At 40.6% G+C, this 72,089-nt stretch overlaps 2 protein-coding genes and 2 long non-coding RNA genes across 7 annotated transcripts in view; 2 read left to right on the top strand and 2 right to left on the bottom strand.

Annotated features, from left to right (window-relative positions):
• The window catches only part of si:dkey-246g23.2 (PQ-loop repeat-containing protein 1), a 54,691-nt gene extending 46,343 nt beyond the window's left edge, over nucleotides 1-8,348 (top strand). Inside the window, exon 5 of the mRNA XM_005471141.4 lies at nucleotides 7,133-8,348. Coding sequence (XP_005471198.1) covers nucleotides 7,133-7,307 — 175 coding nt within the window. The 3' untranslated portion in view covers nucleotides 7,308-8,348. The remainder of the gene's footprint in view (nucleotides 1-7,132) is intronic.
• Nucleotides 1-15,438, bottom strand: part of LOC109202948 (uncharacterized) — a 15,683-nt gene extending 245 nt beyond the window's left edge. The window contains exons 1-3 of one of the 2 annotated variants that reach the window (XR_002062957.2): nucleotides 15,399-15,438; nucleotides 1,566-2,202; nucleotides 1-1,408 (exon numbers count right to left, since the gene is read on the bottom strand). The exon at nucleotides 1-1,408 is cut by the window's left edge and continues 245 nt beyond it. This is a non-coding gene — a long non-coding RNA (uncharacterized LOC109202948). Of the gene's footprint in view, nucleotides 1,409-1,565; nucleotides 3,142-15,398 lie in introns of those variants that run through there. The other variant, XR_003221149.1, reaches the window with a different exon arrangement.
• A 30,121-nt stretch (nucleotides 15,439-45,559) lies between these two features.
• Nucleotides 45,560-70,080, top strand: kcng4a (potassium voltage-gated channel, subfamily G, member 4a). 3 transcript variants are annotated; one of them, XM_005471139.4, is made up of 5 exons: nucleotides 45,560-46,219; nucleotides 47,157-47,251; nucleotides 48,255-48,868; nucleotides 48,973-49,614; nucleotides 67,839-70,080. In XM_005471139.4, the coding sequence occupies exons 3-5, from the start codon at nucleotides 48,761-48,763 to the stop codon at nucleotides 68,712-68,714; spliced, it is 1,626 nt and encodes a 541-aa protein (XP_005471196.1). In that variant the 5' UTR covers nucleotides 45,560-46,219; nucleotides 47,157-47,251; nucleotides 48,255-48,760; the 3' UTR covers nucleotides 68,715-70,080. The 3 variants fall into 3 exon arrangements, with proteins under 3 accessions (XP_005471196.1, XP_003447103.1, XP_005471197.1); XM_003447055.5 differs by lacking the exon at nucleotides 47,157-47,251; XM_005471140.4 differs by lacking the exon at nucleotides 47,157-47,251 and having other exon boundaries at nucleotides 45,560-46,224.
• Nucleotides 56,049-61,739, bottom strand: LOC112847490 (uncharacterized). The gene is made up of 3 exons (XR_003221049.1): nucleotides 61,354-61,739; nucleotides 59,838-59,880; nucleotides 56,049-59,710 (listed from the first exon to the last, which is right to left on the bottom strand). It is a non-coding gene; the product is annotated as an uncharacterized LOC112847490 (long non-coding RNA).
• Nucleotides 70,081-72,089: the final 2,009 nt, after the last annotated feature.

Genomic DNA, 72,089 nt, shown 5'->3' with positions numbered 1-72,089 from the left:
TAGACATCACGTGGCACTTTGCCAATGACGCTACTATTATCTTCACTGTTATACACCAGCTTTACCAGCATTTAGAAGAAGGGCGTGAGGTAACTGAAACAATGAATGAGTCTGATTACTTATTATCTTTAAACCATCAGATTCAGAAGATGGGATGTTTTCATTTCATGTAATTGAAAAAATAGCATTGTTGCAGGGCACAACTGCCTGTCTCAGTTCAGGTTTTGTATTAAGAGAATTTATCAGTGATGGAAGTGCAGCCTGTTGGTTTTTGGCTTCTAAACTGAAAATTGCACATCCTGGTTTAGACTGAAGTTTTATGACACAGTATTGCAAATAGTCCTTATTTACATAGTTTCATGTTAATGGTTGCCCACATATATATGGAGTAACTCATGGTTATGTTCTTCATTCCTTCACTACCATCAGCTGCTGCAAATACAATATTAAACACTATTTTAGGCACGTTCCATAACACGCACGTGACTTTCCCGTGTAACAGGGACATTAATAATGGGTGTACTCACTTACAGTTTGATGAACAAAATGTTTGCTGTTATGTGTGTTTGGAGTCTTTAACTAAATGAACTGAAATAACTTGATTGACGCTGTTTTCACTGTTTTTGCTGTTTTTGTGGTAGCGGCAAGTGTCCAGTGTCCTGACATTAAAATTCACCTTGCCACATATTTGCTTTGGGCATTTAACACCTGCGTAAATTGAAACCCAGACTGGTGGGAATGCACATGTTTTGGTTAATACAGGGCCCAGAGTCAGCTTCAGTTCTCACTGTGGGGTTTATTTCTCTGCCTTAAACATCGTCATTCAGTTGTCGCAGATAAAACTGTCTGCCACCGGCTTCGAGACGACGTTACAGTACGTTAACACGCAGAATGTAATTGATTTTAGCAGTTGCAAAGGAATTCAGAAATGAAATGCTGAGATTCTGTTTCACAGAGTGACATTTAAAGATGCACCAGGCGTCTTTGTAAATATTTGGGACGTGAAATTAGAAAATAGCACAAACTGACTCGTTGTCCTTTTCATTCCCTCTCCTTTCATCCTTCTCTCTCTGTCTCTCTTTGTAAATGTCACTCAGCCCTGCTTCCTGTAGTAGCGTTCCACTTGTCCACTCTGGCCGCTTAGAGGAGTTAATAGGTGGCCTGACAGCACTTGCTCAATACACAGTACAATTACTGTGAGGCTCACATACCGCACAGCCACAGCACAGTGCAATCAGACCCCTCTCTGTTTCTCCATCCCTCTCCCCTCTCCTGTCACTTCCATCAGGGTGGCTTCGTTTCTCACACCTCTTCAGATTTATCATTCCTCTGCCCGGTTACGTCATCATCCATCTCTGGGAATTTTCTTCATGTTATCTCCCTCATCCTCTCGTGTCCACGTCCACACCTGAAACACACAGTTCAAGATTTCACCCTTTCCTCTCCCGTTTCTGGGCTCTTAGCTCAGATGAAGGTGTCAGGTCAGGGGTGATCAATAAAACTGAGCTGAATCTGTGCGTGTGTGTGTGTGTGTGTGTGTGTGTGTGACAAAGCTACTCACTCACTTAGTATTCTCAATCAATAGCATAATCACGCCTTTTCCCTGCGGGCACTCAGAGCCTTAATCAGGACCAAGTTCAGTTGTTTGTTGTCTTTCATCAGCTGTCGAGTGAGCTACAAACGGCGTCTCTGCCAGATGGACCAACATGAGACTAGCATGACAAACAGTAACATGTGGGAAGCATGTTTGTGAGTTTGTGTGTGCATGCCTGCGAGACACAAACGACCTCAAACTGGTGTTTTGTCTTCATTTTCCCAGTCTGTTCTGCAGACTTCTTTTGTACAGAAGACCCACTCTCCTTAATTACATTGTTAATGACTCTTCCTCATTAATGATGTTTGCTGTCTCCTGAGCAAAGAAATGAGTCAAAGCGGGGCTCGGAGTATTCGGCAGGGTGAGGTTTAGGCAGCGACACAGAGGCTAGCCGGAAAAACCGAAGCTGTGATTAGGCTGAAGAATAAACAAGGACAGAAATACACATTCATTAAAATAAACCAAGAAGAGTTTGTCTTCAGAGATGCAGCAGGTGACATTTTTATGTAATATTATTTTGACCTCTAAGAGCTCTTGTGGGTGTAGTTTTCAACTTTTTACTCTTCTTTTTTCCTCTTCTTCACCATCAGCTGCTCACTTGTCTTGACCTATACCCAAATTTGGGTGCAGAGTCCCATTAAGCATATCCACATGACCATATACACTCACTGGCCACTTCATTAGTTACATCTAGTACGGGGTTAGGCCCCCTCTTACCTTAAGTACTTCCTTAATTCTTTGTAGCATAAATTCAACAGAGATTCCTCAGAGATTTTGGTTCACACTGACATGATCGCCTCACACACTTGCTGCAGATTTTTCATTTGCAACTCCATCATGCAAGTCTCCCATTTCACCACATCACAAAGGTCCTCTATTTGTGAAAGTCATTTGAGTGAAGTGAACTCTTTTTCTTGTTCAGAAAAACCAGTTTGAGAGGATCTGAGCTTTGTGACATATAGCATATTATCCTTCTGAAGATGGCTACCCATTAGTCTGTAGGGTGGACATGGTCAGTAAAAATTCTCAGGTAGGCTGTGACCTACGTAGACGTTGCTCTGTATCTGCTAAAGAGCCTGAAATGTGCCATAAAAAGCCCCCCCTTACACCATCAGACCATCACCAACAGCCAGAACTGCTTCTGCAAGGCGAGATGGATCCATACTTTTGTGCCGTCTATGCCAAATTCTGACCCTAACGTCTAAATGTCACAGCAGAAATGGAAACTCGTCAGACCAAGCTACAGTTTTCCAGTTTTGGCGAGTCGGCGGTGTAGCCTCGTTTTCCTGTTCTTAGCGGCTGTGAGTAGCACCATTGTAGCCCATTTCCTTCAGGGTGTGATGTGTTCCTATCAGCCTGGTTATTCTCCTCAAAACAAGACATGTTAGCCCAGAGACCTGGTGCTCATTGGATATTTTATCTTGTTTGGACAATGTTCTGTAAACTCTTAAGGTGATTCTGCAGGAAAATCCCAGCAAATCAGCAATTTCTGAAATACTCAGACTGACCTTTCTGGCACCAACAACCGTGCTTCACAGGTAATTGCCTTTCTTTCCTAGTTTCAACATTTCATGCATGAAATGTTGAAACTAGGAAAGAAAGGCAATGAGCTTCAAATGTTGTGAATTTCTGTTGCAATTATTATAACATATTTAATGACATCACTTTTTAGTTGTAGATATATAATTCATATTGATACGAGAGAGGAATTTTACTTTTTTCACAAGGATTTGTATACAGTCAGAATGTAAGAACCTGTACCAGAACTATTCTTTTAGCGGTGACAGGACTAAGATACCATAAGTGGAAGTTGATACTGTCAGTGCATATTGCTGGTATTTACTGGTGTTTAATTGAATAAAAGTAAAATAAAATAAAATAATTTGTTCAAAGTGTGTGCATACTTCTATTTAAGCTCATGTATGTAACAAGTTGACGTAACGTTAACACGTTAACAAGCGTTTGTTTGCTACCTGTAATAACTGCAGTGCAAATGGTTCAGAGTAGCAGCTGGTAAGTCTTTTTAAATACTAATAATGAGATAACACTTTATTCCTTTTTATGCTTTGGAGAGGAGCAGAGTAAAGGGAATGACAGAGTCAGTAAAAACAAAGATGACAGTTGTGCAGGACAATGGAGAAAAGGAAAAAAGTGGCTCAGTGAAAGGAAAAAAACAGCAGAGATAAAACAGCAAAAGAAATCTCAGCTTCACTTAAGAGCCTTCTTTGAAGAAAAAGAACTTCAGCTGAACAAAAACCAAGTATTTTCCCCGAGGAATACTGGCACCTCTGAGAGAGAGAGAGTGAAGTCAAAGCACAATGATTTAAAATTCCTTAGCTCGCTTATTTTTGGAGCAGTTCAATCAAACCGTCGAATGTTTACGCCGAAAGTTTAAATTGTTAGGGGAGCGTAACACACCGCTGAGACTCAGCTGTGCTCTAAACAAGCACTCCCTGATCAGCCTGTGGGAGCAGTGGGAATAGCCTGGTTCTTATGAGAGCCTGAGCTGGTTAAACTGGACGAAGTCAGCTGGACTTTTTTTTTTTTTTCGAGTGCTGGATTCAAAAAGTGCCCAAATTAATTTAATCAAGTATAAGTATGACTGACTCACGAGAAACACCACACACATTTCATTTTGCCTGGATTTTCAGGCTTTCAGACTGAAGTTGGTAATAAAAGAAATTTTGTCACTTTGAAACTTTGCTGAGAAAAACCTCAATAGAAATGTGAAGAATCCTTCAGATCCAGTCAACAGCCTGAACGAGAAACCTTTTAGAAAAGCACGCTGTTGCACTGATGCATGGCAGGCAGACTTCTCTCCTTGTTACTGACTGAATGCTGGACTGTACCACAAATTTTGTGTAACTTTACATATGCATAGTAAAAGTGTCACCATCTAAAATTTATTTTGGGCAAAAAATTCCCAAACTTTTAAAGCATTTTTTTTAATCAGTATCTATACGTGCAATTTTTATGTCCTGCTGATGATTTAAATTACAGCTATTACTCTCTCCATTCAGATAAATTAGGGGTTTCGAAATAACTGCCTAGAGAGTTGGAAACAGTTTCTAGAGGGACTCGGGCGATATCACAGCATGAAGAGTCAGATATTTCTCCAGACATAAAAGTGTCCGAAGAAATCGAGTCGCTGTTGGATTATCACCGCTCTAATGTGAGTGAGTCATCCGAGTTCATTGTAACAATAGACCTTTGGTAGTATCCTTTGTGATCATACGAGCATGCATAGGAGCGAGACTGTAATCTGCAGCTGATCTGTGAGGAATTACAAATGAGAAAGTTCAACCTTTCGTGTGTCAGTGGTAGCGTCGTGAACTGATGCTGTCATCTGTGTACAGAGCAAATAGAGAGTGTGGACTCGTGCATTCGTGCAGTTCTTATATTAGTAATGGCTGAGATCATTTTCACTTCCTCTGGCCTGTTTGTCAAAATAAAAACACTTGGTTTAAAGGAAGTCACCTATAAATGAAGCTATTATTTAAAAGGTGTTCAAATTGAATCATTAAAATGCGTCATTGTGCAGAAGAGTCACAAAGACATATAACCTGCATCATCTACATTTGGTACAGTTACACATATGTTGAATAATTTCTATGGCAGGGCAAGCTTGTTTGGGTTCCTCATCAGCCTGAAGGGAGCCCAGGGGAGAGTTTGATGCTGCTCTGCAAGGGTAGCTGAAGGATAGTGCAGGACTGCCGTCCCCACGGTCATTAGGCTGCCTGTGCTCGACACACACTCATCATCCATAGCGATCTCGCAGAGGTGTCCTTCCCGCTCGCAGAGGCCCCTCACTTTCTCTCTGGTGGTTTGGCTCGTCTTAGCCCCGTCTCTTTCTTATTGCATGCTGGATGAATTCTGTTTTCCGCAGCCTCTCTGTCTCTGTCTCTCCACACTCCCTTACCCCCTCCCGTGTGACCCTTACTGTATGTCTCACTGATGACTGATTGTCCTGGCCAGGCCCAGTCAGCTCTAATAAAAAGAATAAACTCATATTACATTCACGCCTATGGGACTTTGCTGTTCACAAAGAAAGAATAAAAAATAGAGGAGAGAGCAGAGAGTAGGTGGAATGGGAGTGAGGTACTGTAAGAGCATAGAGCATGAAGGGTAAGAGTTGAAGGAGCTTGACAGTAAATGAGTCAAGACTGCAGCAAAAAGGAGAAAAGGGTGGGAAGGAGGCAAAAGCTTGAGAAGGCAGTGTGAATAAATGATGGAAGAGTGCAATAAGCAGTGATGAGAGGATGATTTCTATACTGTGCTTTTCGCAAATTTTCAGATGACTTCTTCAAGGTCCCGTGTTAGGAGCAGGCTGCCAGCTTGGCTGATGACTCGAGTCTTTCTTCTCAGCCCCGTGTCTCCGACAGTCTTTCTTCGTTTCTCTGGCTTTCTTTTGCTTTCTCTAACTTGCTCTGATCAATAATGATTTTTCACTGCCCCTCCTGCTGCTTCTAACTTAATCAAGAAAATAAAAAAATCAGTTTAAACTTTTCAAATGAAAACGAAAAGCTACTTTTGGCTGATAGTGCTGTTAGTTTGGACTCTTTGGGGAGGCCTAATCAATGGGAGGATTGTTTGTGTGCTTTATAAAAGAAAGTATTTTAAAGTAATAGTTTAACATTTTTCAACTTTTTCCCTCCTTTTATGCCTGCGCGATAAATATTCACCTGAAGCCAGCAAATTGTCTGGAAATGACAAGTTCGGATCAGATAGTGATAATAAACTCTTTCTATGAGCAACTCCAAGGCCAAGTGACAGAATAATCATCTCTGCTGAATCTGTACAGCTGAAGTGTGAAACTGACATGCATGATTTTAGGTTATAGTCACCTGAAAAGAATTTTTCATTAAATCCTGTGTTGTCTTGACTTATTATTTCCATAATTATGTAATTAAGAGGGTGTGTAGCAACCAGATGCTACTAATCAAATGCACTGGATTAATTAATCATGAGCTAATGTAACCACCTCTATAAAGCAGAGGTTTGGGCAGTTTGCTGGTTTGGAACATTAAGCTGTGCGTTAATAATACAATGCCACAAACTTCCCAGGAGTGGATGTCCCAGCAAATTCACCCCAAAATCAGACTGTGCAATACTCATTGCAGCGGTTTCCTGCACCTTAACAGCGGGCATAAATACAAGTGACTGCATGATGGAGGGTATACTGGTGCTTCCTGAAATCTTCATTGGTTGCCAGTCAATACATTTCTCACTCATAACCCTTCCTAACATGGAGTTGTCATTTTTACACTTATTGTTTTCAGTACAAATTTTAACAAATGATTTATATCATGTTTATGAGTGATGAGTTAAAAAGCGGGTAGGTACAATCCAGCAGAACCAGGCTAACTGTTCTCTGTTTGACATTTAGCTTTATGCTAAGTTATGCTAACTGGCTCCAGTTATGCTAGCATACTAGCATCTATCTTCTGTCTAACGCTGAGCAAGAAAGCCCAGTTTGCAAAATGTCAGTGATTTGGAGAAAAAGCTCACACTTGTCTCTTTGTGTTTCCATTGCTCCAGTGTGAAAATGGTGCTGCTGTGGACGGCTGGTGACGTCTTCAAGACCACCTATTTTGTGATGAATGAAAGCCCGGCGCAGTTCTGGGTGTGCGGTTCAGTCCAGATCCTGATTGATGTCGCCATCCTCCTCCAGGTCCTGTTTTACAGCCAAGACACACGAGCCAAGCTGGGCTGAGCATGGCTGTTACAGTGACTAGCATAAAAGCTCGAGTGTTTGAGTAAGTTTGGAGGACTGATGACTTCACGCCTGTTAGAACATCCTGCAGCGTTTAGTGCCAGAGTAAGGACAAACCAAAGTCAAATAGTGTGTTTGTTTGTTTTTCTTTGGTGTGTTTGTTCATTTCTTTTACTGTTCATACTATTCTAGTGTCAAAGAGAACCAACCGAGTTACCTGTAAATGCCATAAAGCCAAAATTCATGCATTAGCATCTTTACTCATGCCCTAGCACCTAAATGCATTTGCCTGTACATTTGTACTTATTTTGCTACGTCTCCTGAAGTGTAGTGGGCATGGAAATTGTAAGGAGGATGCATTGCTCATATTGGCAGCTCACTAACGACAAATATGTGCTTCTGTAATGGCAACCGTAACAACCAGTCCTGCACTGGTAAGCCTCCACTGGACCCTGCCGCCTGACTGATGGCTCTCCCACTTCACACTCCTCACTTCACTGGACTGTTTCTCATGATACATAATATGTGAGCTTGTCTGCGCCTTTGCATGTGTGCGAGGTTGTCGTTCTCTCTGGTGTGTTAGTGTAGCTGAAATTGATTTTCGCCGTTGGCATCGAGAGCCAAGCCAAAGCTTCAGAATGTACATCGAGTAATCTACACAGGCCATCAATCTGTGTGTTATATATTGTGGTTTGATTGACGTGCAGTACATGTCTCCACACAGTATACATGGAAATATGAAAAATGTGGTTTGCACTTTTCCTCAGCTGCAAATTGTGTTATGGGCATCGGAAACACAGCAGACTTCAGGGCAACTAAACTTCTCGAGGAGACAGTGTTACTGAGTCTTTGTGGAATTGCAATTGCTGCCAGTGTATTTAGGTTAGGCTGTTTTTTCTCATCTTTTCCTCATTCAAAATGAGGAAAGATCGTATACATATATATATTTATTTACTTTGGTTATTGACTAGATGGTGTCCACACCCAGTAAATATGTGCTGCTTACAGATATTAAAAAAAGTCGATTTTTTCATGTTTTAACCAAGTGAGATTTTATTTCGATCAAAATTTGTTTTAGAGACTATCGAGAGAATTTAAAAATATCAGTTTCGGTGATGGAGCACTGTCATCAGCATTATACACAGTCATGGTTTTGCTGCCTCTAGTTTTCTTCTTTTTCTTAAACTTTATCGTTAAGTCGAAGCCTTTCATTATCAAACCCATCATTAAAATCAAAGGTGATTTTATTTTCAGGAACAGGAAATTCTTTTAGTAATCATTTCCTTTTCTGATTGGTTCATTGATACACTCGCTGTGATTTTAATAGGACACTCAGTCTAACTGGTGCAGGTGGCTGATTCTTCACTTACTCCATAAAGTTAAGTGGTGCAAAAATATTTTTTTTCCCAGTCTCGTTGTTCCAGACCAATTATGTGTCTTTCTAATTTTGTTTCCTCATTTTAAAACATAATCAGGCTTATGTGCACTGATTTATTTGTAAAACACTGAAAAATAGCTCATTAAAGCTGGAACTGAATGGCGGTAATATAAGTATCCAACACTCGGCGACCACAGGCATGACTAAGGCTACGTTCACACTGCAGGTCTTAATGCTCAATTCCGATTTTTTGATCAAATCCAATTTTTTTGTCTGGTTGTTCACACTACAAATAAAATGCGACAGCAAACGCGCTCTAGTGTGAACCCTCAAAGCGGCCCCAGGGCTCGCAAAATCGCTAGCCCGACGTCCCGGGGCTAGCGATTTTTCCAGTCGGGCTACCAAAATCTATCTCAGCCCTGCCCGTCGGGCTATCATAGGAAGGGAAAATATGTGTCAATGCTTTTGCATTCTTTCGAAAATGTAGCTGAGTAATTATGTCATCGGCATCGATGAGCCACTGCCAATGTGTGACATATTGAAATCGCGTTTGAATTTGTGCTTGTTTTTTGCTTTCACTTTCACTTTGCGATCGCGCGAACGGTGTGTAGAGAGCGGCAGCACTGATTGGTGAGTGACGATTAATTGCGCACCAATTCCTCTGACATCGTCTTATCACTCATTAGCTTACTATTCAAACGTGACAAGTGAAATCTCCCACAGCAAGCTTAAACATGTGAGAGGTTGATTGCGCAGAGAATCGCTGACTGTTATGTAAGTACGTGTGTAAAAGCAGCAGGATTTACACCGGTATTTTAGTTCTGCTGAGCCAAATAAGACAGGTCAGGGTGAAGAAGGGGCAGCCAATGAAAAGCCGACCACAAAACGGAAAAGTTATGACAAATCAGACTATGAGGCAAAAAGAAAGCTCAGCTTTTTTGGTTTCATGGACAAAAGAATTTATGTGGCTGGAATATGACGAGCTAAATAACATCATGTTCTGCCGGGTGTGTCGTGAGTTTCCCTCGATATCTGAGTTGCCAAGCGCCTTTGTTAATGGGACCAGTAATTTTAAGAAAGACCCCATCAGAACCCATGAGAAATGCAAGAAATGCATTATTGCCCAGTCTGCAATATCTTTCCCAGAACAAACAGCAATTGCAAAAAATAAACCAAGCAGAAGCAGAAGTCCTGAAAAATCTTTCAAAAGCGTACTGTGTTGCAAAGAGTGAACCACCATTGTCCAAATTTAGCAGTCTTTGCAAACTTCAAAAAGCAAATGGCCTCGATCTTGGTTCCACTTACCTCTTACCCTTGACTTCAGTGGAAATTTCAGATTCAGGATCTGACACAGACTGATTCATGTTCTACACAGTTCTTACAAGTTCATAGAAATTTCTGTTCAATTAGAACCAAGTATTCGAGTTGATGATTGTAATTTTTATACAGTTGTTGTGATTTGTATTTAACAATTTTCTGATTAATTTTTGTTTCCGTTACAATATTATACTTTAATGTATAATATTGTAAAGGAAACAAAACATTAAAAAATTAATTGCTCTCTTTTTTATTCGGGCTACTTAAATTTATTTTGGGCTACCAAAAACTGAAGAGTGCCTGCCCGAAGGGCTACCAGAGATTTTGAAATTTTGCGAGCCCTGGGCCCGCATGCGCAAAAGAAGACGTCACACACAACGCGCTCTGTTTAGATCCAGACCAAACAGTATTGTTTGACTGATGGCCCTTAATATAAAGACTTGTTTCGGACTTTACGTTTCCCAATTTTGCTTTAAGTTGTAAAGTTATTTTGTTATTTACATATGGCCTAATAATGATCCTTATTGCTGTTTTAGAGGAGCGCTGCTTCAAAGGATAGCTGCAGATTTCTGTCAGAATCTGCAGATTATACAGTACAAATAAAATGTTCACGTTTCTCCAACGTTGTCTTCCAAACAGTTTCACTGACATCTACACTGGATGGCCAGGAAGCGTTCGCGATGTCTTCTCCGGCGCTGATAATTGGCGTCAGTCTTGTGTCAGTGACGTAAAAGACGGATTTAATGCGACATGACCGTTCAAACAGCAGTCGCTTTCTAAAACATCAGATATGTATCGGATTCAGTACCACATACGAAAGTGACCCAGATCGGATTTGAAAATATCGGATTTGTGCCGTTCACACTGTCATACCAAGATCGGATACGGGTCGCATAGGGTCAAAGAAGTCGGAGTTGATGCGCTTTCGCCTGCAGTGTGAACGTAGCCCAAGATACTAACTGAGGGTCTAAAACTGAAGTTAGCTGATGCATTAAAAACAGGAGGATGCTGTGAAAAGAACCGAAAATGCTTCCAGCTCATTATTTCCAGTCTGAATGACATTTAAGGGAAACCATAGAAATCAAAACCTGAAGAAAAACAAAGACTCCTTTCAGACAGAACTTAATATTTCATTTTCATTTTATCTTGGGTCAGTTTTTAAAATATTACTAAAACAAATTTTTAACAATATTTATTGAGTGAATGAATGATTTGCTTCTTAGTAAAGTTTAATTTAAGACTGGTTTGCCCCTATTTATGTGTCATGGAATCAGGCCAGTGGTTCAGAAATCCACAGTTAACAATGGATTCTACCACAAATCAGCAGATTCTGAATGCAAACGTCTTGCAGTGAAGTTCGGCATTAAGCTCACAGGAGGAACATCAGCTGAAACTTTTGGGACAGCCCTGCAGTCTCTCAGCCTGAACAACATGCCGTGTGAGCCCTGTCTCACAAAATGATCTGCAAGAAGACGGGCTGATAATTCATGTGTGAAGAGCTGACGACATCTCTCAGGGGCGCCCCGACTTTTATATAAAACTGTACATCAAGTAGTGGCTACAAAGAAATCAATAAAAGAGAACGACTCCCTGTGCTCTCCCAGAAAGTCAGACCCACTTTACTGTCTCCACTCACATAGAAATGTGCTGCTGGATGGGGCAAAGTTTATGTAATGCACGGAAAGCGTGCGAATCTTTGTTTGGTTTAGTTCCTTCATGCTTCCGTGTAAAAGCTCCGGTGAGCTCGGATTTAGAGGCAGCAGAGAAAGGAAGGTTAGAAACTGTGACGATGACTCATGCGAGTTCATTTGTTTCGATTTTTTTCCCCTTTGCTTCCCGTTTCATTCGCTTATTTCCCGTGTTTTCCACGAGGTTCACGTTTTCACATGTTCACTTTGAATGCGCTCTCTGTTTAATAGGTTTTGGGGAAACCTTGCAGCCATAACAGAACCAGTTAAACTCTGCATTCTCTGCAGCTTATCAATATGCAAAACAGTTCACATGTATTTTATTCAGAGGCTTGGTCTATAATTGAAACAGCAATTTAAAAATATAGCCTTAAGGTTAGTTGTGGTTCTATTACCTACTGCTTGATAGTTTCCTCCTACAAAAACACTGCAGGGTCAAATAAATCAGTCCCAGCAGCTGATCAGTACTCAGAACAGGTTTCCTTTTAGTTTTCCACTTGCATGATTTAATTAAGTAATGAACTTTCAAGCTGATTAAATCTTCCACACTTTTACCTCACCAGTTTCCATTAGTTGATCTACACCTGTTTATCTCAGTGAACATCATATTTAAATTACCCGCTTTTGCGGCTATGGTTTTTATAATGAAGGCAGCAGCAGCAGCCTGCAGCAGCCAGCATGTCGTTACCATTAGCTCAATAATAACTTTGAGAAAATGATTGTTTGTTTGCACATGCGTATGCTTTAGAAACAGACCAAGTTTGCATGCATTCTTCAAATCCACATATCTCAGATCTGTTTGCCATATTGTAAGCTGCATGTGGCTTATCGCCTCTATCCTGCACACCACAGTTGTATTTTGTTCCATTTCTGTGTCATGTGTGCTCTTATCATCAGATGTGTATCTTTATATTGTTTGTCCTCTGCAGAGGCTCAGAATAGCACCCGCACCGACTTTAGTTTAACATTTGGGTGCTCTGTAGCCTTTTCCTCTCAAGGACAGCAGGACAAATGAACACACACACACACACACACACGCGCGCGCGCGCCTCGGCTGTGATAATCAGTGAAGTTCACATGATGGTAAATCTACTTGTTGTCTTTCTGCATGCAGAGGAAGGATATGCTGTGTAACAATAATAAGCCAAAAGATCCTTTCTGTTGAACCAAAAGTACAAACAAAGTAACTGTTCACTGGAATATAATGAATATAATGTAACTCTGATGGGTCTGTGACATTATACACAAGTGACATCAGGTATGTAAAAATACTGCAAAAATGTTACTGTCTGAACATTTTACTGTCTTATGGCAGCTCTATGTATGTATGGGAAATATTTATCATTTGGTCAAATATAAACTATTTTGAGTCCATGGTGTAGTGCTGTGTGCTTTCTGGCTCTGTGAACTCTGTGAATGTGAAGCATGTGAAGAAGATAAGGTTTGACAGACAGAATAGAAGCCTGCTAGTCTGAGTGATTAGCTTTAACATGGCTAAGATCTAACATATAAAATAGAAACACCAGACACGAACCACATATATGTTCTCTACATTCCTATACAGTATATATATCTTCTCTACAGAACAAGTCCCAGTCGAGCTGTCTTGCAGTGAGATAAAGTGCCATGGGAAAACCTTGAATTCTTTTATTTAAAAGGATTGAGCACCAAATAAATAATGAAAAAGACTGAGGTAGAGTTCAGACTGTTCTGTTGCTGAACGCACGAAATTGAAGATCTGGGGGTTAATTAAGACTCGTGTCCCTCCAAGGCTTTAATCCCCTCTACCTAATTCAACATCACACACGCAGATGGTTACGGCATCGCTTGGTTCAAGATAACTGACAGCAATAAAGAGGAGCGCTGCAGCGTGGATAGTAAAATATTAAGGAAGCTGGCTATAGTTTGAGTGTTGGACAAGGACAGTACGTGTGCTGCACCTGTTGGTGCTTTCATTGGATTCATGTTTTGGCCTGGCTTGTACATCCATTAATAATAAATAAACTGGAATGCAGGCTTGAACTTGAACACTGTATCTGATCCTGATACCTATAACGTGTGTCTCATTGGCATAACAGAGCATGATAGCAGTCATGACTTTGTCTATGGGTTTTAAAATGTTTCATCATAAATCTCACTCATAATGGATCTATCTGACTACCTGCCATCATCTACCTCTTTCCATCCACCCATCCATCAGCTGATAATTCCAACATGTCTGTCTTACAGTGGCTTGTTTTAATGATAGATGAGGTGGGCTGAAATAGTTCACCTGCACCCCATGTCCATGAGGTCTGCTCTGCTCCGGTCTGCTCCATTTATTAATGATGGTGTGTCGTCATGCAGTAAAAGGAAGTGCACTTTTCATCCCCATCAAGTGTTCCAGATTTCATCTACTAGGCGCAGTAGTTAGTGGCAGCATAGGTGACGAATGTTGAATAATAATGAATACACCATGTTTCTTAAAGCACTGATTCTTGTTTATGTGTTACAGGATAACTGTCCTTATTGTTTCTACCCTCGTGTTCTCCTGGCTGTTACACAAAGTTCCTGTTTTATTCTGGTAACTATTTTCTTTGCTTTTCTTCTGTTGTTTTACTTCCTGTCTTTGTCCTAGTTCTCTGCTGAGGTTAGTTTCATGTGTGTTGTGCTAGTCACTCAGTTTCTATTCAAACACATCAGCCGCTTAATTAGCCATACACCTGGTTAATTGCTTGTTAGCATAAATATTTAATTAGCCAAATACATGGCTGTGACTTTAAACGTGGCATGGCTTTTGGTGCCAGACGGATTGGCTATTTCAGAAACTGCTGATCTGCAGGGATTTTCCCACGCAACCATCTCTATGGTTTACAGAGAATGATCTGAAAAAGGAAAAATATCCAGTGAGCGGCAGGGCTCTGTTGAAAACCTTTAAGGAGATGGGCGACACCAGCAGACCACAAATGGTTTCTAACTGCTTCAACATGAAGGCAGGAGGAAGGAAGGCAACAGTAACAGTAACCATTCTAGCCAGAACGGGAAACAGAGACTGCAACTTGCACAGGCTCACCAAAGTTGGACAATAGAAGAGCAGAAAAATTCTGCCTGGTCTGATCAGTCGCAATTTCTGTTGCAACATTCACATGTTAGAGTCAGAATCTGATGTAAGCAACTCTGCCTTGTATCGATAGTTTTTGGTCACGGCGTAAGTGTGTTGGGGATATTTTCTCGCCACACCTCAGACTATTTAGTACAAACTGATCATTTTCTAAACACCGCAGCCTGCTGAGTATTACTGGTGAACATGTCCATCCTTTCATGACCACAGTGTACCCCATCTTCTGATGGCTGCTTCCAGCAGAATAACACAAAGCTCAAATCATCTCAAACTGGTTTCTTCAATATGACAATGGCCTCCATAGATCTCAAATGGACTCCATAATCACCAGGTCTCAATATTTCTTCATATCTGGTTGTTCAGTGATGACGTGACGAATCCTACTTCCGGGCCTAAAGTAGTCTGCGTTTAATATGGCTTTTGTGTTGTTAACATGTTTAATGTTTTGTATTTTCTTCTATTTAATCTCAAAAAGCTCCTAAAACAGTCAGCGATCACTGTTGACCTCCCTCGGCTTTTATTACTGCTAATCATTTATTTAAACTCAGTTTTTAAAACCTTACATGTAACTACAGCCCAGCCCATGCAGCAGTATATGAATGACTAACCTCGTATTGTGGATGGATTATCTCAGTTGTTCTCCTGGCTGAAGTTTGGTCCTTTTACAGCATCCTGCCATGCGATTACATTTGTTCCTGACCACCGAGAACACTCACGTTAACTTTTATCGAGTGGAAAAAAGGTTAGCTTGTTTATGTTATGCTAACATAGCTGTGTCGCTAGCGGTCACGTAGCACATCATTATATAGCAGCTAGCCAAACTTCAGTAACCCTACAAACGTCACTGCTGTTTAGTTTTCTGTCTTCATTTATGTTGGAAGTGATAGCAGAGCTGTACGTTTGAATTTTTTTCCAAAACCCCGCAGTCAGGACATGCTATATTGTATTTAGATAGAAGCTAGCGAGCTAACTTCCTGCTAACTTCTAACGCTGTTAAATGTCATAAATTCCATTTTCATGGATGCCTGGATGTTAAACTCAATTGTTACACCTGGTAGAGCAGAACACTGATCATTTTATTAAAGATGAAAGACTTTAGACAGTTTTTCAACTCTCAGTAATGCCACAGTGATCGTTTGATATATGGAGCTGCAGCAGAGTTTAGGCCCAGACACGGCTAGTGACGTCAGACTGAACAACCGGATTTCTGACATCTTTTCTTCCACTTATCCAGTTTAGGGTTGCAGCGGGGCTGGAGCCTATCCCGGCTGTCATTGGTGTCAGTTTGACATATATGACCAATTTAGAATGAACAATTAGCCTAACATGCACATGCAGAAAAGCGCAAACTCCACAGCGTTTTCAGCCAATCAGTGGATTTGACCTTCTTGCCGCGCTATCAACCCTTATATAGCTGTGTTTTACTGTATGTCCATATTGGTTGAACAGCATAAAGATATGGTTGACTGATCTAAACTAAAATGGTTAAAGTGGGGAAATGAGAACAGAAATAAACATTTAAACTGTAAAGTGTTTCTTCAGCTATAAGCTTTTAAAACACCAACTGATATGGTTACTTTATGTGTACAGTTCTCTCCCATAGTTCTCATTCTGAAATTAAAGTTTGATGGTGTTTAAATCTTTATTTCTTGTCACATTTTGATGTATAATGTAGCCTAATGATTTGGCTTAAAATAACCTACAGGTTCGACTGTTCATCATAACACTTAAATGCTTCCTCGACCGTAGCCAACAGTTTGATGTAATGCACGATCTGCTTCCAAACTACCATCAGCAGCTGCAGTGAGCGTCTCCTTTCCAAAGTTATCCCTTATTTGGATAATGGCGTGCACTTTAATCAACAGCAGCCAGATGTGTTTGTTTTGAAAAGCCTGTCTTACATCAGTTCAGCATAATCCCTAAAAGGACATGTTGGAAAATGGACAACATCCATGTGTTATTGTGTGAAGGTTCCCCACTGATTACTACAGAGGATTCATAGGAAATTCTCTTCATCTTTTACCGTTTCTTACGACATAAATTAGGCCAAAAAAAGAAAATCACTGATGAAAGATTCAAGCAGAGCAGGAGAGAGAATGGGATACAGCTCGTTTCTGAAAATTCAAGCTCAAAGCAGGCAGATGGGCTCATAATAATAAGCCCAGGTATGTGACACAGGAGTTTTGAGAGCTCTTCCATTTGAGAATGACAAAAAATTCTGCTTCTTATCCCGTTATCAAGACTAATAAAAGCATTTTACTGCTCGTTTCCTGCACAAACAATTTCTGAAAATGACCTGTGGCACTTCGTTGGTCAAAGAGTGGAAGATAATGCACCAAGACAAGAGTCTTTGATGACAGATGGACAGACAGAAAAAATCTTTCTGTATTTTGTAGAATTTAATAAGCAGATGGTCGTCCAGTCTGGAATGTTCTATAGCCTGGAGATTGAGCAATAAATTGGAGGAAAAAATCGGAGTAAAATGGAAAAGAGGAAGAGAACGATTCACTGCTGGCTGCCCTGTCATCACTCACAGAGCTGATGACACTGAAAACACAAGAGTAAAGTGCATGATGTATAAGGCACCTGAGGAAAAGACAAAGCAGGAGTCAAACTGTATACTTTTGGGAAATGCAGCATATCCAGATGGCTTGGGTTTAGGGCCGCCTCATGTTCCTGCAGTACAGGACAGTCAACCCCCCAGGTATGTAATGACAGGCCGGGCACAGCAGGACAGGATCAAACCCTCAAGATGGATGAGGTTGTTCCAAGGTCACAGACTGTGGAGAACAGAGGAGGTGTAGGGGGAAAAAAGAGAAGGACAAAGTGTAAAAAACACTCAGGAATCTTTAAAAATTCAGGTGTTAGAGAATTTAATGAAATCAAAAGCTGACCTTCTTCCACCTTTCTTTTTAAATATCTCATCTGAACTTCCATTTGAGGTTTAAAATTGTACTCCGTTACAGATTGGAAGTAACGACCTTATGTTTGTGTTCATGTTCATGGATCGATTAATCAACAAAATCATCACATCAGTTGTAAATAAAAATATAAGTGGCACTCCTATCCTTTCCTGTGAGCAATGAGATTTTTAGTGCTGCTACTTTATTTTGACTGTTTTGAACAGTATTGTTCAAAAGTCTTGAACCACTGCTTATTTATATTTTGCTTCCAAGGAGCCAGATTATGGATTCGTTTGTTAAAGTGGTCTCGAGGAATAGTTTCCAGGTTTTCTGCAGTTTTACTCTGGACTGGCTGGTTTTTGACTCATTTTTAGTTCAGCTCTTGTACTTGATCATTTTCAGAGAATTCTTTTTTGTTCCTTCCTTTGTTAATATCACTGACCTGTGAATCATTCAAACATACAGAGGTGTCAAACTCATAGGATGAACCGGTGTTCTGTAACACCTTAGCAAATAAACTATTTTCAATTGCATGCTTTCGGCACTTTGTCATAAAATCATAGAGTTTGTTTCCTTTTCTTTAGTAAAATTTAAGAAAAATTCCAACGATCACAGAGTTTGACGGGCATAAAATTATATTTTTGCACCAATGAGGTGCTCTCTGCCCTGCAGCTAAGACCTGAAAGTTGCATCTGGAATTAAAGTTGACTCAGACACTGTTCAGTGAAACTGGGGAAATGTATAAACGGCTACTTTATGGAGTGACTCTATTATTCAGATATATTTCCCTATTCACCTGTAACCTCAACAGTGCTTAGTGAGTAAAGAATAGTTAAACCATGCAGGCCTAAAGTGGACAGATGGTGTAGAGGCCAAGTGCCACTCAGCACAGCACGAACGGGAAGGAATAACCCGAAAGATTGAAGTTCAAAGTCCTGATCTCATGGACTCCTCTGGAATATTACAGCAGCCAGGAGGTCAGAACCAAACAGACCAAAGTGCAGGTCACACAGTAAATCTTGAAAATACTCTGATGGATGCTTTATGCACTGACCTCTATATGAGACGGGATGCTGCAGCCTGTTTCGTAATAAAAAGGCTTATTTTTATCAAAGTCTCCTTCGGGATAAACATTGCCCTTGCTTCACCAACTGTTCCCCTGTGGAGTTCATGTTTTTCTTTGCTTTCACTGACATTTCTCCATCTGAAGATCGAGTCCACAGATGGCCAAATAGCTCTTTTTTTGCATCATCTCCTTCTCACTCAGATTTATTTTGGAATCATGAGCACAGCGAAGGGGGCAGGTTCTTTTTGTTGGTGACGCTCTAGCCAGTTTTTTTCCCTTCATATGGTGTTTAGAGCGTGCATGCCTGCAAGCTACACATCGTGCGAGTGTGCACTCATGTGGGTGTGTGCTGTCTATCATGATGGAGAATGCAGTATAGCAAGTGTCATGCTAGTAGAACGAGGACATTAGTTACAGTGGAGACGATGTGCCGGCCTGCCGGTTAACAGATAAGCAGCAGCGAAGAGTTTACTTCATGAAAGGGAAGATAACAGAAGAAAGTGAAGTATTCAGCAAACACACAATTTCAATGCACAAGAGCTGGAGAATGTCAAGTGGAAAGTTGTTTTCCTCAGACAAATATTTTTGACACTGGCTTTAAAATGTGTGACTCAGTGTTCAGATTTTTTTTCACACATCCCAAAAGACATGAATTCAGGCAACCAAACAGAGCAGCAGCAGCAGCTTTAAACAGAATAAAAGGCAAACTTAGAACTCGCAGAGTCAAAAGCAAAGAACTAAATGCTCAGCTTAAAGCGATGAATAATCAGTAGCAATGAGTTTTAAGGAAGATGGCACATGATATCAGTGCTAAGAAGAAGTCAGTTATTCATAATTGAAAACTCCCTGACTTACTGGTTGTTTCATATCTAGATAATTGGCTCTAATTTTTAAGTTAGTACTATAAGAGATTTCATTCTGGCTTTTACTGACTGTCTATATCAATACAGTTATAGTTATGATACAGTTTTTTGACGCCTGTCAAAGTGGAAAATTGCAGGTCACCAAAAGATATACAGGTTCTTGTGTGATATGAAGAAAATTACCCCACAAAGAGGAAACAATACAGTAAATACTGGGATCAAAATGGGTGAAATTGATGGAAAGTGATTGTCAGAGACCTTTGTTCATGTTTCCAGTATTTCCTGTCGTGTTGATGGATGCACTTCACTGAAACCCAAATGACTACTAAATAACAGCTTATACAAGGACAGGACAATACATGAGAATAAAAGACTTTTACATAAACGTCAGCTTCCTTTTACTCACATACAGTAGGCAGAGCGTTGAGAAGGTCACACCGCAGTAAAATATATATCTAACGACACTGCTTTTGACAAGCCATGCCATTTTTTTCCTTCATTACTTTTCAGGACTATTAAAAACACATTTCTGAATAAGAAAAGGAGATTCAAGAGAACGGAGCTCTGCAGTGGTTCTGCTCTACCGCTATAGTGTAAAATAGTTTTTTAGTAAAAGTCTTTCTCTGACTTTGCAGTGGGCATGCAGAGATATGACAGAAAGCAAAACATCGCTGACTCTGCAACTTTACCATTGCATAAAACAACCCCCATTGCCATTACATTGTTGGGTTATGCTAAATCATCCTCATTCAGAACTGAGACTGGGACAAACAGTCTGTCCATCCATCCATCCATCCATCCATCCATCCATCCATGCATCCATCTATCCATGCATCCATCCATCCATCCATCCATGCATCATCTATCCATCCATCCATCATCCATCCATCCATCCATCCATCCATGCATCCATCTATCCATGCATCCATCCATCCATCCATCCATGCATCATCTATCCATCCATCCATCCATCCATCCATCCATCCATCCATTATACATCCATCCATCCATCCATCCATGCATCCATCTATCCATCCATCCATCCATCCATGCATCCATGCATCCATCCATCCATCCATCCATCCATACATACATACATTCGTCCATCCGTCCATCCATCAGTACAATACAATACAATACAACTTTATTTGTATAGCACATTTAAAACCAGAGGTAGCCAAAGTGCTTCACATAATCCAATAAAACAGTAGTAAAGTACAAAAGCAGATAAGCTAGCAGGTGGGAGGCACTGATTAACCAAGCATACAAGTACGCAGATAAGCAACCAAGACTTACCGATAAAAACAATAAAACAATATAAGCAAAAGAGAGGAAAGGCGAGGGCAAGAAAGTACACTTAAAAGGCATGCTCTAGGAGGCTGGGAAGGCTAAGCTAAAAAGGTGGGTTTTCAATCCAGACTTGAAGGTGTGGATGGAGTCAGACTCGCGAATAGTATGAGGGAGGTTATTCTACTGAAGCGAAGGCACGGTCACCTCTGGTTTTCAGCCGTGACCTAGGTTGCACCAAAAGCAATTGGTCAGACGATCTCAGTGTTCTACTGGGAGTATACACACTAAGGAGATCAATCATCCATCCATCATCCATCCATCCATCCATCCATCATCCATCCATCCATCCATCCATCCATTCGTCGTTGAGGTGGTGGTGGGTCTGGAGCCTATCCCAACTACCGCAGGGCAATAAGCGGGATACACCCTGGACAGGTGGGCAGTCTGTTGCATATTGGATAGATTATTAGTAATTAAAAATAAGTGATTAGAAAATATAATTTAAATACCCCTTGAAGTCAGTTATCAAGCAAAAACACCCAACATTTGTTGTTGACGGTGTTTGTGTAAACTCTCTAAATTACATTTCTTGTGTTGAGGATAAGCTGGGCTTATATAAATAATTCAATTAAAAAATAAACAAGTAATAATAATAATAATAATAGTAACAAAATACTTTTAGTTCACTGCAATCAGGAATTCATGTTATGTTGTGCTTTCAGAAAGCCATTGTGGCTGCCTCCCCCTCTTCCACCAGCACCAGCACCCCGAGCCACTTCTGAGCCTCGTTAAATGACTCCATAAGTTAGTTTAATAGAGAGGAGTGCAGGCCCACAGTGAAATATCCACCTTGTCAGTGTGCCACAGCTGGCCCTCAATTTGGGACTGAATAGCTAGCATTTTGTGTTGTTTGCCCATATGTTCTCTGGCTGAGAGGAGTGTGTGTGCGCGTGTGTGTGCTTGTGATTGTACGGGTGTGTTTGCAGTTCCACAGGCTCTTTTGCCTCATGATTGCTTCGGCAGCACTCTACTGCTTTCTCTCCTCTATTTGCAATTGGCATGGAAGGTCACGCATGCAGCACGCTCATACAAACATACACACACAGATACATTCACGCCAGCTGTTTTCTCCTCTCTAAGACAAACTGCAACAGAAAAGCAGCAGACGGGGGGAGATTTCCTCAAACTTTCAAATGTGTTTTTAACCCAAAGACCTCTCAGACTTGCTCAGTGTTTTAGGGTCAGATGAAGACAGCAGGGCTTTGTGCATTCACACTCAATTCCTCCATTCCCTGAGCAATTAGCTCAGGATTAGATTGAGGTCAATACCTTCACCTTCGTTGCATTCCCTTTTTGTGGAACATTTTAATCAATCCAGCCCCTCTACACACTCTGTTTTTATGCCTCAATTTAGATTGAAAATTAAACCTCATTTAATCTGGCAGTTAAGCAGAACATTATTTTCTGCTCTCAGGTGAGATCGTTACATTGTCTTTTTATGCTGAAAGAAATGAAACAAAGGGGCCGCGTGTACTGTACCACTGAACATCATTATCAGCCCCCAAACTCTCTTTTGAATAGGTGATTTAAGCCAGAATAGAAAGGATGATGATGATGAGGAGGACAGTGCTAGACGTGACAGTGATGAAGGTGATGATGATGATATGGGTCAAAACCCTCATGGCCATCAGCAACAAACTGATTTCCTCCCACCATTACTTGAGAAGGAGGCAGAGTGGCTGTCTGCAATACTTTACAGTCCATAGGTTTTACACACCATTACTGACTCTCACTGGTGGGTATTGAACTCATTTGCATGTTATGATACTGCATTAGCTTGATGATCTCAGGCTTTATAGCACATCGCAGAGCATGTGGCTGATGGGGATTTATCCAAAGGTCATCTGTGTGATGTGCACGCCAAGATAACATCAACTTCTGCAGAGCTTCTTGACATTAAGTCACCGATAATCATTAGTTGCGTGCTGGAAGTCAGAACAGATACACAAGTTCATTAAACTAATCTTTTTTTTAATTTCATAAATTAAAAGGTTCTCCCTGGATAATGAGGAGAGATGTTCAATGTCACTAAAAGTTTTCAATAAAAACCATCAGAATTACAGAATATGAATTAATTGAGACAACTGAATATGTGATATTAATCTGCATTGTTTAAAATGCATTCATTCCAGGAACGATTGACTTTTATCTAAAAGGGCCAAATACAGTATAAACCCATCAATAATGAAATAACTGAAATAGTCACATAAGACATGACGCATTACTTTGGCCTAGCCTAGCATCACCTAAATGCTAATGCTGCACAACACTGTTGTTTGATAGCCAAATACTGCATTTTAATGCCAGAAAAAATCTAAAATAATAATAAATACTAATAGAAATCAACGAGATTATTATCTAAATGTCTTTGTTTTCAGTATCTCTGCTTTTACAAAACAATACAGTTGCTACACACTTACCTCAATAAATGTCAAGGACCCTGTGGTTCAGTTATAGCACAGTATGGCACTGCGAGCTAGCGGCTTCCTGTTATGATATGATGGCATTAGAGAATCTCCAGACTGCTTTCCTTTAGTAACACGTTGAAGTAGGTTATGATAACTGTGTCCTGCTGCTCTCTGCTGCCTGTAATGCTGTGGCATTGTTTTGACATTGTAAAGTGAAGTAAAATAAAGCAGCAGTGTAGGCATTCCTATAAAGTTGTCCTCTGTTCTCTAAGCCAGCTAACTGTGTGCTGCCAGTACCTTTCTGTCTTTATCATCATACCATACAGCTTTATTGCAACATCATTTTTTCCAGTAGTGGCTGTTAATGCTGGGTTTAGCATGTTTTTGGCATCAGTGATCAAAATATTGTAAGGTCTGAGAGTGGCCTCCTCTCTGCTCTGTACTCAGGCCTTGGAAAATCTGGCATGTGATGGGAGACTTTGTCCAATCGCCAGATGAGGTGATTGTTGTAAAGAGCGAAAAAGTACGTGTGAGAAAAAACACATGCATGAGGTTTGAATACCACGTTTTTACATGCATTTGAAACGCATTCATTTTCAAACATCTTCTAGATTTCTGCCTACTGAGACTTTCAATTTTAAAATCTATTTTAAATATTTTAAATTACAAATACAGTGACTAAATGTCTAAAAGAAAATATAAAAATATATTTTGAATCAGCTGTAAATTTCTGTTAGCAACAAAGCTGTATCTATAGCTTTGTTGTCATGATGGCAGGAAAACATACCAAACAAAATACAAATAAACAGAAACAGATACAAGTTGCCTTTGCGTCATCAAGATGACACGCTTTTTGAAAGCAAACTTTTTTACATGTCATATAAAGAAATTTTCAAGCATAATTAATGAGACTAGGGTCATTGTGAACGCTAAGCCACTGTCACTGGACACTTGGATAGTTAAATAAACAAAGCCATTGTAAAAAGACAGAAATCCACCTGTGCTTGTCATGCTGTGAGAATGTTTGCATTTGATTTCTGAAAACGGGAGATCGTGCAAGTTGCCTCAGGGAAGGGAAAAAAATCAAGGAAATCAGACTTATGAAAGTATTAAACATGAGATTATTAAACAAAAATTCCAATGGCTTAAATTCTATTTATTTTCTTTCTGGCTGTATAAAATTACTGTACTCACTAATAATTGGCATTCATAAACACATTATTTTGGCTTTGATGTATGTACAATGAATAAGGCTGAAAAACTGTCGCCTGGCATCAAACCACCAGAGAGGCAATAAGGTAAGTATCACTGCCAAGAAAGCCGGTGTGTCTATTAAAGGGAGACAAACTACAAGTGTAGTACTAGTGGTCAAATTTGCTAAATGTAATGTTCTGTGAGGCAAACCAACAGAGAACAGAGATGTGTAGTTTATTATTCCTTACCAAGCCATTAAACTCTGGAGCTATTAAAGCATTTTAGGATAGGATATGTTTCTGAAGGTGGTTGACGTGCATATTGTAGTGAGTTTACAATATGAGGCACCTTCCCCACGGGGTGAGTGACATTTTTACACAAATTTTGTCAGTCCTTCAGAAATCCAAAAGTGTGCTCCCCTGCTTCACCCTGAGAGAGAAACCTGAAGGTTGGAGGATGAGAAAACAGAGTAGGAGATGTGAAGGAGGGGGAGGGAGAGTCGAGGGGGTGAATGTGACTGTGCAGAAAGTGGCTTGGAAGAAAAGCAGCAACAAGACAGAGACGGAGGAAAATAACATGAAGATGAAATAAAGCGTTAAATGGCTGTGAGGATATTTAGCGTCTCCTCCATGTAAAAGAAGGTGATGAAAACCTTTTGGCCTCTTCATCACAGTAAACGTTTATTCTGACACAATAGAATAACAAATACCTCTTTCACACCTTTCTTTCAAACACTGTCCTCCACAGAAGTATGCACAGCTGTCATGTTTGATGCTGTCAGGAAACATGTGCCACAGTCTGTAATGTAAATCAATGCACATGTGTGCAAAATTATTTCTGTGTGTACTCTGTGTAATGCCTGTAGAGCTTTATAAAAGTCCAGATGTTAACTGATGTGTCTTGGATGTGCAGAAAACAGGGAAGAGCTTAGAAATGTAGAGAAATCAGAGAAGTCGACTCTAATTATTATTTTTACATTTTCAGTGGGTCAAATAAAAATGTGGAATGTAGAGGAAACCAAAAATACATCAATAAGAGAGGGAAGATTAGACTTTAATTCATCAGGTGGAGGAGACAAGAGTATCTGAACCCTCTGCCTGAATATTAAAATAGAAAGAAACGCTCAAAAACATCTTACTTTACTGTTATTTGAGAAGGGCTGAATCAAATACATTATTACACAAAACCCATATTTATTTTTCCCGTTACATTGCTTGTTATCCCTGATATGTGGCAAAGAATGACAAGGTAAGGTTACAATGCTTCTTCTTGTGTCATCAATACGAGAGCTGGAAGAGAGACAGTTGTGTTTGTTTAATGGGCACATGGTCATTTTGGACTCTTAACGCTTCTTTTATAGAAAAAAAGAACCTGCCCACAAGGAGGAGCCAAATGTTTTATGGTCAGACGAGAGAAAGATTGGGATACTTGGCCACAATGACAAGCTGTATGTTTGGAGGAGTGAAGGTGAGACTTTAAACCTAAGAACACTGTCGAGCATGGTGGTGGTAGCATCACACTCTGGGGTTGTTTTACTGCCAGCTGCAGTAGTGATGAAGGAGGACTCTACCTCTAAGTTCTTGAACTTCACATGAAATCAGAAGCTCGATGGTTAAAACAACACAACAGGACAATAATCCCAAACACATGTAAAAGCTGATTTTGGCTAACATTAAGCTTCTTGGATAGCCTCGCCAAAGCCCTGATCGCAAACCACTCAACATTTCTAACTAGGCTTAAAAGCCAGTTCTGCCAAGAAGAGTGGTCAAATATCCAACCAGAATTATTCCACAAGCTTGTTGGTGGCTACCAGAAACATCTGGTCACAGTGCAGTTTGCTTATGCACATTTAACCAAACATATTGGGAGGATGTGTCTGTTTGGGCCTGTTTGTATATTTACTTTGTGTGTGGATGAGAGAAAATCCAAAATAAATTCAGTGTTTGAAAACACATAAATGACTGAAAATGCAAAAAAGCTGCTTTACAGATCACATACTGTACACATACATGTGCTTGTACAATACTATTTATACACGGACACACAAAAGCACACTTAGTCACCATTATAAAGCCCACATGCTCGCACACACACACACACACACACACACACACACACACACACACACACACACACACACACACAGTGCACACTCCTATCTGCTGCTGTAAACAACTCCTCAACCTTTTTCCAGTCTCAAATCCTCTGTGTGATTTACCTGCCCACATGGACGGCTTGCATGGAAGCATCATGAGGCCAGACACGCACAATTGCACACTTACTGTCTCTCTTTTCTCTCGCTCTCCACTGATCTCAGAGACGTGGAACAGAGAAAGAACGAGCGGCTGAGTGAAATGGACAGAGTAGACTTCTCCCTCCCACACACCTAGCTTTCTATAACAGTCTCCTCTGCTGTATCACTGCAAGCCTTTGTGGACCTCTTGTTCCCAGTGTGAATCATTAACTGGCTCTACAAGCCCAGACAGGCGAGTGAGAGGAGAAGAGAGCATTTCTCAAACACTCGGCTTAAAAGCAGAGAACTTCTCTTTTGTTTTTTTGCTGCACTTCTCGCTCTCACTTTCCAACAAGTCATGCAAACACAATGAAATGTGCAGGGTGTGTGTTTTGGTGAAGCGGGGTAGTCGTCATGCTCGATCACAGTCTGCTCATGAGATACATTTACATTTACGTGGCCTTTTGTCGTGCTGCTTCCTCTGCTTTGTCTCTTATGAACGTTGAGCCAAAAAAGAAATCTAACACTGGGCAATTCAGAAGATGGAAATCAATAAGAGATACCACAGGTGAGTGTGTGTTCTCATGTATATTTGTGTGTGTGTGTGTGTGTGTGTGTGTGTGTGTGTGTGTGTGTGTGTGTGGAGCATTGGAGCATTAGGGATTATCCTTTTACTGCTACTCTGCTTTAAAGCATCAGGCTCTGATTTCATTAAGCTTCTGCAGCCAGAGAGTCTCAGCGTACTGAGGAAAAGGCTGGATGGGTTTGTGATCTTCCTCGCTGCTCTCTGCACAACAGTGGAAACCTGACTTATTAATGGCACAGTCTGAGTCAAAGGACTGACAGCAGGGGTAACCACAAGGTGATTAGCACACACCAATTCAGGCATTATTCTCATCAAACATGCTTAGGATATATGGTAGTTTGAATAAATCCCTGAAATGGAAAACATTTAATGGGACGTCCATGCAAGTAAATGACAAAGTATTCAGCTCCATACGGTCAGTGTGCTGAGCTGCATGTTGGGAGTCATGGTCAAAACCATAAATTATGCATTTGCTGTATGTTACAGTGAGCCACTTATTCAGAGAGTGGAAATCCTTTCATTATCTGATTATTATGGATCCCTCGTTCTTTGCAGCATGTGATATTTGACTGTTCTTCTATCCACTGATGGCCTCTAATAATCTGGTAACACTAAACGTAGACAGGAATTCTGAGCAAGAATTGGTAACTTGGCTGTTTGTACTTTTAAATCATCAGTTTTTTAAAAATCATCCTGCTGGTAGTACTGCATGTGCAAAGAGCCACACACTGGATTTAAAAATATGTGCATGTGAGTGACCATCACTGCATATTTTTTGATTTGTCGTTTGACCTGGATCCTTCACCTCCCAAACTGATGATCCAAAGGCTCTGCTATGTTTGACCCTGGCATGGCTCATAGTGTCATCGACTCACTTATTTTGTCTTTTAACAATCAATGTAAATCTATTTTAGATACAGTGGCACCTCTGAAACAAAGTGTTGTCTATTCTTCAAATTTCTGTCCCTGAATAAATGAAAATAATCGAAATTTTAGGCGATATTGTTGCAAGTTAGAACGTTTATGGAAGGCTTCCAAGCTTGAGGTTCATCGGGTTCATCTCAAGGAATCAATGTTCTCACTTAACAACATGATAAAAAATGCCAGAACTGAATATTTAGCAAATGTTATAGCTTCAAAAAAGAACAATCCTAAAGTGTTGTTTGATACAATTAAGAATATTGTCTGATATTCCTCGTGTACCACCCATATGGAAAAGAAATAGTAAAAACTTATAAAAGACTTGCCTAAGATGTGGCCTACTTCATATAGTGAATCATATAAGGCTTATATGATTTACTCATGAAAGTGGCCACTTTCTCATTACTTTCAATTTTTTTTTTTTTAGAAAGTATCCAAAACATACAAGTTTCTACTAAATCTGATTGTAATGGATTTTTGAACTGTGCAGAAAACAGGGAAGAGATTAGAAATGTAGAGAAATCAGAGAAGTCAACTCTAATTATTATTTTTACATTTCCAGTGGGGCAAATAAAAATGTGGAATGTAGAGGAAACCAAAAATACATCAATAAGAGAGGGAAGATTAGACTTTAATTCATCAGGTGGAGGAGACAAGAGTATCTGAACCCTCTGCCTGAAGAAACGCTCAAAAAAATCTTACTTTTGGATTTTTGAACTATTTTCTAAATAAGCTCGCTGCCATCAGGTCTAATGTTTCTCCATCATCCTCTCAGCATCACGCTGACACTTTGCTTACTTCTCATACCTGGACCTCTTTTGCTCCTGTTACCTTACAGGACATCAGTGCTCTGCTTGGGCATATGAAACTGACCTTCATGTACTTTCTCCTTCATTTTGCATTAGTGTGTTTGACTCTATTGGTATTGTGGAAATAATTAATACTTCTCTTTATACTGAAAAAACCACTGAAAACTCCAATCATCTCTCCTGATTGGCAGAAAACTGAAACCACTATTTCTGAATTCCTTCACAGAGAAGCCAAAAGAAGTGAAGAACTAACTACAATGCAGGACTGTCTGAGGCACACTTATCCTTACTGGTAAATTATACTGGGTTTTTACAAAAGCTGGGAAAACTGAGTAAATACTGCTCTGCTGATGATTTCCATCCAATCTCTCAAACTGAGCTGGTTCACTGAGACACAGGAAAGTGAAATAAACCAATATTATCCTTCATGCTTAGTTAACGTTGTATAGAAATCTCACCAGTGGCAAAAAGGGTTTATCATTATTTGCCATATTTCAGATATAAATATGAATATGTGGCAGAGTTTATGAAACTGTAATAGCTTGAATGATTTTCTGCCCTTAATATTAAGAATGACTCATATGGGAACCACTTGTTAACTAAATTTATTGATAAAATTATTGTTTCTCTATGTGGACGGACTTCAAAGGCTGTGTGAAGTTTTTAAACTTTTTAAAAATTTATTACCATCAATGCAAAATAGATATTATATTAAATTCAGTTATCACAATAAAAGCAAATAGTATTTTTATATTTTAAATTTGTGCACACAGTTTGGTATACAGCGCTGTCACAAACCATTTCCCTCCTTGCTGATTTCTTTTTTTCAGTATTTTTTTAGTTGTATCACCGTTTCAGATCAAAACTAACTGATGTAAATATGAAATGCAGTTGCTGAAATATAATTTTATTTATTAGAATCTACCTTGGGTCAGTGTTCATGGTTCAACAATGAGGAAGACAGTGGGCTAAAATGGCATCCATGTGAGAGTCCCAAGGCAAAAACCACTGCTGACCAAAAAGAGCACAAAGACTCATCTGACATGTGCAAAAAAACAAACATCTTAATGATCCTGAAGACTTTTGGCAAAATATTCAGTGGACTAAGAAGACAAAAGATGAAGTTTTTGGAAGGTTTGTTTCCTGCTTCATCTGGCATAAAACTAATGCAGGAGTTCAGAAAAAGAACACCACACCAACAGTCAGACACGGCAGTGGTAGTGTGATGGTTCACAACCCGGGTGGCCATGACATTTGTTCTCTCAAGTGCACTCAAGATATGAAGCAGGACAATGACCGTAACTCACCAGCAAGTCCACCTCTGAATGTCTTTAAAAACCAAAATCTGTCATGTTGAGGCTGTGTGCAGGCAGGAGAGGTGGACCCAAAGTGCAGACTCTGGAGACAAAATGTGAACTCAAAAAACAGCTTTAATGCTGAACTCAAAGTAACAAACAATAAATACAAAGAATAAAGTCAGGCAGGCAGACAGAACACACGGCATGAATGAGGGTAGATCACGACACGGACAGATGAAAACACAGGGCTTAAATACACAAAGGGAGCAATCAGTGAATGAGAGACAGGAGGGAAACACAGCAGGGACAAATCAGGCCTAACGAGACAGGGGAAGCAGAACCAGGCACATTAACATAACATTAATATTAATCCTTCGGGATTAATAAAGTATTCTGATTCTGATTCTGATAAGACATGGACCTTCAAAGTAAAACAGGAAACACAACACAGAGACGCGGACTTGACGAGGGGAGACAGCAACTATGGATCACAGACAGAAAACCACAAGACTAAAACTGTAACAAAACCCACACAAAGAACCTGCACTTAAAATAATCCAATAACCCATAAGACGAAGAAAGCTAGAATATAAAGAAATAAACAAAATCAAAGAACCAAAAGCACAAAACACTGGGTCGATGACCCAGGCACCCTAACAAAATGATGGTTTTAGAGTGGTCCAATAAATGCCTAGACTTCAATCTGATTGAAATTCTTCGGTATGATGTTAAACAGGCCGTTTGTGCTCTTAAAGCAATTCTGCAAAGAAGATTTGACCAAAATTCCTCCACAGCAATGTGAAAAGCTCGTTGCCAGTTATCACAAAACACTGATTTGAGTTCTTATTGCCAAGCTTGGCTCGACCAGTTATCAGTTTTAAACAGACTGATTCATATAAAGCATTTTTGTACTCAGTCACTCAAAGTGCTTTATTCAACATGCCTCATTCACAGATTCAGGTTGATGTTTTCTGTCTGACATTCGCCCTCCAATGAAAACATCAGAGAGCAACGTAAGGTTCAGTATCTTTGTCCAAGGATACGATACCATGCAGACTGGAGCAGCCAGGAATCAAACCACCAACCTGTCAGTTAGCACATGACCTGCTCCACCTAGTATTATTTTGATTGCTGACAATTCTTTTTTGTTGTCACACAGGGTCGGGAATGTTTGGATCACCATTTTTTAACTTTTGTTCTTTCGCTGTATTTGTGGTTTAGTTTGTTATTTTTGCCTCATTTTAGACATTTATTGAATGTAGACAGCTTATCATGATGAGTGACAAATGTTGGGGCAGAAGCTTGGCCATCTGAGTGGGAGGAGGGCAGGATTATATATAGTATAGACATGTATATGTATATATGTATATAATTCCCTCTTCAAAGTGAAAAGTTGTGAATCACACGCTGAAAGGAACTCCGCTGGCAGTTGAACATGGCTTTCAGCCAGCTTGTTTATTTCTTCATGTAATATCCAGAGAGAAAAATAAAAAGTCCACTGATTAAACTAGAGCAACATGATGCATTATTTTGGATTTGCATCTTTTGATTGTCTATGTGAACTGTATTTCAGAGGGTCGTAAACTGCAGATGTAAACCAGAAGGTTACAAATGAGCCAATTACTGCATTCTGTAAAATTGAAGATATTGTTTACTTTGGAAAAGGAACAAGACCTCGTTTGTTTTGTAAATAAGGATGAAAGGAATAGAAATGATAGAAATTTGTTGAAAAAATACCAGGGCTTCATTAAAAGTTGTTAAAATTCTCTTTTTCCTCTTCTTCTTTTCTTGCTTTTCTTTCTTTCTGACACTCGTTGTGAACAGTAGGTTCTCTGTTGAACCATCGAGTTTGCCTGTGGCTCCGAGTTGCCTTGTTTGGAGTCTTGTGGCAGAACAGCTGCCTCCCTAGAATAGCTCTGCCCATCCATATGTTGATGCACTGTGCAGCATTTTTGTACCATTCAACAGTGAACAATAATCATAGGTTAATTATAATTAAATATGCCCTCGTCTTGATGTGTGCACAGTGTAATTTGAGTAAATGAGAACAAAAGCAGTGAATGAAAGGAAACCTGGAAAGACTGATTAAAGGAGCGTGAGCGACCTCGTGTACATTTTGCCTCTAAGGAATTCGAGTGGACTGTTTTATCACTCGAGCTCTTCTTCTCACACATGCATGCACAGCCTTTTTCCTCATAAAACTTTGCAGGCGTTGAACATTGTTTCCTCGATGAGTTCCAGTGCCAGAGTTTGAAAGAACACACTTCAAACAGCCAAAATTACACGTATTGTTCCCACGCTCAAAAGCTGCTGTCATGCATACAAACAGAGATGCACAATCCCATTCTTACTCCCAGGGTGTCAAATGGTGACAGGTGATGTGCATCAGGTTATGCAAATAATAGGTCTACACATCTGAACTCTTGGTCAGGACCCTGATCTATGATGCTGGAGTCAACTTAGGACAAAGAACGAACACTTCACAAAGGCACTCAAAGAAAACCCTAATACAGCTGCTATAGGCAATACTCGGATCAATCGTTTCCACTCTCCTGTTTCCTGTCAAGGCTTTCTGTTTGGACCATTAATCGCAATCAATTTTAAAACAGGACTATATGTAAGGTATGATGTATTATTGATGGCTGGACCTCAAAACAAACATTTCACTCAAGCAGAAACCCACTGAGCTGAATGAGTTTTTGAATTATATTGATTGTTGTTCAAATTGGTGTTGAAGCTGCAGCTGATCGTAGTGTTTGGCTGAAAGGGCGACAGAGTCACATAGAAAGGTGAGAGATGACTGAGTGGAAGACGTCTTCATTTTTTACCACCTTCTACCTTTGACTTGTCTTGTTATTCTGTTTGCGGCGGACGTGTCTGCCTCTGCCTGTTCCACTCTGCTCTTCTTAGATTAACTAGTGTTACAGTTTCAGCTCAGAGCTCGAGTAATGAATGTATTGATGAGGACACGTGTGCATGTCCTTTTACTGGTGAACACACGCAAACACACTCTGAAGTCTCAAGGCCTCAGAAACTCACAAAATGATCTGGTCTCATCAGAAATTTAGTGAATGCTGACTGAAACGTCCCACAAATCTCAAATCCACGGCACAAACACAAGGTGTGCTCGGAAATATTGTGTGAGACCTGATTCAAAGGTAGTTGTCCCCCTTAACGTCGTCATCTTGTGCACCTCTGTAAGCCTTTTTCACCACTTTCATGTGAACGTCTGCTGTTAAACCACCAACCTCACAGAGAACAAACATCAAATTCTTTGTCTAACAGACGAAACTTTTATGTTGACAATCAACTCTGTCGAGATTTGCTGTATCTCTGACTACAGTCCAGACATCAGTTTTGATTTCTTCACGGCTCAGGGAAGTGTAGGAATAATGGGATGTGACCAAGAGCAAGGTCCTTGATTCCTTCAACAATCGCACATTCCCCACAGTCAGGCTGTCAGTGCTTAAAGGAGGCAGACTTCAATCATGTATGTGTTTTGCTTTTTTGATGGGCACGTTTGCACAAAGCTTAGCTTTAAAACTGTAAATTTTATGTAAATTTCAGTTTAGTTTATAACTTTAGAAACTTGTTTCTTACTGGGTTTTGCTGATACTGGTGCGTAATAATCAGCAGGTTGATAAGCAGCACTGTCCCAGGTATAATGTGAACCCTGAACAGTCGATAACATTATGGGAAGCACTCTCTCATACCGGGAGAGTGGATCTCGTCAAAGAGAGAGGCTATTAAGGTCACATTTCCTGTTGATCTTATCAAAGCATAAAAACAAAGGAACTATATTTTCACAACTCAGGGCACGTTATACCACAAAGCAAAGTGAAATAATAATGGCGACAAAACACACTGACTGCTTGTTAACCTTTATATTCCAATTCAATTCAGTTTTATTTATACAGCTCCAAATCACAACAACAGTCGCCTCAGCGTGACCCTATAATCATTTCAGTGTTTTACTGTGTAAACGTTTTTGGTAGACCCTCATTTTTCGTATTTGGTTTCTGTTAAGCACTGTTAACTTTAAATTAGCTGTAGTCATAATTAAGGCATCTAAATTATTTTAGTTTTAGTCGATCATATGTACCAAATATCATTGTCATAGCAGACGAAACCTAAAACTGACTAAATATAAAGTGTAAAAGATTGTTATGTTTTTACCAGTGAGAGTTGCTCCACATAGCAAAGTGTCTTATTTTTCTATACAGTGCAATAAGTGTCATCATCTTTTTTTATTCTCATGCATTAGTTTTTATTTAGTTATCGTCTTGTTCTTAGGATGGAAGGAAAACAGTGAAAAAGGCTGTTGTTGTTGTATTATTATAATGTGTTCTGAATAAAAGCTACATTATAATATATAGAATTAGACTGAAAGTCAATGTTGACAGGTCATATGGAGCGATAATCCAAATTCAAATTGTCATCAGTGCATGCAGCACAGAGCTGGGTGGGACAGAGGTACGAACGCGAGCGTCTGCAGCATCGATAAAAAACCTACCGGAGGCTCCGTCATGGTTGGGGCTGCATTTCAAAGGTGTTGGAGATCTTGTCAGAACTGGTAGAATTAGGAAGCCAGAAAAATACCAGCCAGATGTTAAACTATGATGTAACGCCATCTGGAAAGTGTCTGATTAGCAATGGCTTAATTTCTCAGCATGACAGTGATCCCAGACACACTGCCACTGCAGTAAATGTACACCTGAATAGTCCCAACATCCAGAGAAAAACACCGAATGTTCTTCAAGAAGACTGGAGAACTGTTTTAGAAGACTCTTAAATAAATGACAAGTACTCTTACTTAAGTTAAGGGGAAGGTGGTCATGCCAAATATTGACTTTCAAGTTTGTTAGAAGCGTACAAACTGCATTCCAATGTTTCAAATTTCCAACAAATCATTGCACCAATGTCCTGTTTTCCCAACAAAAGATGAAGAAATGAGGAGTGGCTAAGAGAGTTTTGAACAGTGTGCTGATCCCTGCAGCCGTGAGTTGGTGTGAAGCTCAGACTGAATCCAAAAAATACTACAAACTTCAAACTTTCACCACCCCAGTTTTCATCACGTTACACAATTGACTGTATATATGACACAGATAGAAACTTCAATAATATCACACAATATGGCACTGTAGACATTTTACCTTGTTATTGACACTTTACACTGGTCAAATAAACAGTTTACAGTGTTGCTGTTTTTCTCCTCTGTTAGTGTGGCTTAACTTTCTGGCTAAGTCTATTTTTATCTTTAATTACTCACCTATTTTTATTTATTCATTCTATTTATTTATTGTTATTTTTATCCTTAGAGAAAGCCGGACTGAATTTCATTTTACTTTGTATAATGACGATAAAGGTCACTGTTTCAAACAGGAGTGGGACAGGCTTGAAGATCTTCACAAGTATATTTGCACAAAAGGTTCAAAAACACCTCAAAAGCTAAAGTGGAATTATAGGATAATGACAGTAGCACTAACTGTGACTCATCACTTTCATGATGATGCTGATGGTCTGTCTGATGACTCACTTGTTTTATCTTTGTTGTGTCCACAGATGATGTAGGCGTTTAACACTATCAAATCAAAATGCTCAAGAAGTGTTAGAAACAGGCTTTTCAGTCACAGCAAAATACTGAATTTTGTGCATCCTGTTAGAGCAAACGGGACAGAGAGGGGCAGCAGCAGAGTACCAAACTAATAAGGCTGTCAGTAATAATAACATACACGTAGTTGTCACAGTGAGCCAGACTGCAGGCCAGCTACACTTAATGCATTTACATCCAAATGAGTGAGACCTACAGTAAGATGCTGGGGCCTGTGATAAGTCGCACATTAACCCGACACGAGCGTATGCTTTACTGTTGGACGCTGTGCTGTGATGGAGGCGCTCAATAACCCAAACTCGTTTGAGTCCTCACCTTCTACCAGAACCTTCTCAGCACTCTGTCTTCCCCTTTTCTCCTCTCTGTCACGGAGACTGATTTCACTTGTCTATATTTCCTCACCCTTCCAAATCCAGGCACAGTTAGGTTAAAATATGACTTCTCAAGTTGAGTTATAACATGCTGACATGTTTAGAGGGGACACTCTGATTAACAATGAGGGCAGCTAATGCTCACACACCATGCTGCCCAGATTAAACAGAGAAAAGTGCAAACACATGACTGGAAAGACAGCGGCACGCACTGCAGCCACAGGCAAACATGGCCGCGTATGAGCAACATGACAGAGGAATGTTTATGTAACATTTCACACCATATGTCTGCTTATTAGATTAGAGATAAGCTCGCAGTGTCATGGACCTGCAACCCATCCAGATGTGATAGGATCTAGCCCCTCCACCGCCACAGTTGGATAAGCAGTTAAGAAATGCATGGTTGGTGGTATGATTTTAATTATAATCAAAAGCTGAAAAGGTATGGGTGAATATGTACTTCTCACCTTACTATTAACTTTAAAAGCTGCATAATAAATTAAGGTGTTAGTTAGTATTCTGAGTCTACAATAACATTGAGTCTGCAAGCTCTCACAACAGGTCTGATCCATGCTTCTCCAAAATTTTGTCTGCACCATTAAAGCACAAATGCACACAATAAATCAAGTATAATATTATAATCAGAATTTATCAGAATGCAATGATTTGTCTTCCTTCTCTCACCCCAACCGGTCGCAGCAGATGGCCCCGCCCCTCCCTGAGCCTGGTTCTGCCGGAGGTTTCTTCCTGTTAAAAGGAAGTTTTTCCTTCCCACTGTCGCCAAAGTGCTTGCTCACAGGGGGTCATATGATTGTTGGGTTTTTTTCTGTATGTATTTTTGTAGGGTCTACCTTACAATATAAAGCGCCTTGAGGCAACTGTTGTTGTGATTTGGTGCTATATAAATAAAATTGAATCTGTATTTTATTTATAATAAAACATAGAAAACATATCACTTATTTAAACAAAGGAAATGTGCCATTTTAAGAAAAAAAAAGGTCATTTTGAACTTTCTTGTCTGATATAACATTCTAGCTGCTTCTTTGTTGTATTTATGTCTTGTTATGCCTGAAATGTTTTCTGCAGGTGAAAGGTCAGGACCAGAGTCAAGCCACTTCAGTGCAGTATGATGATTAGCATGGTGTTGCTGAAACATGCATAAAGACCTGATGTATGTGTTGCTGTATAGCCTGTGTATACCTTCCAGTATTGATGTTGCTTTGCCAGATGTACAAACTGCCAGTTCTGTAGGCACCTCCATACAATCAGATGTACAGGTTTCTGAGACCTGATAACTAAACAGATGATCTCTCTCCTGTTTAATCCAGAGGACATGGAATCCATACTTTCCAAAACTAATTTCAGATTGTGATTTGTCTGACTGCAGAACAGTTTCCACTTTGCCTCAGTCCATTTTAAATGAGCTTTGGCCCAGAAGAGACAGCGGCATCTGGATCATTTTCACAAATGGCTTCTTCTTCTTTGCATGACGGAGCTTTAACCTGCATCTGTGGATGGCATGGTGAACTGCGTTCACAGACAGTGACTCCTGAATGTGTCCCTGAGCCCGTAAAGTGATTTCCATGAGAGAATCATGCCTGTTTGTAATGCAGTGCCACATTATACCCAATCGTGTTGCTGAACTTCCAGTGAACCTCATTAGTTTTAAAATGTTCTTCACCTAACTGTGTTTCTGATAACAAAGTTACATGAGTCATGTGGGTACTCTTAAATGCACAGCCCAAACTAAATGTAACAGGATTGTAACCAAGCAAATAGAACTCAGTAAAATATGGTCTTCCCTGGTGCACTTTATTGAACAGTTCTTGAATATACTGAAGATTTTGTTGTTACAAAGGAGAAGAACTGAGTAGGAAAGCATCTATCCTTTGCTAGATTTTTCAACTTGTAAGTACCTCCTAATTTGCAAAAAAAGCATATATTGTAAAAGCTGGAACCTACTACCTCCCTCCCTCAAAGCCAACCCCTGTTTCATAGGTTATCAGCCTGTTAAATTGCTGTTATCAGTTACTGTCGCTGTCATAATATCAGTAAGCAGCCCTCTCCTTATGCTCCCTGGGTATCCTGAGCAGGCTGCTATTTTATGGTGGTGGTACTGTGTTGCTGAACCAAAATTAAGAGCTCACTTCAAGTTTTTTCCACTTTAAAAGGGCAAAAAATTCCCCTGGATCTGGAGGCGTCTCTAGTGGCAGTGGCATAAATCATCAGATGAGCTTCTTGAGGAAAACTTTCGGCCTTTTTTTTATTCAGTTAGACATGCTTCTTTTAGGGTTGTGTTCCGTCTGACCCTGTTCCCCGAGCACCAGCAACACCTCCAGTAAGCTAATAGGTAACCAGAGAGGAATGTGATTTAGCAGCTGTTTGCACACATGTCATATCCTGGCTGCGCAGTACGCCCGACTCACAGGCACCACTTAAACACAGCTTTATTGCTGGTGTGCAGGTGTTTCAAAATGACACTAAACTAAACTGGAATTCTGGAACATAAACATACAGAGAAACACACGGGGAGATACACAGCATGAATGAGGGAGAACACGACACTGAGCTGAGGGAACCAGAGGCTTAAATACACAACATAGTGACGAGGACACAGGAAACACACGGGGAACACAGCTGAGACAAATGAACATAACGAGACAGAGGAAGCAAAACTAAACACACTGAACATGAACAGCAAGACCGTCAAAATAAAACAGGAACATAAAGACACAAACTCACAACATGATACAGGAACATGCAACAGAAAAAAAAAGAAGGGAAAAAGAGGGCGAGGGAGTGCAGGAGAGAGACATGACGGGCTGGGGAAACATGGGAATGAACACAAGGAAGGGAAACAAGACACAAAGACCCACACAAACTCAGACACACAGAGAGGGACACAGGGGACAAAGACACAAGGGGAACCTAAATGTATAAGAAACTAACATGGAAGAAACTCAGGACTAACTACATGAGCCTTAAATAATTGGAGATTTTTTAATCGGAAACTAAATGTAACAGGATTGTAACCAAGGATTGTATGTTTATCGGAACTTCAGGAGCGGGATCACGCCTCCAAACACGCTCCTTCCAGTTCTCATCTATACAGGTTCCCCCAGTTCTACAAGCTGTTCATTCTCGTTTACGTGCTCCACCCTACCTCCCCTTTAACTTCTTCACTTCTATTTCGTACATGAGGATCTGCCAGGCCCGGGAGCTGCCGCCAGTCCCCTTCGAGGCCTTCCCCAAACCGCAGCTCAATTTATGTCCAAGTCATTCACCTTTACCACTAAAAGTCTGTCAAACCTAAAATGAGGACGTGGGCCCAGCGAGTGAATAAACATAAAAAAAAAATGTCACCAAAGCACTAGAAACTCAAAATGCTGCATCAAAAGGACCCAGAACCATGACAGCAGCTGTTTGTCATAGAAACCTCTTCTACTTTTCTCCTTCTTCAGGTTATTTCACTTTAACTAGACTCTCAGTTCATGGTGCTTGAGTCACAGTGTCAAACAAAATTATTTATATACAATATTTTGTATTGAATGAACACTTTATTTCCAGTAGTTGTTTAAAAAGTTGTCTGCTTTTTGTAGATACAACACTGGTTTGTTCCCTGAGTTAGTTGCCTTTAGGTGTCTAAATGAAAACAATGGAAGACCTTCAGAAAACTGTGAGAACTGTTATAAAATGGTAAATGGCCTGTATTTATATAGCGCTTTAATAGTCCCTAAGGACCCCAAAGCGCTTTACATATCCAGACATCCACCCATTCACACACTGGTGATGGCAAGCTACATAGTAGCCACAGCCACCCTGGGGCGCACTGACAGAGGCGAGGCTGCCGGACACTGGCACCACCGGGCCCTCTGACCACCACCAGTAGGCAACGGGTGAAGTGTCTTGCCCAAGGACACAACGACCGAGACTGTCCAAGCTGGGGCTCAAACCGGCAACCTTCCGATTACAAGGCGAACTCCCAACTCTTGAGCCACGATCGCCCGACTGTTGCTCATGATCACTAAAGTCTGACTCCCTGATAGAGAGAAACTAAGGTTGGCCCAAGACTTTTGGACAGTGTTATGTTTATTGAGTCTATTCTGTATAGTTTAGCTTGATATGAATTCATTTGACATCCATATTTTTTCTTCCACTTTATTAAATCATGAATGTGAATAGTAACAACATAATGACGTCAGAGATATGCTGATTGGTGCATGACAACTATGCCCACGCTGTCGAGTATCACGTCCTCAGAATATATAATATGTAATGGTGTTACAGGCTGAAGCAAGAGACAAGAAAAGTAACTTTTGCATGAGCATCCGATCCCTGCAGCCATGCGTGGATTTATTTTCAGGGATGTGTAAATCCGTACACCACTGCCAAAGTTTAAAATCCGTTCAAGAGTCACGCTGACCTCAGAAATGAAGCAAGAAACTAGCAAGAAGCCCATGTTTTCTATTATTTTTTATGTGTGTGTGTGTGTGTGTGTGTGCATTGAAGTTTACTTGAATGGAAAGAACAAAATCATTTTACTCACAATTTCACAGCTTAAAAGTAAAACCTCACATTAGTGCTGCTTAATACTCCTCATGTAGCAACTTCATAATACTGACGAACACAGAAAGAATCTAATGTGTGGGAACGTTAACTAAAAGGCACGACATGAGTTGTGAAACCAACTAACTCCATCTCTCAAGAGAATCAATATCTATTTAATTAACATAATTAATTAGCCAGGTAATCACCTGGATAGATTAGGTTCTTTCTTCTTCTTGCCAGAGATGCTATCACTGTATTAAGAGCTCTGTTTTGATCCCAAGGCACGATACTGTGTATTGTGTTTCCTGTAACAAGATATAAGAGGGAAGAATACCCAAGTAAGAACTCGAGAGTGTAATGAGAGTCACTGTGTTTCCAACCATCCAGATACTGTTTCTTTGGTTACTCTTTAGAAAGGAAACTTCAGGGATGAACTCACGGTACAGGGGTGGAAAAACACCGCTGGCAACCTTTGACCAAAGCTCTGATGAAACAGGCTACACCTCAGTAACTTCTCTCAAATAACTCTTGCACAGTTATGTGGCAATTATTTATTTTGCAGGTTACACCGTCATCGAGGACATAAAAAATAGACTCCCCCAGTGCTTTTACTTGATTTGTTATCATCTCTAGAATCTGGAATGTAGCAGTGTGAATATATGAGCCAAGATTTGAGGAACAGGTCAAAAGTAATTTCTAAGCTTTGCCTTTTTTAGCTGAGAAATGGCTCCAGAATGAGATCATTCATCTCTCTGGGCCAAGAACAGCAACATCTCTGCATTTTTACATCTCCTCTTTTGGGTGATGGCAGCTTCTTGCATCTTTGGGTTCTTACAATATGCAGAAGCAAAGCTTTCAGCCAGCAGCTGAGACACAGATTGAGTGTTGAGTGTTTTTCCAGTGGTTGCTTGATAGTTTTGGAGCAGTCTTTTTAAAGATAGCTTCCCTGTGAAAAGAAGGGAAGAAAAGATGAGGGTGGAGGTTTCCGATGGGTTGCTTATTTTAAATCCTCAGGCTCTCACCTTGGCGGGGGTATGTTATCAGTGCTGATTACGCAAAAACTACTACTACCAAAATTCATTCAGAAGTTGGCAGAGTAACAAAGTGCCCTTTCAACTTTGCTTAGTGGTTGTAATTGAAATAAGCCCCTCAGAGGGCCCTGCAGTTAACCTGAATATTAACTACTTGACCTACCATATTATTCCTCCCATATAGAAGCTGACTTTAATTACTTAAAAGTAAATTAGTGATGTGGGCTGGATCCGGAAGAAGACAGAGCAAACTGGAATCTTTGAATGGATGTGACCGAAGCGGGATGAAAAGAAGAAATTTAAATGAATGTCAGGGATGGACACACAGCGAAAACAGAGACAGCGGTGAGCTTTGCCTACCACGCAGTCCGCTGTATAGGATTTTCTTTTATGCTGAATAGGATTTTGAAGTCCGTAGGGAACCTTGTTGATAAGCTATGAACCTGTTTTGAATATAAATGATTTCACCCCGAGAAGCGAACACAACGCTGGCTCATTTCGAGTGATTTCACCCACAGGAGGCTGTGCAGGTCTGAATATTTTTACATTAGGAATATGCATTTGAATTCTGCAAATCAGCCATCACTTATTATTAATGAGGCTGAAGTTAGTAACGATTTCAGTATTAATGATGAGTCCAGCTTTATCTAATTTAAAGACAACAATGACCAAACCCTTAAATCAGGGATTTCATTTTTTCTTTCAAGCACTCTGACTATGAAACACAGCTCTTCTCCACCCACTCTGTGTGTGTGTGTTTAATATATAAACACTACACAGGCAAGAATTACACAAACAAACATGCAAGTGAATATAGTTATATGTAATTTTAATGTTGTTGATACACTTTGGTTTTTATGCCAAAAATGATGTCGTCTGTCAGTTGTGCTCTGGTATGTTTTGAGGTTCTCTGATAAAACACTGTGTGAAATAAATATGTTATTGCTGCTCTCTAATATCAAAATTAAAGACCAACACTGCTAAATGCCTCTAAGAATAAAATCATATGTTTTCTTGTTCTGGGTTGGACTGCAGTAGTCTTACAAGCTGCAAACCACGCGTGGTGCAATGTCAGAGCTAATAAGGTCAATGGGCCTAAACGCTGTTAAAGAGTGTTCTGCTGTTGCTGTGATTCCTCATGTCTCCATCTTCAAATATACACGAGCTTGCTTGTTATTTTTTCTTTGTTGTGGTTTCTTCCCTTTTTGCCTGAGAGTGTACAAGACAAGTGCAAACCAAAGGATTTGTTTTTGCTCTTAAAATTTGGTCCACAGTGACAGTTTCAGGCAAAACATGGTGGATCAAACGCTGCGTATATGTTTAATTCATAGGAAAAGAAACCAACAAGATTATCTTTGGATCATACAAACTCAAATGTTAGAGACAGTAATTGAAACAGACCTTATGTAAATGCTGTCTACCTACATCAGCCATAGGTTTCATCAGCCTGTCCTTTCCTTTTAAGTCCCCTCCTGTGTTCCCAATCATCTCCTTGCACTCTTGCAAACATATTTTGCATTGTCAGTGCTTTACCTCTGTTTCTTGAATCAAATGCTTTTCTTTCCTTCTCATTTATTTAATCATTTTTGCGACGATTTAGCCTCTCAGTTCTCTTAGCCCCCCCTCACTGGTCTTTATCCTGTGTGCATAGAGGCATTCTGTCTTTTCCCACCTTCAGTTAACCTGATCAAAACTCGGTAGAACTGAGATCAAACAAACATCAGCGGGGGAAGTTGGTTGGAGAATCACAGAGAGAAGAAAGACTAAAATCAGGGCAGAGACAGAGAACAGAGACAGCTTTTAGGGTGGAAAAGTTTGACAACTCCATCACGTGGGACCTTCAGGTAGCCATCAGTGTGAAAGCATCTGTTCAAACATTTATTTATTTATTTTTTAAATAGCCGAGTGACTCATTGCTTCTCTCCCGCACGCACCTCATGCCGTTGCTCATCAGACCCCTGCATGCTGGCTGCAGCGATCTCATCTCAACCCTGCTTGCCTGTGAGGGATTAAAGTCTTAATCTGCCAGGCTGAAGCTTGCTATTAGTACCAGCAGGGCTGTTCCATTCATTGTGTTTTCTCATGCATGTGTGCATGTCTGTGTTAGCACTGTGGCGTTTGTGAGATGGATGGTGGACAGCTGCAGGTGTGTGTGTGTGTGTGAGATTAAAAAAATAACAGTGACCTGAGGGAAAAATGAGTTGATACAAGGGGGTGGTGCAGCAGATAAACAAGTTAGCTGGTTTAATGTTAGAGGCTTGGGTGTCCCCTGTCTACCACCTGTGCTAAAATTGAGAGTGAAAACACTCCATGTGTCCATGTGGGTGTGCAAGTGATTCTCTCTCTGTCTTCATGTGTGTGATCAAGCAAAAGAAAGTGACACACAGCATTAAAAGGTTATATTGCATTACAGTCACAGTGAGGCGCCTAATCCGTTCAGCTGTGACTGAAACATCATCTCAGCTGTGCAGGAATAAAAACACCCAAAACAGAAAACACAGAACTATTAGCTCAGCGTGTGTGATCAGTGTCATGTTGCATACACTAACCAGCCTTCCTGTAGTGATGGAGGGATTAAATAAGCTGAATGTCACACACACACACACACACACACACACACACACACACACACACACACACAGAGCACCACCTGCCTACCTCGTCAGTTTCCATCTCTAGCCTCACTAATGTGTTGTCTGCTCTGTTAGATGGCATAAAGGACTGGCCATAGTGTTTGCTTGGTTTAGCAGTCCCCTCAGGCACACACAACCTAATGAGCTGCTTCTCAAGGACAAAGTTTGAGCCTGGAGATGCAAACAAGCCTGATGATATTTTATTCTCTGAACTCTCACCTTGTCTAAATTATACTGCTTTGTTGGAGCACTTACACTTTTCAAAGGCAGTTTTAAACTCTCACATCTATTTATGTACTTGTGACGTAGTCCACAGTTTGTCCAGCTGTTCAGTGTTACTAAGATTTATAACTGTCCTTCCCACCAGCGAGTTTTTCTCTTTTATGTGTGGCTTTAAATAGTAATTCAAACATCTGGTTCGACCTACAATGACTCTTCCTTTGTACATAACATGCATCTTCCAGTAATAAACAGCAGTAAACTATAGGAAGCAATAAGACCATCAGTTATTGAATTATAAGATTAGTCCAAGTAAAATATTTATGTGTGTGTCTGTGTGTGTGTGTGTGTGTGTGTCTGTGTGTGTGTGTGTCTGTGTGTGTGTAAAAGCTGCAATAAAGCTCTTTGTATGACAAAGCTGATTTTTTTTAAAAAAGGGATTTGACAGAAGAAATGTGTTAACACGCAAATCTATTTGTTTTCATCTTACTAACAAAGATTTTTTTAGATTAAAAAGGGCAATTTAAAATAAAATGAATTTCACTCAGACAGCACCTTTCTTCTTCGACCGTCCAATTTGCAGCCGCAAACAGGCTCACCTCATCAAAACTGGGCGCACAGAGATGTTTGTGTCTTTTTTTTTTTTTGATAAAACGGGTAACGTGAAATATCCTGTCTTGCTGTGTTTTCTTTAAAGCCACTAGTTTGGTCTTCTTTAGACATAAAACACAAGCTGACTGCAAAATTTGAGTCTGAATTGGAGCTTGAGTTCAGATTTGTTGGTGAAGGTAATTCCGGGGCGAACCGCGCCCCCTGTTGCGCGTGAAGCGGTCAGGGTAGGAAACATGGAGGATAGCGTCTCCTCAGTGTCCTTGAATTACACACTGTGTAAAAGGTAGCGGACAACAAAAGCCACCCGATGCCCGCATTTCTGCTGAAATGCGGGGTTTGTGTAATCTGGAACTTGCACACAGTCGCCTTTTCCCGGTCACTTCTGTACCTGCTGTCACCTTTACGCACACTTGAACTTGGGTAAGCTATCCACTGTCTCCTCTGTTGCGCACCACAGCGCCGACTCCCTCCTCCCGTGCTCTTCCTCCTCCTCCTCCTCCTGCAGCACCGCTCCGCGAGCTGTAACGGGACACTTTCAGTGCTCCAAACCTTTACTCGGTTCCCATCAACGGTATGTTCAGACTGTCTGCGCGCCTTCCATCGGAGCGGATGATGCCGGAAAGGCGTCCCTGTTATTGTGACATGTGGTGGCTAGTGATGATCGCTGACTCCCTGACGTGGTGCTGAATGATCGGAGGAATTGAGAAGCGACATTGAGGGATTTTACTCAAAACTGATCCGGCCGTCTGAAGATGAGCGCGGGGCTGAGGACGGTAAGGTGTGCTCATAAGTTATATCGATGTCTGCAGGGGTCTCGTTTGTAGTTTTTACATTTGTCTGAAGTTGTAATTAAATACAAATCTCTTTTTTCTCGCCAACACTGTAACACAGAGGAGGACAAATGATCACACTTTGTGTTTGAGAGTTTTATTTGGAACTAAGTGTATCCAAAATATGAAGTTGTTTTGAATCAGTTGTAAGATTATGGTCTTTAAAATGTCCTTCAAACCACATTTGACTTTCGGGGTCCTCTTATTATTATTATTATTATTATTATTATTATTTCCGTTTCTGCAAAACTCCTCCAAACGAGAGTTGGTTATATGATCGTAATTACGCGACAGATTTAACCGAGTTTAATTAGAGATCTATTCTAGATAAGGCCGTAAAAATGTTTCCCAGTGTGTGCTTTTGCAAGTTGGGCAGAGAGAGACAGAGAGAGATTTTCCTGCTGAACATAAAGCATCCCTGCCTCTCCAGCAGCTCCTGACGAACGCAGTCACTGTTGACTGACTATGAATATAACATAAGCTCCCTGAGTGAATGCTGCATGCAGCACAGCCACTTAATAGAAAACTCCCAGAGTCAATAATCTAAAAAACAAAACAGAATTGTACATATTCTCATTTTAATACAATTTTAACTTTTAGTCGCTTTCATAAGTTAATTGGAAGATTCCTAAATGTCACAATGTTCAATAAAACTGCACTCATTAAATTCTAAAGAAAATGCACAACAATAAGAATTTCTTTTTAACTGACTGACCATCTAACCTATTGGATTTGTGTCTATTGTTGCACCAAAATTAGCTGATAGTAACAGTGTAAACGCCTCCTTCAATTAACTTTACACTAGGAAAAAAGAGGGAACTTCCATGAGGACTACAGATCAATTAATTACAGTTTATCATTCTCTCCTCTTCCTGTGCAGTGGAAATGAAACACCAGCACCTTGACAGAACTGATTTATTGGTTCCTCAATAACAGGATCTTATCGTCCTGCATGTGAAGTACCGAAGCACTTGGGTACGATCCAGTTCGTCAAAGTGTCTGTTCTTTTCATTCACACATTCAATAAGCCTGTGTGTACTTTACATGAATACTAAGCAGAACAATGACAATACTGCAGTGTTAGTGTTGGTGGTCCTGGAGGTCTGGATTGGTTTTCACACGGTCCCATGCTGTGCTTAACCATGAGAGGTTTTTTATTTGCTCACAGTGGCAGATGAGTGTTGGATTTGAGCACGGAGACCTGCACCTACATGCATTTTTAGAAATGGGTAGAAAAGTGTGAAATTTAAATTAAGATTATCTAAACTGTTGGGACATTTGAAGAAATGTCACTGTAGCATTTTATTCACACCAAAAGCTGCCAAGAGAAAAGTGGAGGACAGCCAAATATAAGGCAGCTGTATTGTTAGTAACAGGATACAAAAACAAACTACAGAGGATTATCTGAGTGTTTGTTGAATTCAATTAAATGTCAAATAACACAATAACAGGGCTCATGTTGAAATCAGAGTATTAACTATAACTCTTTAAAGCTCTGACACAACTCACCATTCTGGGCAACTTTAACAGCTAACAGTGCCAGTAAGTTTCAGGGAAGTTGTTTTGCCAAGGAAAAACATTTTGGACCTTGTGCTGTGCAACAGACACTGAAGCACACGGCCAATAACTTACTCTGAGTGTGAATCATACCGTGAACCTCTGAATGTTCTTTTCTTCTGTTAGTCTTTAATTTTTCTATCACCACTTTTAACAGATCATTTTTTTCTCAATGTGAATATGAGTGAAAAATTCTTCGCCTATGCATTCAGCGACGGGCCATTTATAGCAGGAGAGCAAATGTGACTGTCTTCTTTCTCATTGAAAAGAAGTGAAAGAGGAGGGAGGAGCTTCTAGCACCGCAGTCTCGTCTTCTGTGTGTTCTCAGTCTTTCCTATTCTTGCTCTGTGTTGACGTATATGCCTCAATCTCAGTCCATCCTTGCTTCATTCTAACATTTCTCTCTCTGTCTCTCTTTCAGTTGCCTGCATGATGCCACCACAGGTTTAGACCCTCCCTAATCCTGTTGTGGTGACACAGAGGATCTTCCTCAGTTCCCCAAACACCCCAGCATTGCACATTTGGCTCCTTAACTCATGCAGCTCATTCTCTGCTGCTGTCAGCCAGTGATCAGTCCTAACCTGCTCTCTTTATTCAGGCTTGCCTTTGCTAGACTGGCTTCAGAACAGGATTACCCACTGATTTGATGTTGAAGTCTGGTACACAGACTCAGTCTGCTGTGGACCTCTTATCTCATGACGCTCTGTTGGTTGGGGACCAAAAACAGAAAAACAGCACTGCACCTTTTCTTTCTTCTGTTTGCCTACGGTAGCAGGAAAACTTTTTCAGATCTGTAATACCAAAAAACTGATGTTTATTGAGAGTGAAAAGTTTCAGAGGGCACAGTCTGCAGACTCTCTCTGTCTTTGCTCTCTGGTCTGAGCAGTCCACTCTCCAATCGAAGCACAGTGCTCTGTCAATGCTGCCATGCCCATCATCAGCAATGCCAACCATGACTTCAGCAATCTGTCCGTCAGTGATGACAGCAGTCTCGACCACATATTCACTGAGATCCCAGAGACTGAGACTATCAAGGTATGAACACGATTGCTGGTAAATTTAATGGTTAGAGAAGATTTATATCAAAGAAGTTCTCAAATTGTATAATAATGATCGCCGTTTCATTCTTCGTGCTACAGGGTGTGTACTACCAAAGAGCTCAGTTCATCCGTCGGCCAGAGGACCTCTTGTCCGTCGACCATGCTTCCTTGGCAGTGATCAATGTCGGGGGAAACCGCTACACCTTCCCCTGGAGCACGCTGGAGCAATTTCCCCTCACACGACTTGGCCGCCTCTGTGGCTGCAGGTCACCCGAGGACATCGCCAGCATCTGTGACGACTACGATGAAGCCCGCAAGGAGTTCTTCTTCGACCGCTCACCATCCGCCTTTAGGGTTATCCTCAACTTCTTGGCTGCAGGGAAACTCCGACTGCTACGAGAGATGTGCATCCTCTCCCTGCACGACGAGCTGACCTACTGGGGCGTGGAGATGGCGTACATGGAGCGCTGCTGCAAGAGGAAGATGTACACACGCATCGAGGAAGTGCACGAGAAAGAGAGGCGTCGGGAGGAGCGCAGGCAGAAAAACGCCATGCAGCGGGTGACAGTGGAGGAAACACAATACAGAAAAGTGATGAACTGGCTAAGAGATATGGTAGAAAACCCACAGTCAGGCTTACCAGGGAAGATCTTTGCCTGCCTGTCGGTGATCATGGTTGCTGTGACTGTTGTCAGTTTATGTATCAGCACGATGCCAGACCTCAGAGAGGAGGAGGACAGGGTGAGTGACCAACAGTGCTGATTGTGACACCAAACTTTGATGTAGGTTCAGTCATAGTCTTTAGGTTTTAGTCATGATTTAGGTATCTAAATTCTTTTAGTTTTAGTGTAGTTTTAGGAACTAAATATGGTAAGATTACAGTAGACCAGATCTAAAGTTGAATCAGCTGTGTAATTGTTTGTTGTGCTTTTCCTTGACATTGAATGTGAAACGTGCCCATATTTCCACTCTTCTCCTGCCATGCGTTGACATTTTATCACGTTTTCCTGAGACACAGGGAGCATGCGAGCTAGTTCCTGTCTCCTGCAGAACTTAATTAGTTCTGATTGGATCTCGTCTCTCCAGAATATTTTCACCTCATTTTTATTCGCTCACAAAAGGGTCAGTGCATTTCAGCCTAGTTAGTTTTTTTTGGTCGTTGAAGAAAATGACTGGCCAGTGAAATCAAGTGTTGGCCTGCTGTAAGCGTAGCTATTAGCAGCAGAAGATTCAGAATCCAAGATTAGTACAAAATAGCCATAAATGACAATTTTGTAGAGAGAGTCCTAAAGCAGCTCTGTCTGTCAGCGATTTATCATGTGAGTGATCGTGACTGCTTAGAATGAACGCTCATCAAGACATAATCACTAGCACTTCCTTTATTTCCTGGAAACTAACATTAAATGTGTTTAATGGAGATATTAGGTTGATGAACATTTTGCCATTGCTGCAGCTAAGGTGTGGAGATTAGTGGTGGTGATAGATTCCATTATAAAGTCCATCAATTTTTTCCATTTTTTCCATCAAACAAATGATCCCCAAACCCAGGCTACATGCTGGCCCTTTGCAAGTCGGGGTCTGTGCACACATAATTGCATGTTTATGAATAATTGCTTTTAACTGTTTTTATATCACTGCACTCTGGATTAAAGGAGAACAAAAAACAAGACCGAGAACATCTTCTTAGACAAAAGCTGATGTTGCAAAAGTGAAAATTCTAAATTATAAAACTCGCTGTCATCTTATCCTCTTCAATATTCTGGTGGGACGTTGCAGTGTCTGTGTGTGATCTGTCTACTCGTAGCAGCACAGAATAATTAAGCCGGAGCTGCTCACTGAGGCCTGTCCAGTATCTGAATAATGAAATGAGCATACTGTATGTGACAACGTAGACAGACTCACACACATGTGCATCAACAGACACGCTTACAGCTGTAAAAAACACACATATGCACTACCACTGCACACAGAATAGCGATGAAGAATCCACTGAAACTGAAACAGCGCTCTCTGAATTATGCACACATTTACTCTTTTGTCTTATGTTGGCTCATGACTAACTTCTGACAGCAACATGTCCCCCATTCAGGATTTGATCATTTTTCATACACCGGGTGCCCTTGGAGTAGACCTGTCGTGCTCGTTCCCAGCTCCACATTTTTATTCTAGAGCAGCTCAGTACGATTAACTACTGGGCAGCTGTGGCTCAGGTGGTAGGGCAGGTTGCCTACCAATTAGAAGGGCAGTGCATCGATCTCTGGCTCTTCCAGCCTGCATCCAAAGTATCCTCGGGCAAGTTGGTGAAATCAGAGTTGCCCCCTGTGTTAGAAAGTTCTTTGGCAAAGTTCTGCATGGATGTATGTGTGACTGGGTGAATGAGACTTGTAATAGAAAGCTCCACTATGGCACAACATGAGTACCAGTCCAATTACAGTTCAAAATAATCCTTGTTTATCAGGTTCAGCCCAAAGTCCTGGTGTACAATAAAGCAACTTTAACCAAGTATCAGAATCAAAACAGTACATATGTATGTATGCATGTAAGCTGACACACCTGTTCAATGGAAACTCCTCGAGAAGTGTACAGCAGCACCCCTGTATTGATTTTGATACGAGCAGTCACAGGCAGCCAAAAGATCGAGTGCAGAGAGGGGGTGGTGTTACTGGAGAATGCCGACAGCAGAATACTTGATGAGTTGTAAAGGCTGAAGAGAAGATTTTGAGAGCCCTGCCAAGAGGAGTCCAGTAGTTAGTGAGAGTCATAGGAACACAGATGGACAAGAGCTTTGGCTCAGGAGTGGATCGAGTCTCCTGGTCTGCTGCTATGCATTTGATATGGACCTTTTAGACCATGTGATAGATCAAACCTATTACTATTGTCCTAAGTGAAAAAATGCAGTGGCGTCAGTTGCTGCGGTAGCTTTATTTTCTATGCAGTGGTGACAGTGAAAGGTTCAGCAGAAAAGAATCAGATATACAGCAGGATTTAAAAGCAAGCAGAGATTGAATAGAATAGTATTTCTGATGTGTAGTATTACAGTAGCATTTTATGTAAATGGTAAATGAAGTTTTCCTGCTTGTTATTCACCTCAGGTAAGCAGAGCTGCACTGACGGAGACATTGAAAGGCTGCACGCAGCCTTCCCTCGTACACACGCACTTGCAATTACCACGCCGTATTGATTCCTGGTGTAACAGTGTTTCCAGCCAGTGCAAAGTTTTGTGAAACTCTTTCCTGCAGTTAGTGTAACTAGGAGTGTTTGTTTCTATGCCCTGAGGCAGCAGTGTGGGTTATAAGGTCATCTGAGGTTTGTATGATTGTGTCTGACATCTCACACCTTTGGGAGGACGTTGTGGGATGTAAGGACATTTAGGTGTATGCGTTCACTCAGGCATGTGTTTGCATGTCTGCACTCGTTCCTAGAAAGAGGATGGCAGTTCCATCTACAAGTAAACAAATCCATCTGCTGCTTTCATGCTTTTCCCTCTGCATGCTCTGGAGGTTCAGACTATTCAGCTGCATTGAACTCCATCTGCAGTGTCCAGCTAGCAAGCAGCGGCAGGGTTCCTGTCATCTTTAATTCACGTAGTCCTGCCGTTTGTCTCTCTGTTCTGTTATGTGCCGGAGTGGGCCGAAATTCCCTCGTCCACTCATAATTCATCCTGCTTCTCTGCCTGTTTCTGTTTGGGTAAGGAGTGTGAAGGAGAGATAGCGTAAAGTAAAGATGGATTGTGGACTAGGTGGCTGAATAGAGTGAAGGAGAAAAGGAGAGACAGAGAAAGAATGTGCTTTAGGGAGATAAGAGAGGACGGTTCTGGTAGAAAAAACCCGGCAAGAAACATTACTTAATTTTTCTCCTCTGGTTGCTCCCCTTTGTCCATGTAATGTGTTTCTCTCTGTCCTCAGCTGATCTCGTCTATCAAGCAGTATACCACTAGGAGCTAAAAGTTCAGCTCCAGTCCCACTGATAACCACTCTTTCATCCTTCTATCTCCTGCTGTGGGTGTGCATGCATCTCTGCTCTGTATTATGTAAAAACTTTCAATGTGATTCTGAAGTCAATTCTGCAGGATGTTTATAGTTGTGACACTTTGGCAGAAAGCACAAAAATGCAAGTGGATGCAAGAAATCTTCATATAATTCAAAACTTTAATCATCACGACCATGTCGAAAAACATTTAACCGCTTGATTGTCTTCAAATGAAACATTGAACAAGAGTTGAGCTTCATGCCTCGTATACAAATGATGCCAACAGCATCTTTTGGACTAAAGCTAATAAATTGATCTTTTATCAGACAATATATTGTAGGTACATAAAGGCAAGGTGTGATCTGAAGCACTGCTCCCAGTGCAGCTGGTGTTTTTTGATTGCTCTGTGGAAGGCCTCCTTTCCACCTCTTGCTCTTGTGTGTCGGCAATGTTACCGTGGTCCTTAAACTTGCACAGAGAGCAAAAATCATCTTCTCCATCAAACTGACCTAACTTTTATGTTTGGGATCATCACTTGTGACGAGAGCTCAGTGTCTGGTTTTGACTCAGAAACCAAACCAAACAGTTAAAGAGTCTCCTAAGCTGAAAGCAGCAGCATCAGATCAGAGGTCAAACCAGGCTCATACTTGTGTTTTGGTGGAAACAACCTAAACTGTGGTGACTGCTCTTGTGGCCACTCCTCAAATCCTAATTACCAGATTTGAGTCCTTATGACTTTCTCCTCTTCCCCAAAGGGTCAGTGCTGTAACACACCAGAGGAGATCCAAGCCTGTCGTAAATGCACAAGTGCTTGTACCCGAACATGGAGCCATCTAAAAATAGCATTTGCACCATAAGAGTTGCACAGTTACCCAAGGAGACTCTTTGAAGGGCAGATCATCCAAATTTAAATGAAATATCTTTTTGTCAGTTTCAGAATTTTATGATTTTGCATATTTTGCCAAGGAGTAACAAGAAATGCTATAATATTATTACTAAACTTTCTCTGTTATATAACTTGTGCACAATATACAATTACAGGCTGAATTTGTTTTAAAAGTCCTGAAAAAAAATTAAACGTATTCATATCAAGATGATCATTGTTAGAGTGAATTGTTAATGTTTGTCATTTTTATGCTTGCCATCTCTACATTGTTTAACTGTGGGATGAAAGCAGTTCCACAGTCCCCCTCCCCAGATTCTTGAGTTTTTGGGTGAGGGGCTGTAGGTTTGATTACAGACACATCCTATCTGGAAGGTCTGTTTGATGTAAGCTTCCTGCCCAGCAGGAGGTCTCTCTCTCTCTCACACACACACACACACACACACACACACACACACACACACACATATATACATACAGTGCCTCGTCTTTGTAACCAAGGGGGGTTAAGAGGGGAGGTACGTGTTGTAAACTATTGTGTGAACTGTAACAGTTTGTCAATAAATAGCTGCGAGGGAAGCTGCTCTTTGAAGGACTTTGGGCTGGAGACAGGTTAGGAGCGTGAGCTCCAAGAGCTGGTTCTTGACCAAAGGCCTCCCTTGCGCAAGTAATCGATCGAACACTGTTGCCTTGTTTTTCTTTCATGGGAATAAGTCCTGGATACAGCGGGGTCTGAGTTTAGACCCAACAATCATATTATGATTAAAAAAGTACTATCAATATATGATTAGTGATTAGTCAGCGACCTAATATCTATATTAGTAAGTGATCCTGGGTTATAATACATTTTCTTTGACCCATTTCTTTTCTTGGCCCATTAAAGTCTAAAGAAGCTCGTGTCTGAAATACCTTATTAATTTACTATTTAGTAAGATGAAATGAAAGTGATTTGTTTAATCCATCCAAAGCTCTGGTACCTACCCAATAGTACCCAAGATCCATACTATTTCAGGGATGCATGTAATGGTGTTCCTGAGATCACTTATAGTGAGGTAACTGTGGTTTCTGGGGTTTTAAAAGTAGAATGAGAGGCAGAGCTTTCAGGCCCTCTTCTGTGGAACCAGCTCTCAGTTTGATTTGGGGAGACAGACAAACTTTTATTAATAAAAGCTTAAAACGTTTTGATAAATTTTACAGTTAGAGCTGAATCAGGTGACTCTGAACACTCCCTTAGTTATGCTGCCATAGGACTAAGCTGCTGGTGGTTTCCCAAGATGCACTGAGCATTTTTTCTTCACTTGCCTACTTTCACCCTCTACATGTTTAATTATTTTTATTTTTGCATTTAATCATTTGTTACTGTTAATCTCTGGCTCTCTTCCACAGTGTGTCTTTCTCCTGTCTCCCCCCCTTGTTCCCACTACCCAGTTGCAGCAGGTAGCTGCCCCTCCCTGAGCCTGGTTCTGGTGGAGGTTTCTTCCTGTTAAAAGGTTTTTCTTCCCCAGGTGCTTGCTCATAGGGGACATCTGATTGTTGGGGTTTTCTCTGTATTGTGGTAGAGCAGGGGTGGGCAACTCCAGGCCTCGAGGGCCGGTGTCCTGGAGGTTTTGATCCAACACAGCTGATTCAAAGAGGTTCTCCAGAGTGTTGGTAACGAACTAATCATGTGATTCAGGTGTGTTGACCCAGGGTGATATCCAAAGCCTACAGGACCCTCGAGGCCTGGAGTTGCCCACCCCTGTTGTAGAGTCTTTACCTAACCATATAAAGCACCTAGAGGTCACTGTTGTTGTGGTTTAAACCAGCGGTCCCCAACCTTTTTTGTGCCATGGACCAGTTTATGTCTGACAATATTTTCACGGACCGGCCTTTAAGGCGTCGGGGATAAATACAACAAATGAAACCAGTACAGATAAAAATGATTTTAAAAAATAACGATAAAAACTCTGTGGCTTCCTCCCACAGTCCAAAGACATGCACTTTGTGGGGATAGGTTAATTGAAAAATACAAATTGCCCATAGGTGTGAATGCAGGAGTGAATGTGAGTGCGAATGGTTGTCTGTCCCTGTGTGTTAGCCCTGCGACAGACTGGCGACCTGTCCAGGGTGTACCCCGCCTCTCGCCCTATGACAGCTGGGATAGGCTCCAGCACCCCACGCGACCCTGAAAAGGGGAAGCGGAAGCGGAAGCGGAAGGAAGGAAGGAAGGAAGGATGGATGGATGGATGGATGGATGGATTGGTGGATGGATGGATGGATGGATAACGATAAAACCCCTGAAAACCATAAATTTCACACCCGGGCCTCAACTCTCGCAGTGAACTGTCAATGACTGTTTAAAGCGAGACTGGGCTACCAAACTGCTAATGGCTCTGCAAATGAAAATGTAACTCCCAAATGAACTTACTGTACACACAGTGTTTATTTACAAAAAGTATTTCAAACTATGGTATACATTTAGTTAAATAAAGTTCACGGGATGTTTGATACAGTGAAAGATTTGTTTTAAATCAAAGTTTGCTTCTTATAATCTCGTGCTCAAACGTTGACAGAACAAAAAAAACGAGAGGCTGAATGAACAAAATGATCGTTTCCTCTGATTACCACTCTGAGTTAATCCTGTTTGAGATTATAATCAAGTGTAGATTGAGAAAAAACTCGATTCACGTTATTTTTTAGGTGATATTTTTGGTGTTATTTATTCTAATAAATAACAAAGTAACAAAACCCGTCTGTACCTTACGGCTTGCAGCTACATGATGCTGTGATGTTGCCTTTACTTCTTGCTTGTGTTTTTAGACACCGGTAATCTTCTTGAGTCAAATCTACGGTAGCAACACTCAGAAAGAGCAGCAGGTCTCAGCATATATCGATAACCTTCTTGAAATTACATGTTGTTGCTCAAATGTCACAAATGAAACAAAAGACACTGACTTTATTTGTACTTTCAAAGTAAAACCTGTCTGTATTCATTGTCATCCGTCTCTCACAGAAATACGTTCCTGTCATTAAGTGTCGCTTGGAATTAAGTCTTTGATGTTCTCACTGTTTGATGGAGTATTTTCAGACAGCCTCGACAGATCTGCTCTCCTTTTCCTAATTCAGATGTATTCTGGCCTGGGGAGTCATTTTATGTTCTTAGTGCCATAAATTGGAGTGGGATTTGCTGTTCAATAGTTACGTCCCAGGACATCAATCACAAGTATCTTGAGACTGAGGGACAGACTACATGGCTTAAGCGCCACACTGAGCGTTCCGATTCATCCACGTCTTCTCAAACAGAGACTGGTCAATAGTCTTACTGAATTACAGAGCCTGCTTGGGCTGTTGATTGTAGACAAGACGGATTTCTTATTTTATTAGGAGATGAAAAACAGACATAATGAGCCTTGTGATGTCTGAAGGAAGATAAAGTATCGCTTTATGTATTTGAGAGAAGAAGGTAATAGAGGAGTAAGAGACGAGGGGTAAATATTAAACCATCCGCATTCCTATTTCTGTTTTCTCAAAGGAGCTGTTCAGTATTTAGAGACTGTCTCACACAAAGTGGTAAATAAGAGAGAGGAGACACACATGCGTGCACACACATTCTCAGCAGAGCAAACCTAACTCATCTCACATTATTTTGCTAGCATTTTTAGCCCCCCCACCCCTCCCCGCTCTCCGGTGAGCATCATACAAAGCACACGTCCTTGACACTGACTGTGCATTTGCAGCATAGTCAAAAATCTATTTTTAGACATCAATTCTTAATAGCGTAGCATGTTGCATTTGATATTCTGAACTCGAATGTCATTAAGATAAAGTTAGTTTATGTAATGTTTTGTAATCACTCTTGGAGTCCATTAAATGACCTTCTATTCATGTCATCTTCAACAGAGCCGCAGTGATGGAATAATAACCTAGAAGCAATTACTGTCAGTAATCCTTCCACGTCTAAATTATGGGCAGCACTGAAGACCATTCATTAATAATACGATCACATAGCTGCCTTTAAGAACGGCATCTCATATTTGACAGGTGATGGGTCAACCCAGTATCTGTTGGTCCACCGTGTCCACTTCACGCTTTGCCTCTCCAAATTTGAAATGCACACGCATACAGAAATTGCATTACCAGCAGGGGGAGATAATTTAAAGCCACAAAGTCAGTGTATTAATTCAAGGATCCTTAATCGTCAGAATCGATTAAGCTAGGTGGCTAATGTGTATAATAATGTCTGTTTAAATGCTTTCCCGTGATTATCTTCATGTTGGCTTGATACTGCAGATTACTGAAATTTACTGCAACTTCTGCATCTGTGAAATGGACACAGTGGGCCGGTGTGTCATGATATGGATGGGTACATATTGTGGCACTGACCTGCTATGGAACAGGTAGCATCTCATGTAATCTATGAGACAGGTTTACATATAATATGGTAAAAACAATAGAAATAAGAAAGGATTGGCCGGGGAAGAGCATAACATTTACTGCTTGTCAGAGATCCAAACGTGTGAAACTAAAAACACTCTTTTGCCTGAGTCTGGATCCTTATCTGGCGTTTTATGTCCAGCTTCACTGAAAACCAGTATTGGCTGTGATAAAATCTCAGAAGAATTACTGGTTATTTGTGTGTCTCCTGCTTCTGTGCTAAATTCCATTATGTGAATCAACAAAGACATGTTTTCTCTCTGAGCGGGGAGTTGTGATTTGGCATCCAACATTTTTGACTATCTGGACTTGGAAGCATGAATGAATTCCCCCTGCAGCTCAGAGCAACGGTGACAGCGATCTGATAGGTTTTGTGTGAGCATAATGTAACAAAAGGCTCCCCCTGCATGTGATTTTGTTTAAGATGATTTACTTGCACACCTGAGATGTGAAACATAATGTAATAGATGCACAGACCTAGCACCAAGGCTAGTGTGCATGTGTGTGCACACGTGTGTGTGTGTACTCTCTCTGTCTTTGGCCAAGTTCAGAAGACAAAGCACTGTCATCAATCATGAGCCTTGTTTGTGTGTTTAACAACAGAGGCACAAAATTAAGCATGCATGCTTTGTGTGTGATGATTTCCCCCCATCATTAAATTCACACAAAGAGAGCATAAATAGGTGCTGGTGTGTAAAGTTGGTTGCCTCAGCGGGATGTGAGTCTGGCAGTTACTTAGGGTTACTATACTTAAGTAACTAAGTAAGACTTTAGAGAAGCAGGTGGCTGCAGATTAGAGGGAATGAAAGAGAGGCCGGAGCAGTAGGGAAAAACAAAAACCTGACATTGGTAGGTGCAGATGAGCATAAGTCAGCGGTTTGTGTGTGCAGCTGTTACTAACACGCACTGTCATTTTAAAATGGCAGACATTAGAGCTTTTCTAAACTTGCAAACCCTCAGACCATAAGAAGGTCTGCAGCTACAGTACATGCTAATAATCAGATTCCACCGCAACTGGAGTAATTGTAGAAACACTTTCAATTAGCATGCATATGCATTTCCTTGTTTGTTTCCCCGGGCATGTATGTACTCTGAACGTATCAGTTCCGAGCAGATTCCACGCCTGTTACGGCCTATCTGCTTATGAGCTGCATTCCCTCCATCGGATGTGCCACATGGCTGCCAAGTGGGATTATTGAGAGAACAGCAAAGTATGAGGTGTTTATCCTGTCCATGCCAGAGTGGGAGCGCGCAGCATAGATAAGTACAGCAAAGTATGGGAGCCATTTCCCAACCTTTGTCCCCTTTAACACATTTTAAATTCAAATTCTGCATTTTAATTCAAAGTGTCTCAGCCGATGTTGCCAGTTTATGATCTTTAAAATCACTTGATGCTTTTCTGATGACCTTTAAAAAGAAATGTAAGACATGCAACAAAGATATATCACACACACTTCCATAAATGTCAAGTAGCCTTCACATTTCTGCTGTGCTCAAAAGGTGAATGAGAACAGGTGTCGGTTTGATGTCTGCCTTCATAAAATAAAGAACATACCGGACATGAACTTCCTCCTATAAAATAATATTTTGACATCAAAAATATTTAAAAACCCACAAAATGCACAAATTAAAATGCATTTAAGAGTTGCATCATATGAACTGAGACACACGTGTCTCTGTAGACTGTATACATACTTACAGCAACAGGTAAACATGAGTCCCTGAGATTCCCTGAGTGTGATCTGGAAATACAAATATAAGAGCAAGCTGCATTAAAAAATAGGCTGACTATTCAAAGATTAGATTGGTAATTAGAGAAAGACTGTTTTTCCCGTTTCATATGTTCCAAATGTCTAATATCTGCCATAAACCCATCTCCATCTTTGGTTTCTATTTTTAATTTTTGTTGGGTACATTTTCTTCTGAATTTGCCTCCTTTTGTTTAAATGCAGAAAGAGCTGATTAATGAAAATGCAAAATATTTGCTTGTGTTTTGTCCGTTTAAAAGAATTTGTCAGCTTTTCTTCAGCTCCAGTGTGTTGAGCTTTCAAACTATTGAGCTAGAAAATTAGTCTGAAAATATTTAGTAATTTTCACAGATGATTTTAATATAAAAAGCTACAAATCTATTTATTAGCAGAGTCTCAAATATGACTTTAAATCTCGTGAATAGAAGCTTATTTTGCCCAAATACAAAAACACAATAATGACCTTAAATGCGTTAAATTTCTTTCCTCTGAATGATTTTGCTTCATTTGAGTTTTCAATCATTCAAGTTTAAAGTGATTTGGTAACTTGGTGTCACCTTCTTTACAACAGTACTTTGAATAGAGACCAGTGGGTTGTAAATAACAGAAGGACATTGCACAGCCTGAAACTGTAGGCAAAATAAAGTTGGACTTAAACGTGCAGCACAGTGTTTGTGCTGTGCTTTATGGCCAAATATCTCCACTTACTTGTCGTCTGTGTAAAGAACATCTCTGTGGTTTGATCAGATGGAACCTCTGCTATAGTTCTATATATTGCTTTTAGAGAGAAGAGGCCTTCTCCTGACAACCCTTCCAAACAAGCAGTACTTGTTCATTCTTTTGATAACTGCACTGTCATGAATGGTAACATTTAACTTGCTAACTGGGGCCTGTAGAGTCTGAGATGTAGCTTTTTATTATTTTTTTGCAGTTTCTCTGAGAGTTACACACTCTGACCTTGGATGACATTTTGTGAAGACACATTTATTGCCAACATGTAGTTTTCATAAAGGTGTTTCCACGCACTGATGATTAATTAACCAAGTGCTTTTGATCAGCAGCGCCTGGCTGCACAGAGCCCTTTGAATTTTTTCTTTTTTCACATAACTGTAGGTAAAGGTTCTTTTTGCTTGACCTTATCTAGAACATGATTTTTGGTAAGTGCTTTGATAGGATTAACCAGACCTGCAGATATGCTGATCATATTGGTGCATGTTAATGAAGCCATGATATCATGAAACTGTGCACATGTTGTGGAGCGTTCGCCCCATAATCGGAAGGTCGAGGGTTCAAATCCATCGAACGGCTACCCTGAGGTACCCCTCAGCAAGGAACCGTCCCTACACACTGCTCCCCCGCTGCTGGATTAATGGCTGCCCACTGCTTCACTGAGTGAATGGGTTAAATGCAGAGAGTAGTTTCAACCACAGGGGATTAATAAAGTATACGGAGAAAAAAAAAACCTACCCACATATCTAAGACACCAAGATGGTAAGACTTAATTCCACAAACGAAAGCTCAGCATAATTAACAGATGTACTGCAAACAACCTTGCAACTGAGAAAACAGCTCTACTTATGCATTTAGAAAGTAATTTGTGATGTGGGACAGCTGTGGAGGCAGGAAGCACATTGGCACAGTTATGCAGAGTTGTGTAACAGGAGCCCACACAGATGACACCTGGTGGACAGGTGTGGAATAACACCGGTGAGGGAAAACTCCCCAGAAAAAGCAGCCCACCCCCCCAAAATCAATTAAAAGTAGAGAGAGTAGGATGTGGAAGAAAAACAGTTGTGACCATGACACACAAACAAGCAGCAGCTGCTTAGTTTCCCGAGGTTGCGTACATGACATTTGCCAACTCCCTTTTCACAAGACAGCTCAGTCCTGTCGTAACATGTAACAACCCTTTTGGGTTATAGCACCACTAGGGGAGGTTGCCCTACTATTGTAGTAGTTGGGGGAGTCTCCTAGTGGGTGTGCTGTTGTTAGCGGCAGCCATTCCATGCTGCTCATGTTCTTTTCTCTGAAAGAAAACCTTACTGTTGTGACCAACTGGCGACGGCGACTACCGATCCCCGCACATGTAGGTGCGGACAGAGTAGAGCCGTGGAGACCTGGCTTGTATGGTCTTATGTTGCTGACAATGAATAAAGGTCTGTTATTGGATTTAACCGACTGGCTTCGGGTATTTCAACTAACCTCCACACCACATGCCCGCTGGACCTGCTAGCCGCTCCCGCCTCGCCAGACTGCTGTTACAAACAGCAGTCACTCTTTGTGTCACGCTGCATTCCCACACACACTCAGAGTGAGCCAGTGCACACTGCAGTCAGTAGTTTGCTTTTTTCTTTTCAACTGCACATTCTGATGAGACATGTTCATAATTTTCTTACAGATAAAAAATAAAACGCTTGCACAAAATATGTTTTTGTGATCATAAAACTTGATGTTCCTCTGCTGAAGGTGTGTGTGCTCTTGTGTCTTATGTCTGTGTGCGCCTGATGTGTTTGATGGGACACTAAACAATTTAGTGGATTTACTGGATGAGGAACTGACATCACATTAAATTGCTTTTATAGCAGTTTGTACTGAAACTGGGGGCTACAGACAGACTGTACTAGAGGTGTGTGTCTGTTTGTGTGCATGTAGGCATGAAAGAGAGAGTCTAACATGCTTAAAAGCAAAAAAAATTTGTCATCTCTGTTTGCATTTGTCGATGTTCGTGTGTCCATGTGCTGCAGAGAGAGAGAGAGGATAGAGATGCAGAGTTGTAAATGGTCCCCATGGTTCAGATGTCGCCTCTTCTTTTCCTCATCAACTTTGCTTGTAATCCCTTTCTCCTCTATCCCTCTGCACCACTTAGCCACCCACTTTCCTTTCATCTATTCTTCTTTTTTCTCTCCGAGCCACCTTCTCACTTTCATTTTTCTCCGTTGGGGTTTTTGTGCATGAACAATCTCTTGGTCTTTATCAGTGATGGATAACTCTGAAGGCTTTACAGCTACTTAATATGAAGATAAAACTGTGTAACTCTATGCTGACACAAATGTCCGTGGTAAGGTGCTCTGTGTAAGGAGTCATACCATATAGAGAATAGCTCGCTGTTTGAGGCTCTTATTTATTACAATATATCTCAAGGATTTTTGCAATTTAATGGATGCATATAGTCCACACGGCATATTCTACCCAGTGTGTATGCGTGCATGTCCATATGACTAGTGAACACATTGCTCCATGTTGGCAGTTCCAGGTTAAGGACAGCTGTGTGTCTTTTGTGGTTGTCCTTGCTGTCCATCCACACACTCCTTTACTCAGCTTTTCTTTAGAGCGTTCAAAGTGAGGGCAAGGTCAATAAGCAGCATAGAGAAAAAGTGTTTAGTGGTGCAAAGCTTGTTCAAGGTCTGCTGCACGGTAAAGCTGACCGATGGGCAGAATCTTTACTTTTGCTGCCATTTCCAACTGTACTGCTTGATATGCAGGACTGCAGAATGATCGTGGGAGAAGGAGCCCCAAGAGATGCAGAAGAAAGAGGAATGAAGAGTTATAGGGACATGCTGTGAAGGAGTCAGAGAATGAAACACAGTTTATAATCATGCAGTGGTTAGAAAAGCAAACATTCCTGAGTTTCTGTAGCAGCATGACAGTCGCGTAGGGAAGAGTTGTCCTAATTATCTTTTGAAGGCAGTGAAAATGTGCAGCTTTATTTGATCCACACGTGAAAAAAAACATTCATAATTCAGAGATATAGAAGCTTTCTCTTGTCCAACAATAGAGACACACATTTACACTTCAAACCCACGGTACACGGAGCGACCCCACAGCCAGTAGCTGTCTGACTGCACAGCGACAGATCGCTAGCAAAGGGTAGATGCAAAGCTGCCAACGTTAATATGAAGCTCAAGTGATGCTGACACAACAGTATGATGGTGATGAACTAATGCAGTGGTCAGAACTGCTACCTTTGTCCTGAATGAGAAAAACACCATCAAGAGCTGATTGAATTTCTCTGACCATCTGCTTAACCATTAACACAAACACTGTGTAGCAAATTGCAAGTTATCATAAATATGCAGTAAAAGCCAGATGTTTATTTAGAGAGATGACAGAAAAACAGTCATGCAGCTGCTGAAGGGTCAGCCAGACATTAGCTTGGATCACTTTGTATAGGTTGTAATTGTTTTATGCTTATATATATTAATATCATAGCATCTGACTTCTCTTTTCAATGCCATATTCAAAACAAGGACAATTGTCAAGGTCACACAGACATTTTCAGCTGAAACCTTTTTCTCCACACTGTGTTCACATTTTAATACCAAAATAATAGTATTGCATACTAAGTTGCCTAAGATTCATACTCTACATGTTCAAAATAGCATCATCGTGCATCAAGTATTAACCAAAAATGTTTAATAAACTGTAAGGTGTGAGTGTAATCACATATAATGAGCTCTGGCTGAGTGCAGGGCTCCTTTTAGGGCATTTCAGCCAAAATACAATGATCAATACTGTCATGCATGTGTTTATTTTACAAAAGACCACATCAAGTGCAAAACAGCAACTCAGTTCAGATCAGCTCGACCTTTGAGTAGAATTTTTTTTTTCACGTCACATCCTAATATTTTACAATTTACTGTTGTACGTTTGTACAGTTAAATATAGTTCTCCGTTTTCCTTTTTTACAATTTATACATATCGTCAATTTTGTCATGAAGTTTTTTTTATTCAGCTACTTGAAGTTGATTTGCTTCCCACATGTCTGTGGGATTCTGTGAAAATCTCAGTGATGCTATTTTTATCTCAGAAATATAAGGAACGCTGGAATAATACTAATACTAATACTAATGACGATAATAATAATGTGTTTTCCTGTGTGCTCATTTTGCCATTAGAATGCCTCCGTGTTCGTTGCCCCCACTGCAGTCTTTGTCTTAATTTGACATTGAGATGTGTTAATACAGATGATAAAACGAGGCCCCATGCGAGACAGCTGCTGGGGTGAATGGTGTCTGTGCTGAAATGTGCTGTCGCTGGCATTAGTTCCACACAGTCATTCGGAGGAGATAAGGTCAGGGAGATAGTTAGTATTGTGGGAGGTTATTGTGTGCACAATTGTGTCTGTAGTTGAAAGGCAGAGAAACAGAAGTAGAAGGCTTGGAGCTATAACAAATGGTCTATTCTGCAGAGAGCGAGAGCACAAAGCTGCGATAGGCCTAATGTCAGAGAGAGAAAGAGCCGCGAGGAGAGGAAGGTGCTTGTGTCAGACAGAACATCTACACTGTGACAGAAAGTGCCTTAAAGATTCATACAGGAGAGACCACAGAGCGAGACATCAGACAGAAAAAAACACGATGAATGTCCTGAAACTGAGAAGTTTAAGGGTTTATATTTGGTTAATATTTAGGTAATGATTTGTTGTGGTGTGTCTTTTCCTTTAGTTCAGGAAAAAATATCAAGCAATTAGTCCTTCAGACCTCTGGAGAATGATGTTAAATATGTCATAAATTCTCAGAAACATTATGATGCAATGGGTCAAAATAAAACAAAAAGAGTTTTTGTCACTATAGTTTTGTTAGCTATAAGCGATCATGTTGCCTGCTGGATGTGGAAACTAGGATGTCTTGACTAACATATTAACTACACTAATGTTAATGATACACTAAATGTGTTTCTGCCCTGTTCCTCCTTCTAGGAACCATTAAAGGTTCATGTTTATCACGATTGTTGGGACTCAAGTGTATTCATCTGTTTTTGAATCATGTTGAGCAACTGTTTGAATCTAATTATAGCACATATTCTTTGTGCAATTTTACATCATTTTCTTTCCTAGAAATCCGCAAATCCTTTAGAAAGCCGTTTGGTGCATTTAGCAGAATTCAAAAGCTAAACTGAAACAGTGACTGAAAACTTTAATTACTAGTCTAAAAATAGAAAACAAAAGACTGATCGATTTTAATCGATGTCTTCAGTTACCACAGAGCTTAGGTTACTTCTTATAGTCACATAGAGACTTTAAGCCACCTGGGAGACATGAAGCCTCATACGTATTGTTTTAGGCTTACAGTTTCATCACAGCGGGGGTCAGTTCCTTATAAAATCAAACATTTTTCAAACTCACAAACCTGCAACTTAAAACTATTCGACTTACCATAAGATAGCAAAGAGGTTTAATTTTATTTCCATGCAGCAAGAGAAAAATGGGGAATCTTGGGTTTGAATATTTTACTGGGTGTAAACACCATAAAACCCAGTGAAGCCTTGAAAGAAGCTGATGCTGCAGTATTCTACAGTATGCACACTTGAAGTTGTACTGGATGTAAATCTAAAGCAACATGAAGCTACTTGCATGAGTATTTGTCCATTAAAAAAAATGATCAAAAGAACTACATCTGCCATGAAAGGCCTTATATATAAAACATGAATACAATAAAACAGATCAAATAACATTAACATCCTTTTCAAAAGCAAGCATTTAAATAGTTCATATTTAAACCTGTTCAAATGTAGATTGTAGAGCATAAAACCTACAAACTGTCTCACCAAGACAAATTTGCCCTGAACTTTAAAGAACTAAGATTCATGCCAGAGAGCTGAGAGACTGTCGTCCTTTATAGACTGGATAAACGCTGCTATTATCACTGCTAGCATCACTGCATGATGCAACCTGCACAAAGGAACATCTTTGAAAGTCACAACACACATATTCCTACACCAGCATTACAAAATATGCAGAGCCACTCTGCAGGAATGAAGCAAAAAGGCAAAACATCACAGTGGAATTAAAATGAGTGAAAAAGGCAGAGAGGACACAAGTGATAAATGCAACTCGAAGTAAACAGATGTATGTGTGTATGACGGATACGGTGCATAGAGAAACTTCACTTAGTGGAACGCTGAATGAATGAATGAATGAAGGCTTTAATGCAGAAGGAGAGCAGTGTGAGGGGCGAGCACAGAATGAAGAATGAGAGGGGAGGGAGTCCGAAGAGGGCGATACAGGAGGAAAAAAGAATAAATGATGAGAAGGTGGAGATGGAGGCAGAGGGATGAAGGAGAGGCTTGCAGGGGGAGAAAAAAAAGTTATGAGATAGAAGGGAAATGAATGAGACAGTGCAGATAAAAGTAGAGAGTGAGCAATGAGAAAAGCGGGGAGAAATGGGGGGAGGCTGATGAAAGAAGTGTCACAGAGAAGACATAAACAGTCTCTGTCTTAATAATGCGGTCTCACATTCAGCCTGTGTACACTGTGTAAAAATGAAACAACTAATAACATTATAAAAAACACTGATGATTCCCCATCATCGGGGCGCAAAGTCTCCTCTTCACAGAGGGGATACTTTACCATATCTCTCACTTACTACAGTCAGAAACCGACAACAAAGTGTTGCCTGAAGAAATTGTCCTTCTAAGAGAAACATTGTAGCAAATACTCAGAACAACATATATTCAAAGTCACATGACAAAGAGCAGTCCTGGCTGCAAGGAATATATCTGTGTGATGGCACAAGTGTGTGAGAAAGAGGGTCAGTTAGCAGCAGTGTCATGAACACACACACACACACACACACACACACACACACACACCCCTCCCACTATTCTTTTAGAGGAGTTTTTTTATTATTGCATTACTCTTCGTTGACACTGTAGTTGGAGGGCACACGAGCTTGATTGCATTTTGTCGCCACTCCCAAGGAGGATTAATCCTTGAGGTCTTCCCAAATGCAATAATTGATTGATTGCGTCACTTTATAACCCACCAGTGCAGCTGCAGTAGCTTTAGCGTAGTGACCGACTGTAACTCATGATTAATTAATGAATATCAAAGATGATTATCTGACCTCTGAATTTTTCTCTTCTCCCTGTGCCTTTCTCACCATCTGTCTTACTCCCTGTCAATTCCCGCTTCTCTTATCCTCGATTTCTCTGCCTTGCCTTCTCTTCCACCTCAGGGCGAGTGTTCGTCTAAGTGCTACAACATGTTCATCATAGAGACGGTGTGTGTGGCCTGGTTCTCCCTGGAGTTCATCCTGCGGTTCATTCAAGCTCAGAGCAAGCTGGACTTTCTCCGCGGGCCGCTCAACATCATCGACGCTATGGCCATCCTGCCCTACTACGTTTCCTTGGTGGTGACAGAAAAGGACCCAGAGCTGGAACACGAGAGGCCGGGCGGAGGTAAGGGCTACCTGGACAAGCTAGGGCTGGTTTTGAGGATCCTGCGAGCACTGAGAATCCTCTATGTGATGAGGCTGGCTCGCCACTCTCTCGGCCTGCAGACACTGGGGCTGACGGTGCGGCGCAGCACCCGGGAGTTTGGCCTTCTGTTGCTTTTTCTCTGCGTCGCCGTCACCCTCTTCTCCCCGCTGGTGCACTTGGCTGAGAGCGAGCTCACAGGTACCCACGACTTCACCAGTATTCCCGCCTCTTACTGGTGGGCCATTATCTCCATGACGACAGTGGGATACGGCGATATGGTGCCGAGATCCATTCCGGGACAGGTGGTAGCTCTGAGCAGCATCCTCAGTGGCATCCTCATCATGGCCTTCCCTGCTACTTCCATCTTCCACATGTTCTCCCGCTCCTACCAAGAGCTCAAGATGGAGCATGACCGATTGTTCAAAGAGGAGTGCGTGGCTGCCGCTGCAGCTGCTGCTGCCAGTGGAGAGCCACAGGAGACAGGAGGTGATGGAGGCGGGGAGAACTCTGCTCCACCTAAAATGCATCTAGACAAGGATAATGTGCACTCGCTGGAATCTCTGGCTCTGTTAGGGAAAGGTGGCGAAGCTGCTGGGAATAATAATCACAGCCTTCCAGCAGCAGCTTTCTGAGCTGCATTTGCACAGACTGACCTCTAAGATGTGACTGTGGAGTATACGATGAAAGTACAGTTTTCAAACTATCTACACAGCTCTGAGGGCATCTGCATTGTTTGGATAAAAAGAGATTAAGCAAACATTACGCATTTCTTTTGCTCTTCAAGGATTTCATAAGGAGTAAAAGTGTCCGCGCTGAGAGACACACAACCCTTTAAATCGGATGGTTTGTTTTGTTTGACCAGAAAGCCTCTGCAGCAATATTAGTAAACGGCTGCGTCCATAAACATGCAATATTCAATCCAAAGTTGCTTTTCCTCACACTGTGAAAATACTGACTGCAACTTTTAGTTTCATTCTCATTACTTTTTAATCTGTTGCCTACAGTATGACCTCAGTGTGTTGCGTACTGTATACTAGCTTGAAGCCATGCTCTAACAAACTGATTGTTCCATATATGATACGATTCATCTCTCTTGTGTATATTTCTATGCTTGGACTGAAATGGTTTCTCCATTCTCAAATATAAACTCCAGGTAAACGATTAAGAAATTGCATAATTATTCCAAATGTTTCTAAATCAGTGACAAAAGGAACGGACGTGGAGGAAAAATAGGTGTTTTTATTTGAATGAAGACGAGCGTGAGTGAGAGAGAGTGAGCGCCAAAAACCATGAAATGTACTTTCCAAAGCTCCAAATAAAAGCTCTCCTAGTAATCTGAGAGAAATTCATTTTCTGGTCTGTATTTCTTTCCTTGGTACGATGGTCTAATCTCTGCTCGCCTGGGATGCTCAATCAGAGTCCTACTGCTGAACATTTACTCTGAGAAGAAGAAACAGAAACAGCTGTCGCTGCCAGACAGATAAGGATTCTGTGAATTCTGTGGCAATCCGCTTCTTACATCACCTTCTCGTTTTCACGCGCACAATTACAGCACTGTGGAAGAGAACCGTGTCTCCCTACAAATCTAATGTTTTTAAGACAGCGATCTCTGTAATGTAGTCCCCAAATCTCTGGTTATTGTTGATCTTCGTGTCTGGAATAAATCTGTCCTCGTCTCCCTCTGTTTAATCCCGGTGTGGCCTTTGGACCTCTCAGAGTTCTTTTACTGAGAAGAGTTGCCTGCAGCACCACGGGGTCCAAGGAGGTTGTGGAGGCATGCAGGGACATGACAGATGTGGATGTAATCTAGATTAAAATTGGGATTAAAACCCCCACAGGCAAACGGGTTACTGCCCGAAACTCAACTTCATCCAGTTGCTTCAAATAATATTTATCTTTTTTTTCTATTATTTCAGTGCAATTTTTTTTTTTTGCTTTATTGTGGCTTCCTATCAAGTTTTCATGCCTTATAATAAAGATTTACATGATTTACATTTACATGATGAAATATAATGTATTTTTTATCTATCTGTATACTCAGTAAGACACATTGATATTATAAACAGTATATAATGGTGTTTTGCAACAGCGATCATAACTCGTATGGACCATTATTCTAAAAGCAGCTATGGGGGATAAAGTATTCTCATATCAGCAATAAAGATGTCTTGAGCTGTCCTGATGGTTGGAATGATCTGTGCAGCTCATCGTCACAAATCATTACTGATGCTCAAAAGTAAAGTTCAGGCCACAAAGTCACTTACTCATCAAAGAAAAGAAAGATGAATGTTTGATAAAAACCTTTTCAAGGACTTTGAGCGACACTTTGTAAACAGCTAAAACATTTTATTCTAATCTGAAAATTTTCTAATATTTTCTCTTTGCAGAAGGTTACATTAAAAAACGTAATATAATTCAGGGTGTTGGAGCCAGGAGGGTGTTTGCTAAATAAAGCTAAGCCCTTTAATATTTTGTACAGGAGTCGGCCCATTGTTTTTATGAAGGTAATGGAAAGTTGTGTGGGCTCAACCCTTGAAAAATATGTTTGTGTTTTACATTTTTATTTGATCTTTCTAGTTAACACATCACTGTTTTTGCAATAATAAGGCAAGTATATGTAGAAGAAGATTTAGTAATATCATAAAGCTTTCCATCTGAGCAACCAGAGCAGACAGGCAGGCGAGAAGGCCATGACAAAAAAGTTTCAAGTATATTCAGACAGTCTGTGTAGAACAAAAAATGACTGTTACTCAGCTAGCCGGTGGTCACGTGAAGGTGTTTAATGCAGCTTCAAATCATCATGGTAAGCTAAGCTAATTACGTCCTGGCTCGGTCTCCATACAAACATGACAGCAGCAATAATCCTCTTACCTAACTCACATGGTTAGATAAGAAAATAAGAAAGAGCATCCAGTGCATTTTCCAAAAAGGTCAAACTTTTCTCAGTGCTAGCTATTTATCAATTATCTGCTCACACTGTATCATTCTTATGTATCAATCTTAACAGGTTCTGATTAGTATTGATAACAATAACAAAAATAAAGATGTCTCAATTGTGTAATTTTGGACAAAGCAATGTTACGGGTTGTTCAAATAAAGAAATCACACAGGAGGGATCACAGGAAGACATTTGTTACCTAAAGTTTTAAGTAAGTTTTCTTTATAAAGACCTATGGGCCATGCTTGTAGCCAGAATTATGGTACTTAATTAAATACATGCAAACAGAACATGGATGTGTGCAAAATTGTTCTGCCACCTGATGTAATATGCTTCTGCTGCAGTAAAACGACCTGTCAGGTACAAACCTGAGATTTCTGCAGCCTCAGAAATGTTGAACAATTTCTCATTTCTTTGTTCTTTGAAGGATCATCGCAGTCGCACTGAGTCATAAACCTCTTTTCTCCTCGTAACAATTTACTCATTACAATGTAAGTCAAAGGGTGGATAATAAATCCAGCAGTTAAGTTGTTTCCACACAAACTGCTCATCATACTAACACTTGATTAATGACTCGCCTTCTTTATGTTAATTGACTGTTCTCGAACTGCAGCCACTCAGCTTTGGCATTTGTCTGAAAGCTCTCTCTCTCTGAACAAATGAGTGTGATATTATGAGACTGTTAAGTTCTATCAGTAGATTTAATTGGCAAAAAAAACAAGTAAAAAACAGTTATTGTACAAACTAGCAAAAAGATTCAAAACCACCATAAAGATACAGTATTTATTTTATTTCATTACTTTTAAATAAAACTTGAATAATTATTGTTTATCTTGGTGAGGATCTAGGTGCGCACGCACGCACACACACACACACACACACACACACAGGTAAGGCAGGAGCTGTTTCTCGAGGCCTCGTTGCGATGGATCACATGTCTTATCGCATCACATACATATAGACTCCCCTGCTGAACACAAAGTGCACAGCTCCAAAGTTTCACTCTTCGGCCACAGTAGGGGAGCCTTCCTTGTAGTAAAAACACAGTTTTTTGTCTTTCATTCTGTCT

Source organism: Oreochromis niloticus, linkage group LG7, assembly GCF_001858045.2.
Source record: "Oreochromis niloticus isolate F11D_XX linkage group LG7, O_niloticus_UMD_NMBU, whole genome shotgun sequence".
NCBI lineage: Eukaryota > Metazoa > Chordata > Actinopteri > Cichliformes > Cichlidae > Oreochromis > Oreochromis niloticus.
Note: the sequence above shows the minus strand (reverse complement) of the source record. Positions and strands in the feature narration are given on the sequence as shown.

Coding starts and splice junctions, on each gene's coding strand:
- kcng4a (XM_003447055.5), top strand. CDS start 48,761: ATGCCCATCATCAGCAATGCCAACCATGACTTCAGCAATCTGTCCGTC. Junction 48,869..48,972: donor CAGAGACTGAGACTATCAAG/GTATGAACACGA, acceptor TTCGTGCTACAG/GGTGTGTACTACCAAAGAGC. Junction 49,615..67,838: donor TCAGAGAGGAGGAGGACAGG/GTGAGTGACCAA, acceptor CTTCCACCTCAG/GGCGAGTGTTCGTCTAAGTG.